General features: G+C 40.6%; 1 protein-coding gene across 1 annotated transcript; it reads left to right on the forward strand.

Annotated features, from left to right (window-relative positions):
* The first annotated feature begins 27,803 nt into the window (after positions 1–27,803).
* TNFAIP6 (TNF alpha induced protein 6) lies at positions 27,804–49,650 on the forward strand. The gene is made up of 7 exons (XM_025404771.1): positions 27,804–27,969; positions 33,479–33,616; positions 35,609–35,770; positions 39,252–39,480; positions 42,878–42,918; positions 48,642–49,253; positions 49,571–49,650. The coding sequence occupies exons 1-6, from the start codon at positions 27,876–27,878 to the stop codon at positions 48,809–48,811; spliced, it is 834 nt and encodes a 277-aa protein (XP_025260556.1). The 5' UTR covers positions 27,804–27,875; the 3' UTR covers positions 48,812–49,253; positions 49,571–49,650.
* Positions 49,651–72,089: the final 22,439 nt, after the last annotated feature.

Genomic DNA, 72,089 nt, shown 5'->3' on the forward strand with positions numbered 1-72,089 from the left:
TCTGATAGTGATATCTCATCATTATTTTAATTTTGCATTTCTCTAATGGCTAATGATGTTGAATATCTTTTCATTTGCTATCTGTACACCTCTTTAGTGAGGTATACAGTCTATGGGTTTTGCCCATTTTCTGATTGGATTGTTTGTTATTTTGCTGTTGCATTTTGAGTATTCTTTATGTATTCCAGATACCAGTCCTTTGTTAAATATATGGATTTCAGAGCTTTTTCCTAGTTTGTAGCTTGTCTTTTCATCCTGTTAACAGGATCTTTCAGAGAGCAAAGGTTTTAAAACTTTTGATGAGGTCCAATTAATTAATTTTTTCCCTTTATGAATAGTGTTTTTTGTATAATCTAAGCACTCTTTGCCTAGTCATAGATCCTTAATTTTTTCTTCTTTTTTCCCTAACTTCTAGAATTTTACATTTTACCTTTGAGTTCATAATCCATTTTGAGTTAATGTTTGAATAAGGTGTGAGGTTTAGGTCTTGACTCATTATTTTGCTTATGGATGCCTAATTTTTCCGGCACCATTTGTTGAATGTCTGTTCCTCCTGAAACATTTCACCTGTGTCAAAAATTAGTTGAGCATATTTGTGTGGATCTATTTCTGGATTTTAAAATATGTTCTATTGATCTGTGTCTATCTTTCTTCAAGGACACGTTGTCTTCATTACTATCACTGCATAGTATATCTTAACATCAGGTACAGTGATTCTTGTTTCTCTGTTCTTTCAAGATTGCACTACCTATTTTAGAACTTGTGCCTTTCCATATCAATGTTAGCATAAACTTGTCTAGGTCTGCGAACACCCTAATTTTTAAATTAATTAAAATGTAAATAATGACTGTGCACAGTGGCTTATGCCCGTAATCCTAGCACTTTTGGAGGCTGAGGTAGGAGGATTGTGCCACTGTACTCTGGCCTGGACAACAGAATGAGACCCCGCCTCTTAAAAAAAAAAAAAGTATAAAATTTAAAAGAGCTATCTAGAGAATATAACTTCAGTAATTTATTTGTCCTTTTCAATTATTTTTGAGATACACACTATAAGTCAGTTTAATGCACATGAGTGGCATTGATACACTTCTTGGCAAGCAACTTAAAAAGTTCAACAAGTCATTAAGTATATTGCTTCAGATAAAGCAATTAGGGCAAAATGGAGGTGAAATTGCCATTTGCTTTTAAACTTCTGCATATCATGAAAGTGTTTTACACCAGGCGCGGTGGCTCATGCCTGTAATCCTAGCACTTTGGGAGGCCGAGGCGGGCGGATCACAAGGTCAGGAGTTCGAGACCAGCCCAGTCAACATAGTGAAACCCCATCTCTACTAAAAGTACAAAAAGTTAGACGGGTGTGGTGGCAGGCACCTGTAATCCCAGCTACTTGGGAGGCTGAGGCAGAAGAATCGCTTGAACCCAGGAAGCGGAGGTTGCAGTGAACCGAGATCACGCCATTGCACTCCAGCCTGGGTGACAGTGTGAGACTCCGACTCAAAAAAAAAAAAGTAAATGTTTTACTATGAAAATACTACTCAGCCAAACAGTAAGAAAAATATAATCAATCTACTAGATAAGTCAACAAATAGTATGAGCAGATAATTTCACAACAAAGATACGAAGGAAGATGCACAAACTCTCTAGTAAGCATAGAAATGCAAATTAAAACCACAGGAGACTATTTGATGGGGGGCAGGATCTTTCAAAATGTTAAACATGCACAGCTTTAACCTAGGACTCTACTTCTAGGAATAATTTACTATACCAAAATACTTACATGCATATAGGCATTTAATATATAACACAGGATATCTATGTTAGCATTGTTTATAATAGAGAAAAAAATGCAAACAACTTAAGTTCAGAAATATGGTATTCACCTAGTTAATTGTGGTTAAGCCATATTATATAATACTGTATAGTCTTTTAAAAAATGAAAGGAGTCTTGGCTGGGCGCAGTGGCTCACGCCTGTAATCCCAGCGCTTTGGGAGGCCAAGGCGGGTGGATCACGAGGTCAGGAGATCGAGACCATCCTGGCTAACAATCGAGACCATCCTGGCTAACACGGTGAAACCCTGTGTCTACTGAAAATACAAAAAAAAAATTAGCTGGGCGTAGTGGTGGGCGCCTGTGGTCCCAGCTACTCGGGAGGCTGAGGCAGGAGAATGGCGTGAACCCAGGAGGCGGAGCTTGCAGTGAGCCGAAATCGCGCCATTGCACTCCAGCCTGGGAGACAGAACGAGACTCTGTCTCAAAAAAAAAAAAAAAAAAAAAAAGAAGGAAGTCTTACATGTATTGATTTGAAAAGATCTCTAAAATACATTGGATAAATAAAAAAAAACATGCCTCAAAGTAACATGGTTAAGACTAAAAATATGTAAAAAGGACATCTACAAATGTGTGTATAGATATGTAGACAGAAAAAGTAACAGCCAGGTCTGGAAGGACACACAAATCTGTTAACAGAGGTTATCTATGGTGAGGGAATGAGATTGGGGGTAGGTTGGGGAGAGTGAGGATTAGAAAAGAGGTTTTTTCAGGTTTTATTTTAAATATATCTGTGTTGTTTTAAAATTATTTTTACAATAAGATTGTTTCATTTATTTCTTTGGTACTGATAATATCTTAAAGTGTGTGTGTGTGTCAGATTAGATTGCTGTCAATCGAGTTAACTGTTACTATTATGCCATAAGTCAAATTGAACTCATTTGATTTAACTGAGTATATAAGAGTGATATATCCATCCTGGCTAACACAGTGAAACCCCGTCTCTACTAAAAAAATACAAAAAATGAGCCAGGCATGGTGGCGGCGCCTGTAGTCCCAGCTACTCGGGAGGCTGAGGCAGGAGAATGGCGTGAACCCGGGAGGCGGAGCTTGCAGTGAGCCGAGATCGCGCCACTGCACTCCAGCCTGGGCGACAGAGCGAGACACCGTCTCAAAAAAAAAAAAAAAAGATTGATATAATATTGGTAGCCCAAAAATCAATTTAATTTCCCATGTAATTTATTGAACTATTTTAGATTGGTGCTATTTAGGAGGGATTGCTCCTAAATATTACTAAACAACTCCCTTGGCATTTTACACGCAGGCGAATCTGGTCCTCATTAGTGAGTCATTCCCTTTGGCTCTGGTAAAACAAACATGGGATTTCAGAGGCACAGAAGTGGGCCATTGACATCCTCTTAGATTGTAAGAAAAAAAATTGTGAAAGTCCACCATTGTTTTCATAGGCAGGGAATACCGGCAATCCATTCCTAAAGGGGCAAGCATTTTAAATTTATTTACTGAAGGCCTGTTGGATTTGTTTCTCTTCCATTCCAACCTCCCAGCCACCTGTGGCACTTGCAAATTTCTTTCCTGTGGTTGTAGTGTTTTTAGTCAGGGCTCTTGTTTGCAACTGAAACATGGCTTGCTATCTTAAGTAAAACAGAAATTTATTAGAAGGTCATCAAGGCTGACTAAATTAATGAATGGCCAGATGAACAATCTTGAAAACTGAGAATAATCTCAGGGAGGACTGTGTGACCAGGTCAAACAACAGAAACCCAGGCAACTGTCCTCCAATAGGACAACAAGGTCTCTGCCTCTGTGATAGACAGGGCCTCCATCTGTTCCCATGACCTTCTATCCGTTGAATGAAAAAGCACAGGAGAGAATGTCCAATACGACGATCCAAGGTCACATGTCCCCTGAATCTGCTAAGGTCAAGGTGGCTACTACCTCCTCCTGAGAACGTATGTTGGGAGATTTTTCGAAAGACAGAAAATGCTAAAACAAAATTCCATGGTTTCATGGTGGCCATGGCCAAGGGCAAAAATTACCTGGCCCTAATAGGGACATATTATTAAGTTGTTAACACGGTGTTCTAACAGTACTCAGAGCACAGTTCTTGAGCCACCCTTGCTTTTTTCATAGGATTGCTCATTTCCATGTAAGAAGAATATATCTTACCAGTTGCAACAAATTATCAAGTGGTCTTGTTTCATTAGCAATCAATAAACAGCCAAATATTGGGGAAGCGAGTGCTTTAAAGTATATAGAAGGCAAAGAACAGGCTATTATAGATTACTCCTTTCAGCTGTGAGAAGTTATAATCAGCTTTAAGTAGATAAAGATGGTGAATTTAACAAAAGCATCAATATTCTCTCCATCCTAAAATCCTGCTAAAATGACACTAAAATGTTATATTTTTAAAAAATCTCTAATATAAAGGTTGTGGAAGCTAGAAAGCGTATGAGAGAGGGGCAACTACCTTAGCAGAAAAGCTAGTTAAATCCTATTCCAGTAGTGAGGCATTCTAAGAACAGTGACTGGTTTGTATTATAGAGAAAAAGAAAAAAGGCTCAGGAATTGATAGTGCCATATACTCAGAAAAGTCGAAAAAATGTGAAGGTTGGTGGAAAGTCTGTTGCGGAATCATCATAACTCCCAGATCCATGCCCCAACCCTGATCAGCTTGGCCACTGCCCTTCTCCTTTCCCTATGGAAGACTGGCGGGTCTTCTTCCTTGAAGGCAGTAAAACAGATTGTCTCTGGACAGGGTAAAATCAGTTACAATGGAGAATAAAGGTGATATACTAAAAGCAGAATGATTAAGCGAATATTTGCATAATGAATGATGAGACCCTGGCCTTCATCCCCCACACCACTCCTGCCACCTGACAGCCAGGACCAGTCCAAGGGTTCAGACCTAAAGATACTGACATTGAGGGTTTTTCACCAATACAGCCCAGCCAGATCACCCTAGAATGAAGGTCATAGTCAACGAGACTCACCCATGCACTGAGGACACCATTCATCATTTTACTCCCAATTCTTAAATATGAGCAAACACTCATGGATTATCAGAATTGCAGGAACATTTAATATAAAAAATGATGATGAAAACAAAAGAACAAAAGGAGCTTGGAGGAAACAGAGTGTAAGAAGGAATAAGTAAACTTCAAAAACCAGCATAACCAATATCCTTATATAGTCGAAAGGAGATATTACACTCATCAAAGAAAAATATCTACTTTTAAATGGCTTATCCAAGGAGCAGAAAACAGATCTTGGAAATAAAAAAAGAGTGATGGCAGAAATGAAAAACTCAATAGAAGCATTGGAAAATAAAGTTAGGCAAACCTCTCAGAAAGTAAATAAAAAAGACAAAAAGTATAAAAGAAAAGCAAAAAGATCTGGAGAACTAGAGGATAAAACTAGAAGTTCCCACATCTATTATATAGAAATATGAATCCTAGAAACAGAAAACTTGGAAAACAGAAAGGAGAAAATCAGTAGCAAAATCATTATGAAAAATTCCCAGTGCTCAAGGACATATGCATTCAGATTTTAAGAACTCATTGTCCAACACAGTGGTGGAAAAAGTCTTTCAAAAAGATGTAACTTTGTAGCATTTCAGAACACCAGAGACAAAAAGATTTTTGCAAGATTTTAGGGTTGGGGAGACAGAAATTCAGGAATCAAAATATCGACTTTTCAACAAACAACACTGGAAGTCAGAAGCAATAAGCAATGTCATTAAAATTCTGAGAGATGTTATTTCTAATTGAGAATTCTGCATTCCGCCAAACTATCAATCAAGCATATCAGCCAGGATCCTGGCAGAAAAGAGATGGAGCACTCCAGGAGAATAATAGAGGAGGTTTACTTAATAAAGACACTGGTTATAAAGATTTGGGCAGAACACCATTACCACTCCCAGGCAGGAAGGGAGAAATGATTTATCAGCACCCAGATGGTAGCTGTATGCAGGTGGCCACAAGGGCTCCATGCTCTAGCAGGGATGCAGACAACTGCCTCTATCTGGCAGGAAGGAGGTCAGGAAACACGTACCCCCAACCTGACCCTCCTCCTTCCTTCCTCCAATCTCATGCCAGTGCCTCCCATCAGCCATACACTCCTGAAGGTCAAATGGCAAGTGACCCCGATGATGCTGTCTACAAATCTCAGCCTCCTGGGAAACCAAGTAGGGGGGAGAAGGTAGAAATAGTTATAAAGACTAAATTTGTTACAATGTGTAAAGGCGTGACTGGGCGCGGTGGCTCACGCCTGTAATCCCAGCACTTTGGGAGGCCGAGGTGGGCGGATCACAAGGTCAGGAGATCAAGACCATCCTGGCTAACACGGTGAAACCCCATCTCTACTAAAAATACAAAAAAATTAGACGGTCGTGGTGGCAGGCGCCTGTGGTCCCAGCTACTTGGGAGGCTGAGGCAGGAGAATGGCATAAACCCGGAAGGCAGAGCTTGCAGTGAGCCAAGATCGTGCCACTGCATTCCAGCCTGGGCAACAGAGCAAGACTCCGTCCCCACCAAAAAAAAGAAAAAAAAAGTGTCAAGCCTTTAGAATAATGTCTGTCACCTTTTAAACACCCAATATATCTTGGTTATTGTTTATTTCATCATTGTTATTTTCATTAACAGGAAACTATTAAAATTCTCATGAAATCAAACATTAACAAACTTCCTAATAATTTTCTAAATCCTTTTCCTCTTTCTCTAATAAGAATTTTCAACTCCAATATGTAAAATGTACTATAAAATTTTGTTAGTGTAAAAAACAATTTTCAGCCAGGTGTGGTAGTTCATGCCTGTAATCCCAGCACTTTGGGAAGCTAAGGTGGTCAGATCACCTGAGGTCAGGAGTTTGAGAGTAGCCTGGCCAATGGCATGGTGAAAGCCCAACTCTACTAAAAATGCAAACAATTAGCCGGGCATAGTGGAGGGCACCTGTAATCCCAGCTACTCGAGAGGATGAGGCAGGAGACACACTTGAACCCGGGAGGCGGAGGTTGCAGTGAGCTGTGATCACGCCATTGCACTCCAGCCTGGGTAACAAGAGCAAAACTCTGTCTCAGGAAAAAAGCAAAAACCAAAAAAAAAAAAAAAGAAAAAAAAGAAAAAACTATTCTGCTGACTCCCAGGGAATTTTCAAATTTTCTCCAGATTTATTAGCAAACACGTCATTTGGAATAAACTTTTATTGGACTTACTAGTAGTGATGTGTAATTCAGAAGTAGTGTGACTGGGCAGAAATAACTATTAAGAACTGGCTCAGCACTACAATTTTCCAGGAACATATAATAGCTTTAATGCTATATTCTGATGAAATAACTTAATCATATCACCACAGTGCAATATTTTGCAAGATAAGTACACTAGCATAATCCCCAGAGTGCCAAATAGGAAGGAGTCATAGGTTGGGGTGGTTGAGGCACATAATAATAACAGAATTGAACTGACCTCAAAATATGATTAGTTTAAAACACAAACAGTCGTTACTATACAAATCATATTGTTCAATGTTTCATCTCAAAAGAAATCAAAGTGATGTAAGTTGTTAGCAAAGATTTTTAGAATCATGCTATCCAATGTTTGTTGGAGTGGAACAGAAAAGGTACTCAACTGGAGGGCAAGTTGTAGAGGACTACGTGCTCGCTTATAACTTCCTGATAAGTCCTGCTCTTGCACACCAAGCAGGGCGTTCCCGATAACTCCTGCTCTTGCAAATGAGGCAGGGCGTTGGGGGCTTGTTTATGTGTAAACATCTTGAAAATCCAGAAAGTCAGGGAAAGGTCAGAAAAACAACAATGTGTCTTGTGACTTGGCAACATTCCACAAACGACTGTATAAAATAAAGCAGAGCCCGCCATTCGAGGCGGCCGCCATGTTTGTCTTGTCTTGTGTTGTCTTGTGTGTTCATTCCTCTGTTTAGGAAACACGCGGACCCCAACACAAGTTGTCCTTATGTATTAAAAGTGCTTAAAACTGGTATGGCTTGGTGTGGTGACTCATGGCTGTAATCCCAACACTTTGGGAGGTCAACAACGTGGGAGGATCACTTAAGACCAGGAGTTTGAGATCAGCTTGGGCAACATAGGAAAGCTCCATGTCAACAAAAATAAAAATAAAAGTGCTTAAAACATTTATTCATGTCACAGTCGATGTTGGGGAGATGGATATGCAAAAAGATATACTATGCATAGCAGAGATATGTCCTTTGTGCTATGGGAACACAGAAGGAAATGATTCAAGTGATTAATTGCTCAAGAGAAGTAAAGAACACGTCACAAAGGAGATGGTATTTGGATAGAACTTTGGAAAAGCAGTAAAAGTTCACAGTAAAATTTCAGCTATAGTCCCAGTACTCCTATGGTGAGACTTTTGATGTGGCTGGAGGGTTGGGAGATAGCATCTAGAGACAAAGTGTCAGTATTTGAAAACCAATTGACAATGATGAAGAGAAAAACATTTGCTTTTTAGATGAACATTACTTTTAAAAATCATATTGTAGAGGCCGGGCGCGGTGGCTCAAGCCTGTAATCCCAGCACTTTGGGAGGCCGAGACGAGTGGATCACGAGGTCAGGAGATCGAGACCATCCTGGCTAACACAGTGAAACCCTATCTCTACTAAAAAATACAAAAAACTAGCTGGGCGAGGTGACGGGCGCCTGTGGTCCCAGCTACTCGGGAGGCTGAGGCAGGAGAATGGCGTGAACCTGGGAGGCAGAGCTTGCAGTGAGCTGAGATCCGGCCACTGCACTCCAGCCTGGGCGACAGAGCAAGACTCCGTCTCAAAAAAAAAAAAAAAAAAATCATATTGTAGAGAAAAGCTAAGCCATGTGTATCTGTAGCACTTCTTCCCCCAACCACCAAAAACCTCTAATCTGGAAAAATAAGATAAAATAAGTCTGACATAGAGAAATATTCAGGAAGCTAAGGAGGAATTTGTCCCACAGGAAAAGGCAGCCAGGTTAGCAAGGGGTGGGTGAGACAGTCGGGGCAAGTAGCCTGAGATGCCACACAACATAAAATTATATTAAGTATTTCAGTACAATAATTATATTTATTTTCATAATAATTAGTTGTGTTGACTCTTTCGAGAAAAGATTTTAATAGAGAAGTAATATTTACCATTTTTACAAATAAACTTCTATAACCATTCATCTACAAGCACACCAAGAAGAGTGACAGAAATGAGGCAAATTTGGGATGGATTTTTAAACACCTAGCAAGATGTGAATGCAGCAGATTGTTGGCAGTAATTGGTATTAAGGAAGGGGAAGAAAAGTAGCAATGTTTGCTTGCATTCTGAGTCTCCTCTCTTCCTCTTCCCTGGTGTAAAGTGACTTCTTTTTTTTGAGACAGAGTCTGGCTCTGTCGCCCAGGCTGGAGTGCAGTGGCGCAATCTTGGCTCACTGCAAGCTCTGCCTCCTGGGTTCATGCCATTCCCCTGCCTCAGCCTCCTGAGTAGCTGGTACTACAGGCACCCGCCACCACACCCAGCTAATTTTTTGTATTTTTAGTAGAGACAGGGTTTCACCGTGTTAGCCAGGATGGTCTTGATCTCCTGACCTCATGATCCACCCGCCTCGGCCTTCCAAAGTGCTGGGATTACAGGTGTGAGCCACCGCGCCAGGCCGTAAAATGACTTTCTCTCTCCTCCCTCAAAAATCTCTTCTTCCATCTCTTCTCATTTGAGAAGTTCCCTGACAGAGAAGGAACCAACCCGTGCTCAGAGCAGAGAGCATCTTCACATCCTGCTGTGCACCTTTTTCTGACCTGCTGGGAGGGACAAAACCAAGAAAGGAAAGGAAGAGAGGAAATTCCTCTTGGAAAATCCTAAATGCATCACTATGTCTTGTAATGTTTTTCTGTTTCCTCAGACAACCCATGTGCATGTGCACATGCTTGTGTGTGTGTATGTGTGTGACAGAGCGAGTGCTGAAAGTTATTCAGCTGCCAACTGGTTTGCAATTCCATGGCCATTGACACTGCTCTTTTGGTGAGATGGAGAGAAATGAGGATAATGATGACTGAAATGGAAAACCTTTTTTTAAAATGGATTTATGTTTTATTCTAACTTGCGAATGAAATATTCCAGACCAGTTGTGGTGTACTCATAACTAATTCTCCAAAATTAAAAATACTATCTGTATTATGATAATCCAATTAAATACTTGATGAGGACTTCTTTGAGAAATACACTATAAAGTCACAAAGGAATGAGGTTTCATTGAGTGCTTACTGTGCATCGGGTATCGCAAGCCCTTTTCATAGATTAGCTACCTTAAATCTCAGAGGAACACTGCAAAGCACATATGTACCCACATCTTACAGACAAGTAAACTGAAGTTCAGTGAGAAAGTAACATGCTTAAGGTCACAAAGGTAATTCACCTGAATTCAAATCTGTGTTCTTCCTAGTACCAGGCTGTATCGTTCTTACAAATTACCATTCTGGTGCTGATTGGTAACTCCTTAGGTTGCAGGTGCTATTTTTTAAGCCATACCTATACATTCAATGAAATAACTGCTATGTTTGTGGCATGGCTTTTCCAGAACAGGAGTGTTTTCAAAGAATACATTTGTTTATGTGCTCAACAAATCTTACCATGTGTCAATGTTATGTCCTGATCTCTTTTTTTTTTTTTTTTGAGATAGTGTCTCACTCCCATTGCCCAGGCTGGAGTACAGTAGTGAAGTCACGGCTCACTGCACCCTCAACTTCCCAGGCTCAGGTGATCCTCCCACCTCAGCCTCCCTAGTAGCTTGAACTACAGGTATATACCACCATGCCTAGCTAATTTTTTGTAATTTTTGTAAAGATGAGATTTTACCATGTTGCCAAGGCTGGTCTTGCACTCCCAGGCACAAGTGAACCACCTGCCTCAGCCTCCCAAAGTATTAGGATTACAGGAATGAGCCACCATGCCCAGCCCTGACCTCATTTTTATTTTATTTTATTTTATTTTTCCATAAGTTATTGGGGTATTCAGTTACATGAGTAAATTCTTTAGTGAGAATTAGTGAGAATTTGTGATTTGTGAGATTTTGGTGCACCCATCACCCGAGCAGCATACACTGCACCACATATGTTGTATTTTATCCTTTGCCCTCCTACCACTCTTCCCCCCAAGCCCCCAAAGCCTATTGTATCACTCGTATGCCTTTGCATCCTCATAGTTTAGTTCCCATATATCAGTGAGAACATACGATGTTTGGTTTTCCATTCCTGAGTTACTTCACTTCGAACAATAATCTCCCATCTCATCCAGGCCATTGGAAATGCTGTGGGTTTTTTTTGTTTTTTTGTTTTTTTGTGTGTGTAGTTGTTGTTTGTTTGTTTGTTTGTTTTGAGACGGAGTCTCTCTCTGTCGCCAGGTGGAGTGCAGTGGCGCGATCCCAGTTCACTGCAACCTCTGACTCCCCAGTTCAAGTGATTCTCCTGCCTCAGCCTCCTGAGTAGCTAGGATTACAGGCATACGCCACCACGTCCAGCTAATTTTTTTTTGTATTTTTAGTAGAGCCAGGGTTTCACCATGTTGGCCAGGATGGTCTCGATCGCCTGACCTTGTGATCCGCCCGACTTGGCCTCCCAAAGTGCTGGGATTACAGGCGTGAGCCACAGCACCCTGCCGGAAATGCTGTTAATTCATTCCTTTTTATGGCTGAGCAGTATTCCATCACATATATATACCACAGTTTTTTAATCCACTCTTTGACTGATGGGCATTTGGGTTAGTTCCACAATTTTGCAATTGGGAATTGTTCTGCTATAAATATGCATGTGCAAGTATCTTTTTCGAATAATGACTTCTTTTCCTCTGGGTAGATACCCAGTAGTGGGATTGTTGGATCAAATCATAGTTCTACTTTCAGTCCTTTAAGGGATCTCCACACTGTTTTCTATAGTGGTTGTACTAGTTTACATTCCCACCAGCAGTGTAAAAGTGTTCCCTGATCACTGCATCCACGCAAACATCTACTGCTTTTTGATTTTTTGATTATGGCCATTCTTGAAGGGGTAAGGTGGTATCATACTGTGGTTTTGATTTGCACTTCCCTTATCATTAGTGATGTTGAGTATTTTTTCATATATTTGTTGGCCATTTGTATATCTTCTTTTGAAAATTGTCTATTCATGTCCTTAGCCCACTTTTTGATGGGATTGTTTGTTTTTTCTTACTGATTTGTTTGAGTTCGTTGTAGATTCTGGTTATTAGTCCTTTGTCAGATATGTAGATTGAGAAGATTTTCTCCTACTCTATGGGTTGTCTGTTTAATCTGCTAACTGTTCCTTTTGCTGTGCAAATGCTCTTAGGTTAATTAGGTCCCAGCTATTTATTTATTTTTTTTGTTTGTTTGTTTGTTTGTTTGTTTGTTTTGAGACGGAGTCTCGCTCTATCACCCAGGCTGGAGTGCAGTGGCCGGATCTCAGCTCACTGCAAGCTCCGCCTCCCGGGTTCACGCCATTCTCCTGCCTCAGCCTCCCGAGTAGCTGGGACTACAGGCGCCTGCCACCTTGCCCGGCTAAGTTTTTTTTGTATTTTTTAGTAGAGACGGGGTTTCACTGTGTTAGCCAGGATGGTCTCGATCTCCTGACCTTGTGATCCACTCGCCTCGGCCTCCCAAAGTGCTGGGATTACAGGCTTGAGCCACCGCGCCCGGCCTATTTTTGTTTTTATTGCATTTGCTTTTGGGCTTTTGGTCATGAAATCCTTGTCTAAGCCAATGCCTGACCTCATTTTTGACTCAGAAAATATTGTTATCATAAGAATGAACTCTTCTTAAGATAGTCTAAGATAAGGTCAGGTATGGTGGCTCATGCCTGCAATCCCAACACTTTGGGAGGCTGAGGCAGAAGGATTGCTTGAGGCTAACAGTTCGAGACCAGCCTGGCTAACATTGCAAGACTCCAAGACCCCATGTCTACAAAAAAATTTCTTTTAAAAACATCTGACAGAAATTTATTCTACCTGTGGAAGATAAAGGAGTTTCACCAGGGAATAGGAAACAGAATTTTGAATAATAATATATTTTTTCCAGTGGAAGGAAGGGAAACATAGACATTATATGGAATGCTTAGAAATGGCAAATGTCACCAGGCGCGGTGGCTCATGCCTGTAATCCCAGCACTTTGGGAGGCCGAGGCGAGTGGATTGCCTGAGGTCAGGAGTTCAAGACCAGTCTGACCAACTTGGTGAAACCTCATCTCTACTAAAATTACAAAAATTAGCCAGGTGTGGTGGTGGGCGCCTGTATAATTCCACCTACTCGGGAGGCTGAGGCAGAAGAATCGCTTGAACCTGGGAGGTGGAGGTTGCAGTGAGCCGAGATCAGGCCATTGCACTCCAGACTGAGCAACAAGAGTGAAACTCCATCTCAAAAAAAATAAAAAGTAAATGTCAACATTTAATGAAAAAATAGGCAAAGACTGTATGAGAAGCAAGGTACAGGCCTTTAGCACTGAAACTCTGGGTACATGCGATGGCAAAGCAAAAGTAAAACATGAAAGTCCACTGTTGTGACATTGGAAATCCCTTTTGTGATCATAAGTTAAAGTCGTGAGTGCTAACATTTTAAAAAAAATTTTTAAGGGATGGGGTCTTGCCCTATTGCCCAGGCTGGAGTGTAATGGTGCAATCACCATTCACTGCAGCCTCCACCTCCTAGGCTCAAGCAATTCTCCCACCTCAGCCTCCCAAGTGCCTGGGACTACAGGTCCATGCTACTATACTCAGCTAATGTTTTTGTATTTTGTGTAGGGATGGAGTATCACTATGTTACCTAGGTTGATTTGAAACTCCTGGCCTCGAGTGATCTGCCTGCCTCAGCCTTCCAAAGCATTGGGATTACAGATGTGAGCCACCGTGCCCAGCCTGCTAACATTTCTGACCTTCATTTCCCCCGTCCCCAAACCAAAAAGGAATAAAAGACCCATAGTTCTGGGATCTTCTGACCTGAAGGATTCCACCTTCTTAAAGGTAGCAGAGCTCACCAAACCGTAGGTATGCTTTCATGACAAATATGATATGCACTGGAAAAGAACATACCTGGGGTGAGGCACAGTGGCTCACCCTGTAATCCCAGCACTTTGGGAGGCCGAGGCAGGCAGATCACAAGGTCAGGAGATTGAGACCATCCTGGCTAACACGGTGAAAACCCATCTCTACTAAAAATACAAAAAATTAGCCAGACGTGGCGACAGGTGCCTATAGTCCCAGCTACTCAGGAGGCTGAGGCAGGAGAATGGCATGAACCTGGGAGGCGGAGCTTGCAGTGAGCCAAAATCGCGCCATTGCACTCCAGTCTGGGCAACACAGGGAGACTCCGTCTCCAAAAAAAAAAAAAAAAAATACCTGGAGCATCAGTGTCCTTGTTCTTGCGCAAAGGTAGTCTCAGCCTAGTCTGAGTCATCATTCTTGCTAACCCTTAAAACTTGACCAGCAGGCCGGGAACAGTGGCTCACGCCTGTAATCCCAGCACTTTGAGAGGCCAAGGTGGGCAGATCACCAGAGGTCAGGAGTTGGAGATCAGCCTGGCCAACATGGCAAAACCCCATTTCAACTAAAAATACAAAAATCAGCTGAGTGTAGTATGCATTCCTGTAATCTCAGCAACTCAGAAGGCTAAATTGCTTGAACCCAGGAGGCAGAAGTTGCAGTGAGCTGAGATTGTGCCACTGCACTCCAGCCTGGGCAACAGAGTAAGACACTGTCTTATTTAAAAATTAAAAAAGAAAACAACAACTTAAAAACGTGACCAGCTTCAGTGATTCAGCCTAGCATAAAAAAGAAGTTCCACGCCAGGCACAGTGACTCACACCTGTAATCCCAGTACTTTGAGAGGCCAAGGCAGGAGGATCACTTGAGCCCAGGATGTCGAGGCTACAGTGAGCCATGATTGTACCACTGCACTCCAGCCTGGGTGATAGAGTGAGATCCTGTCTCAAAGAAAAAAAAAAAGTTCCAGAGCTAGAAATACAAATAATAAACATATGAGAATATATTCAACTTCATGATTTTAGGATCGGCCTAGATAGCCTAGATAAATGTGAAAAATGTAGGTCTGTAAGTCTTGTCTCAACATTTCTATCATACTCATCATCTTTCTCTATAGGAGAAATTTAAGGGCTACAATTTGTTTCTAAGTAGGAGGTTTTTAAATCTAAATGGTAGGGCCAGGCGCAGTGGCTCACGCCTGTAATCCCAGCACTTTGAGAGGGCGAGGCCAGCAGATCACTTGAGGTCAGGAGTTCGAGACCAGCCTGGCCAACATGGCGAAACCTCGTCTCTACTAAAAATACAAAATAAAAATTAGCCAGGCGTTATGGTGAGTGCCTGTAATCACAGCTACTCGGGAGGCTGAGGCAGGAGAATCGCTTGAACCCAGGAGGCGGAGGTTGCAGTGTGCAGAGATCGTGCCACTACACTCCAGCCTGGCTACAGAGCAAGACTCCATCTAAGGAAAAAAAACCAAAAATCTAAGTGGTATTCATTAGGTGATAGTGAAACAAACATGGACAAATTATTATTATTTTTAATTACATGTGGCTGGGAGTGGTGGTTTATGCCTACAATCCCAGCACGTGGGGAGGCTAAGGCAGGAAAATCACTTGAGCCCAGGAGTTTGAGACCAGCCTGGGCAACATGGTAAAACCCAGTTTCTACAAAAAATACAAAAATTAGCTGGGCATGGTAGCACACACCTGTAGTCCCAGCTACTTCGGAGGCTGAGGTGGGAGAATTGTTTAGCCTGAGAGGGCAAGGCTGCAGTGAGCCGTGATTGTGTCACTCTGCACTCCAGCCTAAGAAGAAATACAGAGTGAGACCCTATCTTTAAAAAAAAAAGAAACAAAAAAGTTATGTGGGTTCTTGTTTATATTTTTTTCTCAATAACACCTGATGGCAAAGTATACCAAATATATGTTATCTATCTATCTATCTTTCTAGAGAGAACCATTAAGTTAAAAAGTATCTTCCTTCCAAACAGATTGGAACCCTTAAAGCTCTTAAATAAATAAAATACACTCAACTGTCCAAGGAGTCGAACAAGTTCATGAATGAGAGGACCTCTGAAAAGAGTCTTGAAGCTTAAGTAATTAAGAAAAGACACATGTTTTAGAAAGTTTCTTGGCCCTTATAAGTTGTCCCTAGCTTTCAGGATAAAATTCAAACTCCTTAGTTTTGCAAAGAAGGCTTGGCTGGTGCTTCCTTCAGGTCGCATCTCCTACCACTTCTCTCCATCTCCTACTATGTCCCTTCTTCCCCAGCTACACTGAAGAACTTGCTGTTCTCCAAAGGAGTCATCTGTTTCCATTTCCGAACCTCCACAAATGTGTTTCCCTTCACTTGGAACATTTTGGCCCTGGCAAGACTATCTCATCAAGGGCACTAACACAGTTTAAAGATAATTTTTTTGTTTAAAGAATGCATTTATCGCTATTAGCTACTGTTTCATCTCAATATATGCAATATTACCTTCTTTTTCAAGGGTGCCACAGCAGTGACTCATGTGCCATTCTCCCCCGGTTGATTCTTAGGCTATCAATATCTCTGAGCTTTGGCTGTGCAGTGACAGTGTATTAAATAGCCAGAAAGGCTTTCATTTGGGCCTTCACCCCTTTTTCCCTCTCCAGGAGATAGCCTGTTGACTTTAGTAATGATTTGTGAACAGGAGTTAGCAGACCCAGGTCTTAGTCCAGATTCTGATAAATATGACTTTGACTAGCCAGTTTAATTTCTGTGGGCATCCATTTTTATGTCTGCAAGATGAGGGTATCAGAAAGAGGCTCATGAAACTTTCTCCTAGGTCTCAAATTAGGTAACAGATCAAATCAGTTTTGGCTTTTTTTACATTTCTAGATTAATTTAATTTTAGTTACTCAGTAACTACTTGTCATTTAAAATACTCAAATAATACTGATTAAATAAATGTCCCCCCATGAGTACTGGAATTCTTCCTTCTCATTCTTTACATTGCTGCACAGTATGCTAAACTGGCTAAGAAGAACTAAAACAAAGGTCCCCCATGCATGCAGACATTCAGAAGTCCCCTTGAGATGGGGGGTAGAGAATGATGACAGAGCATTTTCACTTGGATGCCTTAGGAAATCTGAAAACTGCAACCTGAAGTTAAGTGAGCATCAGCTGTGGGCAAAGGCCTCTCTGGAAAGGATATCAGGACTAACATGAAGGGTGCTGACGCCTATGAGGTTCAGGTCAAGGTTGCGCACTAAAGGGGGCTTAGAGAGAGCAGTGAATCGAATTGGGAGAGCTCAGGAATCTCACAGCAGAGTAAGCGTATTAGTTCATTCTCACGCTGCTAGGAAGACATACCCAAGACTGGGTAATTTATAAAGAAAAGAAGTTTAATTGACTCACAGTTCTCCATGGCTAGGGAGGCCTTAGGAAACTTACAATCAAGGTGGAAGGCAAAACAGGCACGTCTCACATGGCAGCAGGCGAGAGAAGTGAGTGCTGAGGGAAGGGGGATGGATGCCCCTTATAAAACCATCAGATCTCATGAGAACTCCTCACTATCATGAGAACAGCAGCATGGGGATAACTGCCCCCATGATTCAATTACCTCCCACAACACATGGGGATTATGGGAGCTACAATTTAAGATGAGATTTGGGTGGGACACAGTAAAACCATATCAGTGAGCTTGTCTGCTGAGTCACTGGAGCTATGAAAACAGGAGACAACAGAGAATCCCTTATCTCACTGCTTAATATAGGACTGTGGGTCTTGTGAAAGAAATTCATGTAATTATTGGTCAAAGCAAGAAGGAACCTGAAAGCTTCTCTCTCCTGCTAGTATGGAGGCTGCTGACAGAAGTCAGTGACCTATATGACTTGAAAAGTTGTCAAGTTGTCTCACTAGTGAGAAGAAAGCCCTGGACCAGTAGAAGGCAGCATGATGGAACAAAACAGCAAAAGGAAGAAGAAGAAGACCCGTCTTACTGAAAACATTAAGCTGGCCAAGGAAGACTGATAAACTAACTTCAAAGGCAATAATAACTACATGAACTATAGATTACTGAATGCCAGGCATGATGCTAGGGGCTTTTAGCCAACATCTCCTGTGGTCCTCAAAAGCACTCTAGAAAAGGTTTTATTACATATCCCCCTGGACATGTAAAGCCATGGAGACCCTACCCTCCCTCCCTGCCTTTCTTCCTTCTCACTTTTTTTCCTTCAAAAATATTTGTTGAGACTCTACAGCCAGTGGATTCAGAGATGAGTGAGGAAATAAGATCTTTGTTTAAATGGACATATATTTTAGTAGAAGACAACAATTAAACAAATGAATGAAAAGATAAATGAATACATAAAGTAAGAATATTAGATGGTGATAAATTCAATGCAGAGATCTAAAGTAGAGTGATATCAAGGGAACTTTTTGGGGTAACAGAAATACTCTACATCCTAATTGTGATGGTGACAGTTACACAACTGAATGTGTTTCTCGGAATTCATAGAATGGTACACCTTGTAAAGGATAACTCTTACTGGACACAAATTATACCTCAAAAAACCTGACATTTAAGAAAATAGGGTCCGGGAGGCGGAGCTTGCAGTGAGCTGGGATCCGGCCACTGCACCCCAGCCTGGGTGACAGAGCGAGACTCCGTCTCAAAAAAAAAAAAAAAAAAAAAGAATAGGGTCCTAATTAGCCAGGTATGGTGGCGCATGCCTGTGGTCTTAGCTATTTGGGAGGCTGAGGCAGGAGGATCACTGGTGCCCTGGATGCAGAGCTTGCAGTGAGCCAAGATAGTGCCACTGCACTCCAGCTTGGGTGACAGAATGAGACCCTGCCTCAAAAAAAAAAAAAAAAAAAGAAAAGAAAAGAAAAAGAAATAGGGTCCTAAAATAAAAGTGATTGAATGCTACTTTAGATTGGGTAACAAGGACCTCACTGAGGAGGTAGTAATTAAGCTGAGATTGAGTGCAAGAAAGAAGATGAAGGGAAGATTATTACCAAAAAAAAAAGGAAACAGTGATTGCAAAATCCCTATAGTGGGAACAAGCTTGACATGTTCAAGTTAGGACAGGATGGGTGAGGTTTAAGAAGTAGACAAGACCCAGAGCATGGGAAATGGCAGGCAGCTTGGAAGCCAGGATCAAGAGATTGATGTTATTTTTGGTGCTACAGGAAAACTTGAGGGGTTTTTAAGCAGGGAAGTTACAAGGTCTAATTTCTTTTAAAACAGCATCCAGGTTGCTTTACAGAGAATGACGTCTAGGTAGCAAGAGAGAAAGGAAGGAGATAAGAAGCTATTAGACCAGTCTAAGCAAGAGATCATGGTGTCGTGGACTGGGGTGGTAGCATAGAGATGGAAAGAGGCAGACCAATCAGTAGTATTGTTTAGTTAGGGTAACAAGTAAATCCCAATCCCAGTGGCTTAACCGAGTAGAATTTTGTTTGGTGTTCCTGATTGGTGCGATCCCCTCTACCCAGTCACACAGAAAATGAGGCTTTTTCTGCCTTTTGGTTCCACTCTCCTCAAGGTCTCAAAAGTCCTAATTCAGGCATCAGATCGCAAATAAGCAACCACCTCATGGGCCTGGACAGAAAGTGTTATACTTCACATAAACTCCCATCCTAATAGCTAGAATCTAGCCACTTGACTGCACAGAATGGCACAGGGCAGGGAAATAGAGCCTGTGACTGCCCAGTAAAAAGAGAACTGGATGGTAATCATCTGACAATCTCTGCCACCATTTGGTCTTTGAAGGTAGAGACCACAGGACATGGAAGCGGATTGGACGAGACTGGTGAGAGAAATCAAGAATGAAACCTAGGATTTCTCTCACTCGTGCTTCTTGGTAACAGAGGTGAAAGATCTAGGAGATGTGCTTGATTTCTCTTCTTCCCTTCGTCCTACCTGTTGTACTAAAAGAAGGGATGATGAGTGGAAGAAGATGAAAAGATCTTGCCCATAGCAATTGAGCAGGACATCAAGGCAGAAAGGAAGTTGCCTCTAAAGGCAGGCTGTCTCCGATGACACAAATTATTTCTTTGAAGAAGGATGCACTCGGCCTACCTAACTATATCTAATACTTGATGGACAAAGCCACTAACTCTGATGGCAGCTACTCTTGCCAGCGTTATCAGTACCAAAGATCCTAAGATCAAAAATTTTCCTGGTAGATTTTCCCTTCACTGTGCCAGAGGGTGTGGAATGACAATGGACATAGCATTACATTGAACTAAATCCCTTTCCGAAACTTCCAAGTGAATAATCAAATCAACTTGAGAATATTCCGAATAGGAAAGTGTGAACTCTTTGAGATGATATTTTATTAATCTTTATATCCCTACCTGCTATATACAGCATAATGCTCAACATAAACAATGCCCTCAGTAAACATTTGCAAAAAATTAAATATCTATTTTGAGGCTAAGATATAGACCTCAAGTACACTGGAGTTATCCAAAAGTTGGCTGGGCACAATGATCACACTTGTAATCTCAGCACTTTCAGAGGCCGAGGCAGGAGGATCACTTGACCCCAGGAATTTAAGACAAGCCTGGCCAACATGGCAAAACTCCATCGTTACAGAAAATACAAAAATGAACCTGGGGAGGTTGAGACTGCCATGAGCCATGATCACACTCTAGCTTAGATGACAGAGTGAGACCATGTCTCAAAAAATTAAAATTTAAATTAAAAAAATTTTTAAAAAGTAACCTTCTAAGCCATGTAACCTAGCACAAATCTATGAATCATTACTTGGCTTTCATCCTATAATGATTATTCTGTTTTTCTTTGGAAAGACAATAGGTCCTTTTAACCACGTACTTGGTTAAAAACACATTATTCCAGTTTCTTAGGAACTTGAAAAATTTTAATACTCCTGTTCCCACAATGTTATTCATTTTTTATTTTTTTATTTCTTTGAGACAGAATCTTACTCTGTCACCCAGGCTGGAGTGCAGTGGCATGATCTCAGGTCACTATAGCCTCTGCCTACATGATGGAAAGGAAAAGTTTCTTTTCAAAAACTATATTACCATCTTAGGCCAGGTGCGGTGGTTCATGCCTGTAATCCCAGCACTTGGGAGGCCAAAGAGGGTGGATCACTTGAGGTCAGGAGTTCAAGACCAGCCTGGCCAACATGGCAAAACCCCGTCTCTACTAAAAATACAAAAATTAGCTGAGCGTGGTAGTGGCACCTGTAATCCCAGCTACTCCAGAGGCTAAGGCAGGAGAATCCCTTGAACCCTCCCGGGTTCAATGAGCCGGGAGGTTGCAATGAGCCGAGATCGCACCATTGCACTCCAGCTTGGGTGACAAGAGTGAAACTCTGTCTCAAAAAAAAAAAAAAAAAAAAAAAATTATATTACCATCTCTTGCTTTCTTTTTTTTTAATTAGTTTTTTAATTTTAATTTTTTTTTTTATTCCAGTCTGGGTGACAGAGACTCAAAAAAAAAAAAAAAACTTAAATTAAAAAAAAAATAAATAAGTAAATATTCTTTAACAGTCTCATTGCTATGTCAATTAGCAAGGCCTTTAAATATATGTATATATATGTCTCAAAAATAAAATAAAAAATAAATATATGTATATGAATTATAACTTTTCTTATTCATTACACAAATGATGTATGTTCATTATACAAATGATATATATTTATTGGACAAAAATTCATTTAATACAAAAAAAAGAAGAAGAAATTAGAAAACTCCCAACCATGAAAGCACAACTCCACCGTACAGAGATATTTGGTATTTGTGTGTATACCTTTCTGGACTTTCCCTTTACATATATTTACACATATATTTTTCTTTATTTGTTGTTTTTAATTTTTTATTTGTTTTTGAGAGACAAAGACAGTCTTGCTGTCCTACTCTGTTGTCTAAGCTGGAGTGCCGTGACGCCATCATAGCTCACTGTAACTCAACATCCCAAGCTCAAGCAATCTTCCTGCCTCAGCCTCCCGAGTAATTAGGCACACACCACCATGCCCAGCTAATTAAAAAAAAGTTTTTTTGTAAAGACAGGGTCTCAATATATTGCCCAGACTGGCCTTGAACTTCTAGGCTCAAGATGTACCTTTTATCACATAGGATCACTCTAAAAGTAATGTTTCAGAGCTTTTTTGTAAAAATATTTAAAAGGGAAATTTTAAGTAAGCATCTTTTTAATTAGTTTTCAAATATATATACATACATATATATATACTTGATTCTTTGCTCTAGGGTTCATAGATCATAGTAATTTTTTCCTGAAAGCAGATGGAAGTAAGACTTACTCTGTGGGCCTCAGTTTAAAGATGAGCCAAAGTTTTAAGGATTTCAGGTTACGAAGAAGTGATGGTGTGCACCTGTAATTCCAGCTACTCAGGAGGCTGAGTCAGGAGAATCACTTGAGCACAGAAGCTGGAGGTCAGCCTGGACAACATAGCAAGACCTCACTTCTCAAATAATAAATAAATAAATAAGGGGAGCATAGCGGTGATTTACAACAGGTAGAATTTGAGCCAGCTGATCTCTTGGTTTCTAACACTGAGTTCTGTGATTCCCTGACTAGTAAGAGAAGACAAGAGGCAAGGAAAGAAGACATGTTTTCAAGACTTAGAGGCATAGGAAGCAGTCTGATTGGAATAAATGCATATGGGGGGGGGTACTGGTCAATAAATTTGGAGGGGCAAATCATAGATTGAGGAGCTGTGTGTTATTAGGAGTTTGGGAGGTCAGCAGAGAAAGAATATTAAATCCATCAATCACTGTCTTCTTTTCCTCCTTTTTTATTTCCTCCTCTTCATATTTCTCCTTCTTGTCTTAATTTTTACATCTGCATGTCCTTAGACTGCTAACCGTTGTTTTTTTTTTTGAGACGGAGTCTCGCTCTGTCGCCCAGGCTGGAGTGCAGTGGCAGGATCTCGGCTCACTGCAAGCTCCACCTCCTGGGTTCACACCATTCTCATGCCTCAGCCTCCTGAGTAGCTGGGACTACAGGCGCCCCGCCACCTCGCCTGGCTAGTTTTTTGTATTTTTTAATAGAGACAGGGTTTCACCGTGTTAGCCAGGATGGTCTCGATCTCCTGACCTCGTGATCTGCCCGTCTCAGCCTCTCAAAGTGCTGGGATTACAAGCGTGAGCCACCACGCCCGGTGACTGCTAACCTTTTAAACTTACCCCTTTGTTTTAATATATTAGCTCACTTCTTCCTATAAATCAGGATAGTTATGCTAACAGTAGTAAATGACCCCAAAATCTCGAACTTAAAACAACAAAGGTTTATAGTTCATTCATGTTATATAAAATCCAGGGATCAATTAGGAATCAGGGTGAAAGAGCAGCTGCCATCACAAATGTTTCCCTCCATGCCAGAAGGAAAGAGTTCCAAAGCATTAACAATCCAATTCTCATCTCTAAGATGATATATATAATTTTTGCTCACATCTCATTAGCTAAAAATAATCACATGGTTCCACCAAACCACAGATAGACACAAGTACAATGCTATCATGTTTGCTAGAAGTTGGAGAGCTGGAAATATTTGGTTAAGATTACTAACAACTGTCACACCGCATAACAATTGGAAGTCCAACATCAGCATTGGATACCTTTCTGACATCTGTTTACCCATAAACTTGAAAGTGCATTACTCCATTCAGTGTTGTACACAGGCTCATATTCACTGTTTCAAAGCTTTTTAATATAAAATAATTAAATAGGCCAGGCATGATGGCTCACACCTATAATCCCAGCACTGTGGGAGGCTGAGGTGGGCAGATCACCTGAGGTCAGGAGTTTGAGACCTGCCTGGCCAACATGGAGAAACCCCGTCTCTACTAAAAATACAAAATTAGCTGGGCGTGGTGGTGCATGCCTGTAATCCCAGCAACTCAGGAGGCTGAGTCAGGAGAACTGCTTGAACCCAGGAGGTGGAGGTTGTAGTGAGCCGAGATTGTGCCATTGCACTCCAGCCTGGGCAACAAGAGCAAAACTCTGTCTCTACATAAATAAATAAATAAATAAATATTTCACTTTTCCAAAGATTTCCCATTGTTCTAGTTAGGCTCTATCCTGCTCACTGACCCTGTAAAAGTTTGCACTGATTATTGAATGAACGAGTACACTGCCACATATTTCATTTCTTTAAGCTTGTTCTATGTCGCACATAAGAATTTCTCTCCAATCGTTTTAAATCATACTCAAGGGGAATGGGTTTTTCTTCATGTATTGCCTTCATTCCTATCCTAGTCCTTGTGGAGATCCTGGGGTGGGTGGGGCATTCCCATATTGCAATTTTATGTACTTATTGGCAGTGTTAAAAATGTCCTGTATTGACATGTTTTGTAATTCACTGAGCTCCACCCTTTCCTAATCTCTTGGTTTTTTTCCTTCTTTCCAAGATTGCAACATATGCTCAATAAAGGATAAAATTTATATTTTAATTTTCATACAGTGTGTCAAAGAATTGCATTTTTGTACATCTTGCCATTCAAATCCAGTCTTAAGTATAATCAGACATGTTCTCTTAGAACCTGTTTTCATTCTCTTTCTTTTTCTCCTGTCTGTATTCACCTGACACTTCTCCATCCCTTTTCCCTGTCAGGTGAAACTCAGCATGTCAAAAGAATATAAAATATTTCCTCTCAACCACTGATAAATGTTTAAAATTCTACTTTAGTGTATCTCTCACTCTCTTTCTTTTCTTTCGAGACAGCGTATCGCTCTCTTGCCCAGGCTATAATGTCGTGATGTGATCATAGTTCACTGCAGCCTCAAACTCTTAGGCTCAAGTGATCCTCCTGCCTCGGCCTCCTGAATAGCTGGGACTCCAGGCACACACCACCACACTGGCTAACGTCTCATTTTTTCAGTTAACTTTGTGTAATAGCGACATCATTAACCACTGTGGCAGCTTAAGAGATCTTAAGCTTGTTCAGTGCAGCCCTATCCCAATTCAGATACGGAGTTCTCCCACCATGCCTTTAAGTATCTAATAGCTGCTTAGGCTTACGGGCATTGGAGCATTGTAGAAAAGCAACCAAAAGAGGAGCTCCTCTACAAAAAGCAGTCTTGCTGGGTTTTCAGCAAGTGGTGACATGTGCGAAAGGAGCCACTGCACATCTTGACCCAGAGATCATGGGAGGGGAGGGCATTCCTCTGCGAAGGCAGAACACTTGACTAGTAAAGTCTTCCAAAGGAAGGAACTTTTTCTTTTTTTTTTTTTTAAGATGGAGTCTGGCTCTGGCACCCAGGCTGGAGTGCAGTGGCATGATCTCGGCTCACTGCAACTTCCGCCTCCTGGGTTCAAGTGATTCTCCTGCCTCAGCCTCCTGAGTAGCTGGGATTATAGGAGTGAGCCACCACGCATGGCTAATTTTTGTATTTTTAGTAGAGACGGGGTTTCACCATGTTGGTCTGGCTAGTCTCGAACTCCTGACCTCGTGATCCGCCTGCCTAGACTTCCCAAAGTGTTGGAATTACAGGTGTGAGCCACCTTATCCAGAAGATACTTTATCGGTATATCTTCTCTCAGCTCCTCATGAGGCTCATGCTGGGTGGTGTGTGCTGGAGGCTGGGCAGAGGTGCTTCTTAGACAACTTCTAAGATAAGTTTACAGGCAACATTTCATTTGCCACTCTCTCTTTTCTACTCTCTTGTCCTCAGGATTACTCTCTGCATCTTTTCCATATGAAAACCCTATTTCCGGCCGGGCGCGGTGGCTCAAGCCTGTAATCCCAGCACTTTGGGAGGCCGAGATGGGTGGATCACGAGGTCAGGAGATCGAGACCATCCTGGCTAACACGGTGAAACCCCGTCTCTACTAAGAAATACAAAAAACTAGCCGGGCGAGGTGGCGGGCGCCTGTAGTCCCAGCTACTCGGGAGGCTGAGGCCGGAGAATGGCGTGAACCCGGGAGGCGGAGCTTGCAGTGAGCTGAGATCCGGCCACTGCACTCCAGCCTGGGCGACAGAGTGAGACTCCGTCTCAAAAAAAAAAAAAAGAAAAAAGAAAAAAGAAAACCCTATTTCCTCTTTCCTTTATTGAATGCCCCTCAAAATCAGGACCCATATCATTAGGCATTATTCTCTATTTCCTCGATGATATGGAGGATGAGATTTTCAGACACTATGCAGAGGTAAGGGGAAATATTGAATATAAATAATATAATAATATGCATGAGAGTTGGCAGAGGGGAGAAAGAAATCCTCCACCCCAGATTGGGTTAATTCATCAAAGCAACTCATTAAATTTTTGTGTTAAAAGAAGTCGAACATTCACACTTCGCTCTACTTGGAGCTTCATTAAAATGCAAATGAACACAGAAGGGTATCTGTTCTTAGTTATCTGGCCTAAGTAAAGATTAATTGCAAACCCTTTCCTGAGAGTAATTTTTGATAAATGAGAACTAGGGGGAAATGAGGCGCTTGAGAGAGATGCAGAAAGGGCACAGCTGGAGGATGTGACAAGCAAAGAATTGGAAAGACTATGGGAAGGTTTTGCTGTAGCATTGCACAACTGAAGTTATATTTACTTCCTAAACCACAAACTTAAAATACTCATATAATTATACTTTCCAAAGAAATGTCATGGTTTATTCCTTCCAACTACCTATGAATCTTGCTCCCACTAACCATGTCTGTCTTCTCCATAGTCACATCCACCTGGTCTAGACTATACCTTTCCCTTTTGCAACAAACTTAAATTCACTAATCCTATCTGTGAACTTGGATACAATTCCCTCATCTTTCACGTGCCACTGGTCCAAAATAAAGATTTTTGAATGCTAGTAACTTTATGCCTACCTCAGTGGGCATCCAAAAAATTCTGTACTCTCAGCCTACATCCCCATAACTGCTCTTTTGAGAAGAGATGAGACCAGAACATACCTGAGATGTTCAAAGCAAAGACGTCTAAGGGATTCAAAGCTAACTCCAGACCAGAGCACGTCTAGCAAGTTGGCTTTTTCAAAGAACTCCAACGTCATTGGAGGGACTAAGAAAGGATGGGAGAAGTGAATGCTATAATAGGAGTGAATGGGAAACAATTTGGGACCGAAAGTAGAGAATCTAAGTTCCAAAAAATAACCAATTTTGTAAAAAAATCAAAAGTTGCCAATAAATGGCTATCAATGAACAACAGGAAATGCCATTAGCATCAGTGGTAGTGGGAGTATTATCAGATATGTTACCCAAGGATTCTACATAAAGGAAGAGGAAAGTTTGGTACATTTGAAGACATGATGACTTACTGTAATAATTATTATCTATTATTTTGATCATCTTCTTCAAAGTTAGAGTGGTCTCGGGAAGCTAGGGACAAATTGTTATTAACTTTATTAGTCTACCCACCTTTCTCCCAACCCTTCAAGAATTTGTGGCCTGGGAAAACAGGCTTGTTATAACAGGACATCCCAAAGCTGCTGGAACGTCCTGATACTCTGAAATTGAACTATTTTTCTGGGAGCTGATGCATTTATTTAACTGATGACCATAACAAACCAAAGATTGCAACAGACCCCACCCTGGAAGAAAGCAGACAGAGAATAAGGAAGTCATATATCATTGGAGAAAAATTAGGATTCTCCAAACTGTGTACACTTTTTGTTTTAAATTTTTTATATGGGCTTGACAATGTTTAGGAAAAGCCAGTCCAACATTACCAATAAAAGATTAGTATTTAACCCCATATCCCATAATTGACACTGCAAATAAGATATTTAGGATTTATCTTGAAATTCCTACTGAAGTTTGACTTTCTTTTAATCAGTGCTAAATCTGCATCAAGTTACGCAAACTTTCTAACAGAAAACTGTTTGTGACTAACAATAAATGAACTCCGTTCTTAGTAAGTTAATTTTAAAACATAGATGATCATTCTATCTCCTTAGTTTTGGTTGCCAATGCAAATGAGTCAGAGGATTTGCTTGAGACACTGAGATAATTGTGTAACTCCACAACGGAAAATGCCATTGGAGAGTACTTGCTGACCTCACAGTTGAAAAAAACTATTTAAAAGATGTGGAAACCAGATGTTTCAGTCACATTTCAGCCGCTGCTCTGAGAATTTATTGTGAGCAGCCCCTAACAGGCTGTTACTTCGCTACAACTGACGATATGATCATCTTAATTTACTTATTTCTCTTGCTATGGGAAGAGGCTCAAGGATGGGGATTCAAGGATGGAATTTTTCATAACTCCATATGGCTTGGTAAGAAACTTCACTCAGGAGCTTCTTGTTGAGAATGTCAATTCTTTAAATCATGGAGAAGGAAATTAAAGCAGTAACTTTTTCTATTCTGTACAAGGCTGATGTTCTCAAAGAAAATGCTTAGGAAAGATAGCCTTTGGAATACATATGCTTTTTTTTTCTTAAGTGTTCTTGTCCTCTGAAAAGTAAAAATAGCATTTTATAAAGTGAACTGTTCAGTAGAAAATAGCAGTTAATATTTATATTCAGTATGAAAATACACTTTTAAACTTTTCAAAGCAGATGTAGTAGCACAGAGGAGTATTTCTTTAACCAACTAGAAACACCAGTATAGTCTTTTGTTTTTGTCAATGCATTTGCAATCAGATTTCAGAATCATAACAGGTAAATTGGAGTATACAAAAATTTTATAATAATTGCTTCATGTACTCTGAGCTATAGTCTATATCTTAGTTTTTTCAAACATTTTGACTATTTTGACCAAGCCAGCTGGCAATACAGAAAAAAGTGAAAAATGTTTCTCCTTCTGAATGCATTCTTACCACTTTGATTCTTTCTGTTTGTACTATCCATATAAATAGTTTTCTGACCCTTTTGTTAGACAAGGAAAGTTTCTTTTGTTATTTTGTTTTGTTAAATGTAAGGAATGACATAGGCCACACAGTGAAGATAAACAATAGATCAAAAAAGGAAAATGCAGAAAACCCAAAACACCCCTTAGTTACAGTATGCTAAACAATGCTTTAATTCTCATGATACAAATTGATATTGCTCTATGTTCATTATTGTGTTTAACAGTAAAAATAAGTGGAATTTCTTGGGGAAAAATGCATAGATTCTTGCATAGAAAAAAGAAATAAAGAGAAGGTGAAATTAACCTAGATTTTGATTTCATGCATGCTAAACAGCACAGTTGTAGAATATTTTCCCTTTCAGCATGTTTCTCTCTGGTAATAACTACAACCATGCGGATTTCATTAAAAAGCCTAATTTGTAATGCACAGCCTTGCCACCTTTTTTTTTCAGCTTCAGCCAGTGAACTAATTTCATTATGATCCATTTGGCCAAGACAGGATCTGAAATTTAGTAGAGGAATGAGCCCATCTCTTTATTTTTGTTGTATACAGTCAAATGTAGGAAATATGCTCATATTCGCCAGGATTTTTTTTTAAATGTCGTGAAGCTAGTAATGAAATCCAGGCAGATAAACTTTGAAATGTTATCAAACCCTCTAATAATCAAGTAATTTAGAGTTGTCTTTTAAAGTGTCATTGTATGTTACAAAAATATAAACCTGGACAATAGATGTTCTGCTCCAGAGGTAGAGAGAAGCAAATTCAAATGTCTATTAATGTATGCTACAAATCTGAGGGTCAGGATAATTGCAAATTGCTTCAATCTGGGGCAAATTATTGACCAGCCATCCTAGCACAGATGTTTGGTTTATAGTTTATAGTTGGTTGGATCAATATAATATTAGAAACCATTTAGGAAGGAAAGATAGTTGGATTAGAAGGGATACATCTGTTAGCAACTATCGAGAACAGGACACTTTAAATCTAGGGTGTCCCATCTTTTGCCTTCCCTGGGCCACATTGGAAGAAGAAGAATTGTCTTGGGCAACTCATAATGTTTGAAGAAAGTTTATAAATTTGTGTTAGGCCACATTCAAAGCCGTCCTGGCAGGCCGCAAGTTGGACAAATTTACTTTAAATTCTCTAGGTTATGGTTCCAATCTGGTAAAATGATAAGGTTGAAGTAAAGGATCCCTAAGGCTTATTTTAACTCTGGTATTACCTAATTTTAAAAATAGTACTTTAAACAAAACAAAAACAAACAACAGTTAAGGACAAGAAATTACAATCATTTTACATGGATCATGAGAATAAAAAATGCACAGATAAGCAATTATTTTTATTGTTGAATCTGAAAACGAAGGGACAGGAAGGCGGGATGCGGTGGTTCACACTTGTAATCATAGCACTGTGGGAGGCTGAGGTGGGCAGATTGCTTGAGCCCAGGAATTAAAAAGACCAGCCTGGGCAACACAGAAAAACTCTGTCTCTATATAAAAAAAAAATACAATTAACTGGGTGTGGTGGTGCATGCCTGTAGTCCCAGCTACTCAGGAGGCTGAAGTGGGACGATCACATGAGCCCAAGAGGCAGATGTTGCAGTGAGCCGTGACCTCACCACTGCACTCCAGCCTGGGTGACAGAGTGAGACTTTATCTCAAAGCAAAAAAAAAAAAACAAAGGAAAAGTAACATATCTTGAGCTCCTCCTATGGCCCAGAAGCTATCATTATTCCTATTTGACAAATGAGGAAACTGAGGCTCATCTGGTTATACAACTCCATGGTAGAAACAGCAGTGGAACCAAGGTCCATTTCTACTGCCACCACTCACTAAAAAGAGAAAACATTTATTAAACAAATTTTCAGTTTTAATAAATGACTATTGACTAGATAAATTAATAAAATATTATTTCTTCTGAAAGGTAAAATTGGGATTCATTGTACAAAGGTCCATCTCAATAGCTCAAAATTCTGAATTGAGAAATATTTTTAATAAAACACCATATTTAAAATTGTCAGGTACATACTCCAAGAGTTCTCTATTTGTTCATATGGCAACATACCGGGAAGTTTGGTGCTGTTAGAGGAACAATGTGGAATATTAATATTTAATAAATCAAAAATTATAACATAAAAATTTTTTGCTATTTCTGTTATTATGTTATTACTAGACAAGTTTCAGTAGGTACCAAAAGTTTAAGAAAAATTACTTAGGGTGAGAGAAGGGAGAGGAACAGAGGTACTGGGTTTAATTCCTGTGTGATGAAATAATCTGTGCAACAAACCACTGTGACATGAGTTTACCTATGTAACAAACCTTCACATGTACCCCTTGAATCTAAAATAAAAGATTTTTTAAAAATGAAAATTTACTGGGAGGAAAACTTAAAATTATTATTTTTTAAAACTGTTAATTCTTTTGTTTTATTTTGTTTTGTTTTTTGAAACAGAGTCTTGCTCTCTCGCCCAGGCTGGGGTGTTGTGGCATGATCTCTGCTTGCTGCAACTCTGCTTCCCTGGTTCAAGCAATTCTCCTGCCTCAGCCTTCTGAGTAGCTGGGACTACAGGCGTGCACCACCGCAGCCGGCTAATTTTTTGTATTTTTAATAGAGACGGGGTTTCACCATGTTGGCCAGGCTGGTCTGGAACTTCTGACCTCAGGTGATCCACCCGCCTCAGCCTCCCAAAGTGCTACTACAGGCATGAGCCACCACGCCTGGCCAAATCTCCATTAATTTTTTCTGTAAGCATCACATTTTAATTTTGAAATAAAATATAAAGAAAATCAGTTTGAGAAAACTTTGTATACATTAATTTCTACAAAATTTGTTTTCAAATACAGGCCTTTTAATCTGTATACTTACGAAATATAATTTTTAACATTTTTAATGATTAACAACAATCTCTATTATAATGCATAAGTAAGTTAAACACGCCTCCTGCATCTACCAAAAGCTTTGGTGTTCCTCTATTTCAAGATAAAGAAATTCAGAATATTCACTAGTGTCCAAGTTCCTTGAGGATAGAACCTGACCCACAGCACCTAGCAAAATACCCTGTGGTATAATGCTCAAAGTAACTAAATTGAAAACTAGCGAAAGTTTAATGAGGCTTTGCCACATGAAGGACACCGGGCAGCAGGTACCTTTCAATGGAGAAACAACCTGACTGATGGTCCCGGTATTCTCTGACCTCCAGCATCAGATTGACTAAGGTCCTCTGTGTGTAACAGAGTTACTATGTAATGTATAAGAGCAAGATCCTTAGAGTTCAGAAAAACAAGCACCCTCTGTTATTGAACTATGGCAATGTCAACTTCAGTTTGGGGTGGAAAACAAAGAATTATATTTCTAATTCCCCTGGATTCATTTCTTGGTGCCAAGAAATATGTATGTCCTCAATGAAAATGGTCCTAAGGGTGGCTGATTGCACAGGTCAGGATACAGAGACTTAACCATAATGTCAGACTACATAGAACTATTCGAGCTAACTACAGAGCTAATGTTATGACTATTGTCCTGGGAATCTTTTCACGTTGTTTCTATGGTAGAAGGCACTCCAAACTCAAAACAATCCATTTAACAGTGATCTATTGGAAGACAACTCATGTATGACTTAACACTGCCTAAAATATGTTGGGAAAAATATGTGAACTAAAAAAGACAAATCAGATTAAAAAATTGAGGCTTTAACTGGTAGTTAGGTGTGTCCAGTTTTTTCTCTGCTGTGTTTGAATCTGTTTTTCTTTTCCCTAATTCAGTATTTGCTTTGGATCCCTTCAGATCTTTCCTCAGTTTTTATTTGTTTTACTAAATTATTATTATTATTTTTTTGAGACAGAGTCTCGCTCTGTTGCCCAGGCTGGAGTGCAGTGGTACAATCTCTGCTCACTGCAAGCTCTGCCTGCCGGGTTCACGCCATTCTCCTGCCTCAGCCTCCTGAGTAGCTGGGACTACACGCGCCCGCCACCTCGCCCGGCTAATTTTTTGTATTTTTAGTAGAGACGGGGTTTCACCATGTTAGCCAGGATGGTCTCGATCTCCTGACCTCGTGATCCGCCTGCCTCGGCCTCCCAAAGTGCTGGGATTACAGGCACGAGCTACCACGCCCGGCCTAAATTCTTAATTATATTGCATTAGTCAATTAGTTATTCCTCTCAATTGGATATTTTAGCTTATTTTTCTCCATCACTGTGAGCCTACATAATGGATCCATCTTCACTGGTTTCTTTTGCCTTCACCTTTTTTTTCCCCCATTGCTTACCTTGGCAAGTTTTTATATAGCTTAAATCCAAAAGAAAACCAAAACTTTATCACGTGTGGATAGTGTCGCAATACAATGTTGTATTAAAAACTTTATTTTAGGCTGGGTGCGGTGTCTCACACCTGTAATCCTAACACTTTGGGAGGCTGAGGTAGGTGGATCACTTGAGGTCAGGAGTTCGAGACTAGCCTGGCCAACATGGTGAAGCCTCGTCTCTACTAAAAATACAAAAATTAGCCGGTTGTGGTGGTACATGCCTGTAATCCCAGCTACTCAGGAGGCTGAGGCAGGAGAATTGCTTGAACCCAAGAGGCAGAGATTGCAGGGAACCCAAATCGTACCAGCCTGGGCAACAGAGTGAGACTCCATCTCACAAAATAAAAATAAAAAATAAAAAATAAATAAAAACTGTACTTCAGGCTATCAGATCAAAAACATAATTTAGCCTCAAGTTTCTGTTTACGGCCGCAAATTCCCCTAAAATTCCCCCTCATTCATATTTTTCCCCAAAGCTTCCTAACAGTGAAAACTTAGCTACCCAAGGCAGCCAACACAGAAAGCTCTTTGGCAGGAACGGTAACTGTTGTAATCTTCCGGCTGAGGCCACAGAATTTCCCCTGTTCTGTAAGAAGGAATAACAGTGCTTTTACGACATCATCTGATTTTACAGAACGAGCAGCAGGTGTGTACCACAGAGAATCACGGTCTGGCAAATACAAGCTCACCTATGCAGAAGCTAAGGCAGTGTGTGAATTTGAAGGTGGCCATCTCGCAACTTACAAGCAGCTAGAGGCAGCCAGAAAAATTGGTAACTAATTTCACAATGATTTTTCTTCTTTTTCATCCTTAGAGGAAAAAAAATCCATCTTTCCTAAACCCTAGTAAGACTTCTTTCTCCAACCCCCTTCAGATATATCACTAAGCCCCTAGGACATCTCCGCTCTCTGACTTCTCCTATCCACCTGCCTAGAGTTGGCAGAAAGTTTCTAGTGTTCCAGCAACTTATGTGGGGTCTTAACCCAGTGTGATCTAATAAAATAAAAGTCAAAAGAAAATGAAAACCTCATTACTTCAATATCATTTAAATTTCTCATCAATTTCAATGCCGTTGTTTTCGTTTTTAGTATTGTTCTATCTCTTTGACTTCTGAGTGTGAAGGTTGTTAAATGATGCTATAGTACTATATTGAGTCTTACAAGCAAATTTACTTGGGAGAAGAAATATTGAATTTAGTGGCTTTTTTCCCCAGTTGTTTTACATTAAGTGGGAGAATGTATTTGTACTTCAGGATCAAAAGCTATAAGGAAAAGGAGAACAGGCAGGTCGTGAGATAGAAGCAGAAAGAAACTGGGAAGATGGTATCAGAAGACCTGGTGAAAATTCCAGTAATCAACTAGTGTTATATGCTTCTTTATACGAAAGTGGATTGCTACCATCTCTCTTGGCCTTTGGGGACAATGGACCACTCCCATTCAGAACTCCTTTGCTGACTGGATAACGTCCAGCAAAGTTGATACATTACTCAAGAAAAACAAAAAACAGTGTTTTCTCAAATGCCCCATAGCCTCCCAAGATGACTGCTGGTCTATAATCACGGAGTGGCATGGGGCAAAGTAACCAAAATGGTAGAGACAAAGCCCATAGTCTTTACTGTCCATCCTGGACCTCTAGTAAAATTGATCTTGGGTGGCACTGACAGACACTAAAACAGCCTCTGAGGCTGAGCAAGGGAAACAGGGCTGAGCCTTTGTTTGAAATATATGAGAGAATTTATCTTTATTCAAATCTTTTAAAACATTACTAATATCTGGTAGGGTGCAGTGGTTCACACCTGTCATCCCAGCACTTCGGAAGGCTGAGGCAGGAGGACTGCTTGAATTCAAGACCAGCCTAGGCAACATAGCGAAACCTCATCTCTAAAAAAAAAAAATTTAAAAATTAGCCAGGTGTGGTGATGTACACCTGTGGCCATGGCCACTCTAAAGGCTGAGGTGGGAGGATTTCTTGAGCCCAGGAGGTAGAGGCTGCAGTGAGCTGTGTTCATGCCACTGCACTCTAGCCTGGATGACAGAGCAAGACCGTGTCTTAAATAAATAAATAGGCCAGGTGTGGTGGTTCACACCTGTAATTCTAGTACTTTGGGAGGCCGAGGTGGGCAGATCACCTGAGGTCAGGGGTTCGAGACCAGCCTGGCCAACATGGAGAAACCCCATCTCTACTAAAAATAAAAAAATTAGCTGGGCATGGTGGCACATGCCTGTAACCCCAGCTATTCAGGAGGCTGAGGCAGGAGAATTGCTTGAACCCACGAGGCGGAGGTTGGAGTGAGCCGAGATTGTGCCACTGCACTCCAGTCTGGGTGACAGAGTGACATTCCGTCTCAAAAAATAAATAAATAAGATATTAAAAATATCTTAATTGACCCTGAAATAGAAATTAAATTACCACTTGAAAATATTTTTTTCAAAATTGGTAATTTCAGAAATTATCTCATGGCATTCGATAAGTCATTTGTGAAAAGCAGCCAGCTCTGAACTTGGATTAGTTTCATACCCACAATAATTTGTAGTCTATTTGCATTTTTTTCAAGTAAGAGGTAGTTTTCTAGTAGAAATCAGAGGTTATATTTCATGTGTATTCACACTTTGTCTAATTAAGGAAACAATTTTCTCCCTTTTACATGAACTGGATTTGAGCAGTTAAGAAACTTATTGTTAGAAGTGGCTATCTTTGCTAAGATGACTTTTGCTTGGCCAAGACAATTCAGCAGTTTAGTCCGTAACTCTTTTTCTTCTTGCAGGATTTCACGTCTGTGCTGCTGGATGGATGGCTAAGGGCAGAGTTGGATACCCCATTGTGAAGCCAGGGCCCAACTGTGGATTTGGAAAAACTGGCATTATTGATTATGGAGTCCGTCTCAATAGGAGTGAAAGATGGGATGCCTATTGCTACAACCCACATGGTACATTAAAAATGATAATTTTATGTTTTGCAAAAACAGTTTCATGCTGCTAAGAGGTTGTTAAAAAAGAAATGGCTTTTTCCAGAAATCATTGAATTTGGTAATAATAATTACTACTAATAACTATAATTCATAAAGTGCTTGTACTATACCAGACCTTGAGTTATGTTCCTTCATCTACACTCTAACTTAATATTCACAATAATTCTTCAAGGAGCTGTTGTTATATTTTAGAAATCAGGAAATTGAAACTTAGAGATTAAGTAACCCCAAATCAGGAGTCAATAATGATTAGGCAGATGGGACTGAGAATTCAGATCTTCTCTGTGCCAGGTAATATCCCAGCCATAAAGAAAAAGAAAATAAAAAGCAGATTAAAAACTTGTCGTAGTGAATTAGCTAAAACAATGAAGTGATGCTACCAAATGTTAACTATTCAAAATTGTCCTTTCAATACAAGGGGGAAAAGGAGACAAAGTAAACAAATTCTTTCCCTAATTTCTTTTTGTGTATATATGCTAGTACTTCTAAACTAAGCAACTCTAATTCTATGGTTTAACAGTTATATACTGTATATACTAGTTATCATTATACAGTATATTTTTATTCATATTTTTTCCATGGTTGCTTACAACTAGGAAATAATGAGAAAATTTAATTCATAATTACTATAAAGAATTATTCTTAGGGCATGTTCTTGGAGAAAAAATAGGCTGTTCTTTTTGGATATATTTCCCCCAGGACAATGTTACAAAATATTACAGTATGTTACAAAGTCTTCCTGGCATTTAGGATCATAAACATCCTCAGACATGTCCCATTTGGATTTACCCTATAAGAAATTCCATAACACAGTAGGAGAGTTACATAGTGAGGTTCTAGTGTATTATTATAAAATCTATTATTTAATGATATTAACATTTGGAGAACAGTTTCTCATGTCTGTAACTAACCTATATCTCAAAATTACGTGTAGTCCAGGTAGAAAGATTTTTGCCTACAGCTACAACTAGTCTTAACTGAGACAAAATAGGAATAAATAGTTAACAGTGCATTTATGTAACTTTAACTTTCAAGTCACTTTGACATGCTTTAAGCTTATTTAGTCCTATACTATACAGTACTAATTTAGTGCTATATTTAGTTATGTCAATAATACGTATCTTCCTTTCCTCCCTCCCTCCCTCTCTTACATTTTCTTAAATATATTTATGCAGACCACTCTTCTTTTACTCTCAAGAGTAACTATTCTTTTCAAATATATTCTCTGATTCTTCCTTCACTTGATAAACTTTAGGATCTCTGAGCTTCTATTGGATAATTTCCATAGATTAAACTCTAGAGTCATTGAAGAAGTGCCAATGAAATGGTCCTTTCAGTATTTTATTGCCCTTTCATAAGAATATAATCCTAAATTATAAATTATTATAAGTTGCTTTCTTTTCTGAGAGAGGCTTAATACACTCTGGGAACATGTGTACAGAATCCTGGGAGATTTGTTTTTACCCAATTCTCAGTGCATTTAGCTCACTTTTGGATTTGGTGGTATGCTGACTATTTAGGATGTGGTTAACTTGAAGGAGACTTGACTGCCTGAACTAGCACTAGGGGAACAGCTCACTGAAACATCACTGGAATGAAAAAAAAATAATGGCTTCAGAAAAATCAAGCAATCATTATTGATTAATCAATGTCACCAAGTTAGAGCTGATATTCCAAATAATAGATGAGGCAGTAACTAGATGTAATGTAAAATGTAGATCTAAATAAATATAGCAAATAGGCAGCCAAATTAGTTCAAGATTTGAATGTTTTCTAATTTATTAATAAATACAACAAAGATTGGATGAGCAGAACAGGATCATAGAAAGGCTGGGGAGCACCTCTTTCTAGACATTAGACACTTACCTTATATGGAATTAAAATTAACCAGGGCTTCTTCGTAGCTTTCCCTCTAGGTCATATTGCAAACCACTGATTCTGATGTAGCGTTTTTGTTTTGTTTTATATGTGTTTGCTTTTCTTATGACAAGTTATAACATTGAAATCTGTTAAATGATGAATGACTTGGAAAAAACAAACCTGAATAACTCCATCAAATCCTAAAATATTAGGATTAGGGCATTAGTTTAAAATCAGTAAAGGCAGTATACAGAATAATTATAAATTATTCCTTTTAAGTGGATTAGAGTGACTTTAAAGTCTCTTGCAATCATGAAATTGCATAATGATTTTCCAAACAGAATTTACGGGATCCATTATTCTAAGTGCTTGTGGCCCCGAAGACATATGGTGACACCACGGGGCAAAGTCCCTACCATCTTGATAGGGCTGTTTGTAATATAAATGTATATATATTTATCAAAATACATAGACATAAGCCGGGCACCATGGCTCACGCCTGTAATCCCAGCACTTTGGGAAGCTGAGGTGGGTCGATCACCAGAGGTCAGGAGTTCGAGACCAACCTGGCCAACATGGCAAGACCCTATCTCCACTAAAAATACAAAAATTAGCCAGACATGGTGGCTCACACCTGTAATCCCAGTTACTCAGAAGGCTGAGGCATAAGAATTGCTTGAACAATTGCAGAGGCTACAATTGAGCGGAGATTGTGCCACTGCACTCCAGCCTGGGCAACAGAGTGAAACTCCATTTCAAACAACAACAACAACAAAAAAAACAGGTGTGTGCACAAAAGACTTGTCATGTTATGCCTTAAAAGATAAAATAAAGCAAAAATTAATTACATTTCAATTGTTGTAATTTTAAAATTTATTTTTATTTTTATTTTTTTAGAGACAGAGTCTCACTATGTTGCCCAGGTTGGCCTCAAACTCCTAGGCTCATGGGATTCTTCTGCCTCAGCCTCCCAATTACCTGGGACTAAGGGTGAGCATCACTGCACCTAGCCATTTTTTTCTTACTATATTTACTTTTTTAAAAATTCATGGCTGGGCACAGTGGCTCATGTCTATAATCTCAGCACTTTCAGAGGCAGAGGCAGGAGGATCACTTGAGGTCAGGAGTTCAATACCAGCATGGGCAACACAGCAAGACCCATTTCTACAAAAAAAAAAAAAAAAATTACCTGGGCTTGATGGCACATGCCTGTCATCCCAGCTACTTAGGAGGCTGAAGTGGGAGGATCGCTTGAGCCAAGGAGCTCACAGCTGCAATGAGCTATGATTGGGTCACTGCACTCCAGCCTGGGTGACAGAGCGAGATCTTGTCTCAAAATATAAAAATAAAAATAAATTCACAAGGAGTCCATGTTCGTTTTAGAGAATTTAGTAACTATTGATGAAAAAATACATTTATTCTTTAGCTAAAAGCATACATAATATACCATAGATGCTGTATACTAAGACATTTAATATTTCATAAAAAGTAATAGATTGCTAAGAAATGTCACTTTTAATAGGGATAATGTTTTTCCTAATGCTTTGGGGTTTTTACGTTTTTTTCCTTCTCATTTCAGCAAAGGAGTGTGGCGGCGTCTTTACAGATTCAAAGCGAATTTTTAAATCTCCAGGCTTCCCAAATGAGTACGAAGATAACCAAATCTGCTACTGGCACATTAGACTCAAGTATGGTCAGCATATTCACCTGAGTTTTTTAGATTTTGACCTTGAAGATGACCCAGGTTGCTTGGCTGATTATGTTGAAATATATGACAGTTACGATGATGTCCATGGCTTTGTGGGAAGGTACGTGTAGGTCCCCATACAGGAAGTTAAATGAATGTCTAGTATTTTGTTTGATGCTTCTTTAATTTTTCCTCCACCGCTCCTATAATATTGATTTTGGAATAGTTCTACTCTCCTAAAGCACCATATCATTTTTCAACAAAGATTTTTCTTAGCTGGCTGCTACAACATACTTATTAAAGTAGTGAGAGCTGCCTTTTGATTATGGCTAAGTTGTAAGAAGTAGTTAGTCTATTTTACAAATACCTTAAGATCTGACTAACAATAGAAGGAAGAAAGACATGTGAGTTGCAAAAATTGTTCAGGTTTTTAAGTTCTAATTTCTTACAACCTTAAAAATGATTATAGGGCCAGGCACGGTGGCTCACGCCTGTAATCCACACCACTTTGGGAGGCCAAGGTGGGCGGATCACCTGAGGTCAGGAGTTCTAGACCAGCCTGGCCAACATGGCAAAACCCTGTTTTTACTAAAAATACAAAAATTAGCTGGGCATGGTGGCGGGCGCCTGTAATCCCAGCTACTCAGGAGGCTGAGGCAGGAGAATCACTTGGACCCGGGAGGTGGAGGTTGCAGTGAGCCAAGATTGCACCACTGCACTCCAGTTTAGGTTACAGAGCGAGACTCTGTCTCAAAAAAAAAAAAAAAAAAGATTATAAATTCAGTAATTGTTGCCTTTCTTCTTCCTACAAAGCATTGTGCTAAGTATTATGGATGTAAGGTAAATAAGCAAAGTTTAACCCTTTCTCTCTTTAATATTCTCCTTTGGCTTTTTAGTATGCTAGAACACAACCTTTTTCTTCACATTCCAAATCTTTAATATACTTTGAATTTTGTGTGTCTTACGATATATTGCAAAATTAAAGAGTGTACAATTAGGTATTTTATATACTCAGGTCCCCACCTAATAACCCATATTTTAGACTACCAATTATCAATAGACTATCAGTTTTCAATTCTCTATTATACATGATAGTAATTTAATGGGAAAAAAATGGTAGTGGGGACAATTTTAAAATGACAGACTCAATCGCTTTTTATGTCGATTTTGAACGTGTAACTTAAATACAAAGAAAACCAAAGGCATTTCTTGCAAAAATGAATACTTTTTGAAGGGAAAGTATTTTTCGTTTTGTTTTCTTCTTTCTACTTTTTTTTTTTTTGAGACGGAGTCTCACTCTGTCACCAGGCTGGAGAGCAGTGGTACAATCTTGGCTCACTGCAACCTCTGCCTCCCAAGTTCCAGTAATTCTCCTGCCCCAGCCTCCCGAGTAGCTGGGATTACAGGCACCTACCACCACGCCTGGCTAATTTTTGTATTTTTAGTAGAGGTGCGGTTTCACCATGTTGGCCAGGTTGGTCTCAAACTCCTGACTTTAGGTGATCCACCCGCCTCGGCCTCCCAAAGTGCTGGGATTACAGGCATGAGCCACCGCACCCGGCCTCGTTTTCTTCTTTAGCTGACAGACTACTGCTGTAGAGAAAAGATAGTTTATAAAAATAGTTTGATGAAGACACAAAGTAGAGTTGGGGGAATTAAGAACAAAGTCCAGGTGGGCATACCTGTGGTCCCAGCTACTTTGAAAGCTAAGGCAGGAGGAACACTTGAGCCCAGTAGTTCTGGGTTACAGTGCACTATGTTGATGGGGTGTCCACACTAAGAGCAGCATCAATATGATGACCTCTCAGGAGTAGGGGACCACCAGGTTGCCTAAGAAGGGATGAACCTGCCCAGGTCAGAAACAAGCAGATTAAAACTCCCGTGTTGAGAAGTGGGAAGGGGCCTGTGAATAAACACTGTATTTCAGCCTGGGCAATACAGCAAGATCCTATCTTATATAAAATTATAAACTACTGTTTTTAGGAGGTTTGAACAGACTAATTTATTTTTTGAATTTATATTATATAATTTACCTTTTAGGTAAATTTAGACTTTTCCTCTTGAATAAATTACATATTTAGAAACCTATAAAACTCTTACCTTTTCATATGTGTAAGAGGGTTCCTTTCAAGTCATGATTCAGATAAAAATCAAATCCTTTTATACCTATAAGGTTCAAAATAATTTTTCCAGATTTAAATCAGTCTATCCTAGAATTCAAAATATTAATATCACCAACCATATGCCCATTCTTCTATAACTGTGAAGAAAACTTTATAAAATTAATTAGAAATAAATTTTTTTTTTTTTTTTTTTGAGACGTAGTCTCGCTCTGTCGCCCAGGCTGGAGTGCAGTGGCCGGATCTCAGCTCACTGCAAGCTCCGCCTCCCGGGTTCACGCCATTCTCCCGCCTCAGCCTCCAGAGTAGCTGGGACCACAGGCGCCCGCCACCTCGCCCGGCTAATTTTTTGTATTTTTTAGTAGAGACGGGGTTTCACCGTGTTAGCCAGCATGGTCTCGATCTCCTGACCTTGTGATCCGCCCATCTCGGCCTCCCAAAGTGCTGGGATTACAGGCTTGAGCCACCGCGCCCGGCCAGAAATAAATTTTTAAGGCCGGACACAGTGGCTTATGCCTGTAATCCTAGCACTTTGGGAGGCCGAGGAGGGCAGATCACCTGAGGTCGGGAGTTTGAGACCACGCTGGCCAACATGGAGAAACCCCATCTCTACTAAAAATACAAAAAATTAGCCGGGCGTGGTGGTGGGTGCCTGTAATCTCAGCTACTCGGGAGGCTGAGGCAGGAGAATCACTTTAACCCAGGAGGCAGAGGTTGCAGTGAGCCAAGATAGTACCATTGTACTCCAGCCTGGGCTACAGACCGAGACTCCGTCTCAAAAAAAAAGAAACAAAATTTTAATTTTTCCAAGTAGATTCAAATTACTTACTGCGCAAAATTTTCTAGTTACACAAAGTAAAAATGCTACTTATCTTTCCTTTAAAATCTCATTGGCTGGGTGCGGTGGCTCATGCCTATAATCCCAACACTTTGAGAGGCTGAGGTGGGAGGATCACCTGAAGTCAGGAGTTGAAGATGTGCCTGGCCAACATGGTGAAACCCCATCTTTACTAAAAGCACAAAAATTAGCCAGGTTTGGTGGTGCATACCTGTAATCTCAGTTACTCAGGAGGCTGAGGCAGGAGAATCGCTTGAACCCAGGAGGAAGAAGTTGCAGTGAGCCGAGACTGTGCCACTGCACTCCAGCCTGAGCAACAGAGCAAGACTCCATCTAAATAAAATAAAATAAAATCTCATAAATATTGTAAGAAGATTATTTCAAATAACAAACTTTAACTCCTATTCTCCCTTACAAATCCAGGTAAAATAACAATAGAAATTTCAAAAATTATGGAACAATGAGCTATTACTTAGAGGCTTAATTATTGGTAAGAGCCCCTTTACTAGCTGTATAATATTCATTTGTGTGACATCTCTTTTCTAAAAATTCCTTTTCAGATACTGTGGAGATCAGCTTCCAGATGACATCATCAGTACAGGTAAGGTTTTAAATTGAGGACCAAAACTATGATTTGTTTTTTTAGTGTCCCTGAAAGTGAAGGGACACTGTAAAATAGTAAACAGCAGTTATTATTCACTTTTTAAAGTTGAAAGAACCAAGACCAGATGCAGCTTGCTATCTTACAAAAAGAAAAAAAAAATTACTTAAAAGATTTATGCCAACTGCCTGCACTAAAAAATGTATAGACTCTTGTTCTTTGCAGAAAATGTAATGCGTCTGAGAGTCTTGAATCTGCAAATCCACAAATATTGCTGTAGTTTATCATTTCCATAAATGTGCTAATAAAATAGCTGAAATTTTTCATTGATAAAGGGTTGAAGTAATTTATAAAGTCATTAAAAATCTTTGTCACTAAAACAATCTTATATCATATTCATCACATTTTTATCTTAGTACAGTATTCTCCAGAGAATGTTTCAAATAACAAAGTTCTGTGAGATTTAAATAGATGTTACATGAGAAGAGGGCTCTAAGGTCAAATAAATTTGGAAAACATTGGGTTAAACAATATCATACAGATTTCTTTACTGGAAGACAGCAGGGATCTTTTAATATGCTAATCATGCATAGTAAATCTGAAAAGACCAGATATAATAGGCAGTGCTTTCCAAATATTGCCCCCCCATTATTTTCGGTGACTTTATTCCAAGAAATATACCTCAAGAAATGCCCTGTAGTCGCATAAATTTATCTTAATATGCAATATCACTCTTTAATTTATCCCATACTGCTATTTTCTGCCTAAAAAGTTCTTTCTTACATGTATTCAATATTTTATTTCCATCACCAGCACCAGCAGCTGGCATTTTTATGTATTCTATTTTCTCCCAAGTCATAAAATTATCACAATACTTCTGCAACTATAAACAATAAAACTACACTGAGTTGCAATTTCTGAGTACTCAGATACTACTAGTTAACTTACTCCCACACCCCAGCCTTTCAGTGACTCAATTCTAATTTATTCGTCATAACTGTAAGAGATGGAACTTCCTGCTCTGTTATTGAATGATTAATGCTTAAACCTTGCTAGTTCATTATTCTGTTACAAACTCCCTTAAGAAAGATAACCTATTAAATTAAACCATTTACTTATCTCTCATTCCTTTTTTGAAAATGTATTTTATATTAACAGACAGTTGAAAGAAAACATCTTATTGCTGTAGGAGGTAGTTGGGGGATGAGAATCCTATTAAACAAAGAAGTTAAAAAGAAGTCTAGGCTGGGCACGGTGGCTCACGACTGTAATCCCAGCACTTTGGGAGGCGGAGGCAGGCGGATCACCTGAGGTCAGGAGCTCAAGACCAGCCTGACCAACATGGAGAAACCACGTCTCTAATAGAAATACAAAATTAGCCAGGCGTGGAGGCGCATGCCTGTAATCCCAGCTACTCGGGAGGCTGAGGCAGGAGAATTGCTTGAACCCGGGAGGCAGAGGTTGCAGTGAGCCGAGATCGCGCCATTGCACTCCAGCCTGGGCAGCAAGAGCAAAACTCTGTCTCAAAAAAAAAAAAGTCTAAAATTTTACATTTTCCTTTTTTCTCTAAAATAGACAACTTACTCCAAACGTAATCAAATCAGTGGTGGGGTTTTATTGGCATAACTTCAAGAAACTGGGGGGAAAAAGAACCCCACACAATTTCTCATTCAAAGAGAAACAAATCAAGAAACAGAAAAGAATACAGTTAAACAAAAGAGCCAAAGATTTAGCAAAAAATCAGGAAGAGGACACTGATACAAAGTAATAGAAAAAGAAGGTATAGGCCGGGCATGGTGGCGGCTGACGCCTGTAATCCCAGCACTTGGGAGGCCGAGGCAGGTGGATCACGAGGTCAGGAGATCGAGACCATCCTGGCTAACACGGTGAAACCCCATCTCTACTAAAAACACAAAAAATTAGCTGGGCCTGGTGGCGGGCGCCTGTGGTCCCAGCTACTCGGGAAGCTGAGCCGAGAATGGCGTGAACCCGGGAGGTGGAGGTTGCAGTGAGCCAAGATCACACCACTGCACTCCAGCCTGGGTGGCAGAGCGAGACTCCATCTCAAAAAAAAAAAGAAAAAGAAAAAGAAGATATAAGATAAAGTTAACATAAAATCCTGTCAAGCATAGGCCTGGCACAGTGGCTCATGCCTGTAATCCCAGCACTTTGGGAGGCTGAGGTGGGTGGATCACCAGGTCGGGAGATCGAGACCATCCTGGCTAACACGGTGAAACCCTGTCTCTACTAAAAATGCAAAAAATTAGCCGGGCGTGGTAGCAGGAGCCTGTAGTTCCAGCTATGTGGGAGGCTGAGGCAGGAGAATCACTTGAACTCGGGAGGCAGAGGTTGCAGTGAGCCAAGATGGTGCCACTGTACTCCAGCCTGGGCAACACAGTGAGACCCCATCTCAAAAAAAAAAAAATCCTATCAAGCACAATACTATTTCTTTTTAAATATATGCTTACTCAACCTGGGGTATAGATTACAAAACAAAAATAGAAAATAAAGACATCGGCCAAGCATGGTAGTTCATGCCTGTAATCCTAGCACTGTGGGAGGCCAAGGTGAGAGGATTGCTTGAGCCTCAGGAGTTTAAGGCCAGTCTGGGCAACATGATGCAACTCTGTCTCCACAAAAAAATACAAAAGTCGGCGGGCACAGTGGCTCACACCTGTAATCCTAGCACTTCGGGAGGCTGAGGCAGGTGGATCAATTAAGGTCAGGAGTTCAAGACAGCCTGGCCAATATGGTAAAACCCCATCTCTACTAAAAACACAAAAAATTAGCCAGGTGTGGTGGCAAGTGCCTGTAATCCCTGTTACTCAGGAGGCGAGGCAGGAAAATCACTTGAACCTGAGAGGCAGAGATTGTAGTTAGCTGAGATGGCTCCACTGCACTCTAGCCTGGGCAACAGAGTAAGATTCCCTTTCAAAAAAAATTTAAAAATACAAAGTTAGCCAGGCATCTTGATGTGTACCTGTAGTCCCAGCTACTCAGGAGGCTGAGGTAGGAGGATCACCTGAATCCAGGGAGGTCAAGGCTGTAGTGAGCTGTGATCATGCCACTGCTCTCCAGCCTGGAAGACAGAGTGACATCCTGTCTCAAAAAAAAAAAAAAAAAAGAACCTGAAATTGTCCATAATCCTACCACATTAACAAGATATATAAAAGTAAGCATGTGCCTACTCTCCTCACCTCTCCATCCCAGAAAGGCATTTGATAACTCTGTACTGACCATCCTTCCAGATGTTTCTCTAGTATACAAACATTATATACATGGATGCTATGAACATATTTCCAAGTCAGAGTACGATATTTAGATCATTCAAATTCTTTTTCCTGACTGCCTAATAGGTCACTGTATGGATATACCATAATTTGTCATGTACTAATATTTAACATTTTGAGGTGTTTTATTCTGATTTTTTTCTTTTGTTATTCAACATTTCAATGAACATTTTAAAACCTCTGTCTTTACTCAGTAATGCTACTTAAAAAAAAAAAAAAGATTTCTACAGTGCCAATTTGCATTTCTTTTTCTTTCTTTTTTTTTTTTTTTTTTTTTTTTTGAGACAGGGTCTCATTCTGTCACCCAGGCTGGAATGCAAGGGCACTATCATGGCTCACTACAGCCTCAAACTCCTACGCTCAAGTGATTTTCCCGCACAAGGCTAATTTTTGTATTTTTAGTAGAGATGGGGTCTTGCTATGTTGCCTACGCTGGTTCTGAAGTCCTGAATTCAAGCTGTCCTCCTGCCTCAGCCTCCGAAAGTGCTGGGATTACAGGTGTAAACCAACTTGCCTGGCTGACTCCCAATGTACATTTTCTTTTTTTTTTTTTTTTAATAAGGCCTGTCAACTCATACTTAACCAATTTGCATTTTAACCAGCTGAATATTCTCTGAATTCTCTCACAATAGAAGAGCAAAAAAGTATCATTAATAATCTAAGTTGAATTTTTGGTAGTGTTTTTGAACACATTTTTAAATGTCTATTTTCCCTTTGAACATTCCTTTGAACACCTATTCTTAGGTGTTCAAAGAATAAATTTCTTGCCTATTCTTCTTTGGCACTTTTGTCTTTCTCTTTTTTATTTCTAGCAGCCCTTTGTATATTAGAGATATTAACCCTATTTTCTCTCAGTCTGTCTCATGCAAAAATTTTTTATATATATTTAGGCAAATCTTCCAAATATGGGAAAACAGCAGTCTGAGAATCAGAGCATGAACTTGGAAACCAGACTGCCTGTGCTCAAACCTGACTCTACCATTTAGTTCTGTGGCTTTGGGCAAGCTACTTAGTCACTCTGTGCCTCAGTTTCTTATCTTTAAAATGAATATTTAAAAAGTATCCCCCTCACCTCACAGTGTTGTTTTGGGGGTTAAATGAGTTAATAGATAAAAGCACGCATTAGGAATGTATACACTCTGCTTTTGTTTATATATATTTGCAGCTCATGCCTGTGACTCCAACATTTTGGGAAACTGGAGTAGGAGGATCACTTGAGCACAGGAGCTTGAGACCAGTCTGGGCAACGTAGTGAGATCCTGTCTCCAAAAATAAACAAAAAGAAGTCCTTTGCCTCCTGAAAAAGATATAAATATTCCTATATTTTATGTTATATAATAAAGTTTTTCCTCCTTATTTAGCACATTTTGGTCTTTATATGATGGTAAAATGTGTTTAGGTACTCTGTGCAAAGTAGGAGTCTAGCTTCGTTTCTTATAAATGTGAAACTTGTTGCTGTGACATCATTTAGTAAATAACTCATCCATCCATCACTGGTTTGACCTTCCTGCCATTCTCCTGTAATTCAGTGGATGTTCCTTCTATGAAGAGTATCTTTTATTTTTTTTGTTTTGAGATGGAGTTTTGCTCTTGTTGCCTAGGTTGGAGTGCAATGGCACAATCTCGGCTCACTGCAACCTCTGCCTCCCGGTTCAAGTGATTCTCCTGCCTCAGCCTCCCAAGTAGCTGGGATTACAGGCACATGCCACCACGCCTGGCTGATTTTTTGTATTTTTAGTAGAGACGAGGTTTCTCCATTTTGGTCAGGCTGGTCTTGAACTCTCGACCTCAGGTGATCTGCCCACCTTGACCACCCAAAGTACTGGGATTATAGGTGCGACCTACCAGGCCCAGCCCAAGAGTACCTTTTAAATACAATAGAGAGGCCAACTCGGTGGCTCAGACCTGTAATCCCAGCACTTTGGGAGGCTGAGGTGGGCAGATCACCTGAGGTTGGGAGTTCGAGACCAGCCTGGCCAACATGGTGAAACCCCGTCTCTAGTAAAAATACAAAAAATCAGCCAGGTGTGGTGGCACGTGCCTGTAATCCCAGCTACTCGGGAGGCTGAGGCAGGAGAATCGCTTGAGCTAGGAGGCGGAGGTTGAGGTGAGCCGAGATTGCGCCACGGCACTCTAGCCTGGGCGACAGAGTGAGAGAGACTCCGTCTCATTCAAAAATAAATAAATAAATGCAATAGACAAAATTTCCTGTAGGACAGATTGGAGGACCAAAGAAAAAAATACAAATGTCTCTTACCCTGCCCCCTGCGGCAGTGCAGCCACAGACTCTTCAGCTTGAGAATCGACCTCTGAATTCTGGGAATCTTGTTTATGAATTCTTATATTCTCCTATGAGAATGAAGAGTCTTTGAATTGTCAGCCAAATCAAAGGAGAGTAACATCTTTGTTCTTTTGTCTCCTTCCCCCCAACAGGAAATGTCATGACCTTGAAGTTTCTAAGTGATGCTTCAGTGACAGCTGGAGGTTTCCAAATCAAATATGTTGCAGTGGATCCTGTATCCAAATCGAGTCAAGGAAAAAATACAAGTACTACTTCTACTGGAAATAAAAACTTTTTAGCTGGAAGATTTAGTCACTTATAAAAAAAAACAAAAAGGATGATCAAAACACACAGTGTTTATGTTGGAATATTTTGGAACTCCTTTGATCTCACTGTTACATTATTATTAACATTTATTTATTATTTTTCTAAATGTGAAAGCAATACATAATTTAGGGAAAATTGGAAAATACAGGAAACTTTAAATGAAAAAATGAAACCTCTCATAATCCCACTACATAGAAATAACAAGCGTTAACATTTTCATATTTTTTTCTTTCAGTCATTTTTCTATTTGTGGTATATGTATATATGTACCTATATGTATTTGTATTTGATATTTTGGAATCCTGCTTTATGTACAGTTTTATATCATACTTTTTAAATCTTGAACTTTATAAACATTTTCTGAAATCATTGATTAGTCTACAAAAACATTATTTTAAACAGCTGTAAAATACTCTATTGAGATGAATGTTTTATACATTATTTTTTTTTTTTTTTTTTTTTTGAGACGGAGTCTCGCGCTGTGTCACCCAGGCTGGAGTGCAGTGGCGCGATCTCGGCTCACTGCAAGCTCCACCTCCCAGGTTCAGGCCATTCTCCTGCCTCAGCCTCCGAGTAGCTGGGACTACAGGCGCCCGCCACCACGCCCGGCTAGTTTTTTGTATTTTTAGTAGAGACGGGGTTTCACCGTGTTAGCCAGGATGGTCTCGATCTCCTGACCTCGTGATCCGCCCGCCTCGGCCTCCCAAAGTGCTGGGATTACAGGCTTGAGCCACCGCGCCCGGCCGTTTTATACATTATTTAAGCGTATCTCCATTGTTGGAATTTCAGGTTGTTTTCATAAATGTTGTTGCAAAAAATATCCTTGAACACACATATTTGTGCACCTCTCTAATTCTTTAAGACAAGGACCTGGAAATAGAATTACTAAATCAAAGGTTAATTAAAATAAAATTTTCTGTTTTGATAGGCAAAAATGAGGCCTCACTGTAGTTTGAATTTGCATTTCTTTATTCATGAGGTTGATGGTTATATATACATATTTTTTTGTGTGTGAATTATTTTTCCATGCTTTTCACTATTTTTAAAAACTGGTATAATATTCGCTATTGATTTGTAAGAAATTATTATATATGTGCATGTTTGGCATATATGCTGCAATTTAATTTTTAGTTTATAGTTTGTCTTTTACTTTTATGGTTTTTTAAAATATATCAAATGTTAAAATTTATTTGCTGTTATACTTGATTTTCTGAGGTCTCTTTTCGCATATGTTTAGGACTGTCAAAAGACAAAATGACAACAAATTTAGTTTTAAAGATCTTAATTGGCTTTCATTTGCAATTCTAGAATCAGGCACCTCATTTTTAAAATAGAAAGTATTCTGATGAGCTGAACAGAGGAGGCTGGTTTTATTGGTATAAAAGAGATGAGGACAGCAGAAACAGAAAACAAAAAGCAGACTGATTGTTTCAAAGTTACTTTTCTTATAAAGGTTAAAGCAGAGGCAACTTCCTTATCATGCCAGCAAAAACTGGTCTGTTTGAGGGTTTGGCTATTATCTTTCTGTGTCTCCTGGTTTCTTGGAAGGTCAGATAAACAACTAATTTCGGGTTGATGGTGTGAAACTTTAGCATGAGTGACTCCATTTCGGTTTGGTCTTTTAGGCCTGGTGCAGAAAATAAGTCCAAACCAGTGACCTCCTATAACTTTTATTTAAGAGAATAAAAATTCCTATGATAAGATATGACGTGTATTCGTCTACATTTTATTTTTGTGTTGTCACTTCACCTTTTTAGGTGTTACTCTGTATATGAGGGGTGGTGGGGCTCAGATGATATACCAAACTATGACACTTTGGAATGCTGAGTACTTTTGTGTCTGGAATTCGTGGGTTCTTGGTCTCGCAGACTTCAAAAACGAAGCCGCGGATGCTCGAGGTGAGTGTAAAACAGTTCTTAAAGATGGTGTGTCCACAGTTTGTTCCTTCAGATGTTCAGATGTGTCTGCAGTTTCTTCCTTCTGGTGGGTTCCTGGTCTTGCTGACTTCACGAGTGAAGCTGCAGACCTTTGCAGTGAGTGTTACAGCTCTTAAAGGCGGCACATCTGGAGTTGTCCCTTCCTTCCAGTGGGTTAGTGGTCTCGCTGGCTTCAGGAGTGAAGCTGCAAACCTTCGTAGTGACTGTCACAGCTCATAAAGGTGGCATGGACCCAAAAAGTGAGCAGCAGAAAAATTTATTGCAAAGAACGAAAGAACAAAGCTTCCACACAAGAAGGGACCCAAGCAGGTTGTCACTGGCTGGCCCAGGCAGCCTGCTTTTACTCCCTTATCTGACCCCACCCACATCCTGCTGATTGGTCCATTTTACAGAGAGCTGTTTGGTCTATTTTACAGAGAGCTGATTGGTCCGTTTTACAGAGCACTGATTGGTGCATTTACAATCCCTGAGCTAGACACAGAGTGCTGATTGGTGCATTTACAATCCTTTAGCTAGACAAAAAAGTTCTTCAAGTCTCCACTAGATTAGCTAGACACAGAGCACTGACTGGTGCATGCCTTTACAAACCTTGAGCTAGATACAGAGTACTGATTTGTGTATTTACAAACCCTGAGCTAGACACAGAGTGCTGATTGGTGCGTCTACAATCCCTCAGCTAGACTTAAATGTTCTCCAAGTCCCCACTAGACCCAGGAGCCCAGCTGGCTTCACCCAGTGGACCCCACACCTGGGCTGCAGGTGGAGCTGCCCGCCAGTCCTGAGCTGTGCACCCACACTCCTCAGCTCTTGGGCGGTGGCAGCGAGCGGTGCTCATTGCTAGTCGGGGAGGCTCGGGCTGCCCAGGAGCCCACAGCGTGGGGGAAGCTTGGGCATGGCTGACTGCGGTCCCGAGCCCTGCCCCGCTGGGAGGCAGCTGAGGTCCGCAGAGAATTCGAGCGCCATGCCGGTGGGCTGGCACTGCTGGGGGACCCAGCACACCCTTGGCAGCTGCTGGCCCGGGTGCTAAGCCTCTCACTTCCCAGGATGGCATCACTGGCAGGCTGCTCCAGTCGGGGGCCTGCTGAACCCACACCCACCTGGAACTCCCTCTGGTCCACTAGCACAGCCTGCAGACCCGGATCCCGCCCGCGCTTCTCCCTCCACACCTCCCCACAAGCAGAGGGAGCCAGCTCCCGCCTCAGCCAGCCCAGAGAGGGGCTCCCACAGTGTAGTGGCAGGCTGAAGGGCTCCTCAAGTGCCAGCAGAGTGGACCCAAGGCCGAGGAGGCTAGGAGAGCGAGGGCTGCTAGCACATTGTCACCTCTCACTTTGAACTAAAGGAGATTGGAAGGCCTCAGAAGCAAGATCTCTGTGACCTTCTCCTTCCCTGTTCCCTCTTGCCCCTCTTCCTCTTCCAAAGCAAGTCATAGAAACCAGAATTAACTGGGCGCAGTGGCTCACTCCTGTAATCCCATCACTTTGGGAGGCCAAGGCAGAGGATCTCTTGAGCTCAGGAGTTCAAAACCAGCCTGGGCAACATAGGAAGACCTCATCTCTATGAAAAAAATTTAAAAATTATCTGGGCATAGTGCCACATGCCTGTAGTCCCAGCTACTTGGGAAGCAGAGGCGGGAGGATCACTTGAGCCCAGGAGTTTGAGGCTGCAGTGGAGCTATGATTGTATCACTGCACTCCAGTCTGGGAGACAGAGATCCTGTCTTTAAAAAAAAAAAAAAAAGCAACCAGAACCAGAATTCCTCTTCCTCAAGTCTAGTTACAGACTCCTCTACAAAAAAGCACGCCATAAAACCTAGAAAGGTCACTCTGTTCTCCTTCTCCCTGGAATACCTTCATCAGAAGAGTCCTGCCCTACACCCAGAAGGAAAGAGTGCTACACAGAGAGGCCAAGAAGAATCTAGACAGACAGGCCTTGCTGGGCCTCTCAACTTGGTCCAACGCCATCAGATCACACGATTTGTCCAATCACATTTCTACATGGCTGTCTATTCTTTATGAAACCTAAATATAAAAATACAATTTTACTTGGGTCTTTGGGTCTTCATTTCTGAAGGCTCCCATGTCACATAAAATTTTGATTAAATAAATTTGTAATGCTTTTCTTCTGTTAGCCTGCCTTTGTTATAGGAGTGTTGGCCTTACGATGGTAAGGAAAGGTATCACACCTTTCCATCTCTAAACAGGCAATGATTACCATTTAATTAAATGAAACAAAAATGCATGTGCCTGCCGGGCTCAGTGGCTCACGCCTATAATCCCAGCACTTTGGGAGGCCAAAGTGGGTGAATCACCTGAGGTCAGGAGTTCAAGACCAGCCTGGCCAAAGTGGTGAAACCCCGTCTCTACTAAAATATACAAAAATTAGCCGGGTGTGGTGGCAGGCGACTTAATCCCAGCTACTTGGGAGGCAGAGGCAGGAGAATCATTTGAACCCAGGAGGCGGAGGTTGCAGTCAGCTGAGATCGAGCCATTGCAGTCAAACCTGGGGGATAAGAGCAATACTTCTCTCAAAAAAAAAAAAAAAAAGAAACAAACAAAAAAAAATGTATGTGCCAAGCCCTGTTCTAGGCACTTAGGGAACACCAGAGAACCAAAGGAACAAAAATCCCTAGGTTTGAGGAGCTTATGTTCTGATGGAGGGCGAGAGATAATAATTAATATACATAATAAATAAACTACATATTAAATGTAGGTTAGAGTGCTGCATTATAAACTACTGACCCTGTGAGATCATCAGTGACCTGGATGGGCAGTTTCAGTGGGGAGGAGTCAAAGGCCCAGCTGAAGTGTGTGAAGAGTGAACTAGAGGAGAAAGGAGAGGTATTGGAGACAGTGGGTCTGGCTAACAAGGAAGTGGCAGCTGTAAGGACAAGTGGGCTGAAAGGAGCCTTTCTTGATGAGAATGAATGAACTCAGCTGGGAGAGCTGCTGGGGCCATTTCTTTGAGTCCATGTAGTTGTGAGGCCCCTGGCAAAAAAGTATATGACACTCTCCAAAGAGGGAGCCTGGAGAGATTATAATAGAGGAATGGGCTGACTTAAGAGAAGCACTCAAGGAATGGTGAATCACAGGGTGCTCACCAAACAGGAGGGCCATGAAGAAGCAAAATCAGGGGCAGTTATATGAAATCAAGACAGGGAGCTTTAGCCACAGGAAAGGGTTGCCCAACCAAAGCTGGAAAAGAGCTTCTGCCAACCCAAGGCTGTGGGGAGAGAGGGAGGATAAATACCCCAAAGTCTCCCTCCTCCACCCTTCTCTGTCCTACTTGTACCTCCTATTGTCTCATTCCAGTGGAAGTCAGAATGCAACGAGATCTGGTTGATGCTGCACAGAGATCAGCTCCAGGGCCCAGAGCAAGGAGAAGGTAGAGAACAGATCTGGAAGGACCAAAGGAGGACACTTAGCACAGTAGGTGAGAGGAGACAGTATCTAGTGCACAAATAAAGGGACTGGATTTAGACAGGGACATGGATAATTCACCCACAGGAGGGACTCTTAACCTTTATATATACCATAAATTCTTTGATGGATGAAATTTCTGGATGCTTCTCAGAATAATGTTTTCAAATGCATAAAATATAAAGGAATACAAAGAAAACTAATTATATTAAAACAGTTATCAAATCATTGGAAAAAAAAAATCAAAGCCAGGTGTGGTGGCATATGCCTATAGTCCCAGCTACTCAGGAGGCTGGGGCAGGAGGTTGGCTTGAGCCCAAGAGTTTGAGGTTGCGGTGAGCTATCATGCCTATGAATAGCCCTGCTGCACTCCAGCCTAAGCAATATAGTGAGACCCCATCTCTAAAAACAAACAAACAAACAAAAACTGTGATACATTAAAGCATGTGTTTATTTATTAATGCTGTATATAAGATCTAGCAGTGGGTCTAGTAATTACTATAATTTCAAAGTAGACTGAGTGTAGTGGCTCATGCCTGTAATCTCATAACTTTGGGAGGCCGAAGTAGGAAGACAGCTTGAGCCCAGGAGTTTGAGACTAGCCTGAGCAACATGGAGAAACCCTGTCTCTAAAAAAATTAGCTGGGTATGGTGGCATGTGCCCATTGTCCCAGCTGCTTGGGAGGCTGAGGTGGGAGGAACATTTGAGCCTGGGAGGTCAAGGCTTCAGTGAGCTGTGATAGTACCACTGTACTCTAGCCTGAGTGACAGAGTGAGACCCTGTCTCAATAATAATAATTTCAAAGTGGTGACACACGTATACAGTATTTTGTGAGTTCTACTAAAACTGTTTCATATATCTGTGGTGTCTTTCGGGGCTAAAAGCACAGGTACTGCTAATGCTACATTTATTAACTACATTCATACTTGAAGGACATGCTAGATTTCAGATAAAAGTCTTGGAAATAAACTTTCATTCCCACATGCAAGATCACGACCCTGTGGATTCTGCCCCCAGACCCATTAGAAGGAAGGCAGAGTGTGAGGACATAGAAGTCGACAGGTGGGGAAGATAGGTGGTGGGAATCTGCAGGAACTTCTTCTTGCTTTGCATTTCTCAGTGAAAGAGTCAAGTCATGAGCCAACAGTGAGGATGGAAAGGCAGATGTGAGAGGTTGAGAAGAGAGAAGGCATGAAAGAGTCTTCTAGGAAAGGGGGAAAGTGAATGAACTAGGAAATAGCATGTGATTACCAGGCAGCACAAAGGACCCATCTGAAGTTCATGGTCTTGGACTTTAATGGGAAACTAGTCAGCAAGGCTGTTTTCTTCTAGTCATGTTCAGCTTCACAAGAAAAAGAGCGGCTAGAGGGAGAATTGGGTTAACCACTGCCGGGTTTTTGTCATGTAAGTATAACAAGAAAGGGGCAAGGGAGGAGAAAGTGTGCATGCCTAAAGGAGGGATTGTAAAGATAATCCATGGAATGTAGATTTTTTAAATTTTTATTTCTTGTTTTATGTATGTATGTATGTATGTATGTATGTATGTATTTACTTATTTATTTTTGAGACAGAGTCTCACTCCATCACCCAGACTGGAATGTAGTGGCTCAGTCTTGACTAACTGAATCTCTGCTCCCCAGGTTCAAGTGATTCTCCTGCCTCAGCCTCCTGAGTAGCTGGAATTACACACGCCCAGCTAATTTTTTGTATTTTTAGTAGAGACAGGTTTCACCATGTTAGCCAGGCTGGTCTCAATCTCCTGATCTCAAATGATCCGCCTGCCTTGGACTCCCAAAGTGGTGGGATTTCAGGCATGGGCCATCATGCCTGGCCAGAATGTAGTTTAATTAGAAGGGAAGAGAGGACATCAGGAAACAAGGGACACTGAAAAAGTGGTAGACTTGATGAAGTGAAGCTACCACAAAGGCTCAAAGGATTGTGGAATCAGAGTATAAGACAGAATGAATGGCGAGATAGTAGGTAGTTGTCAGACAATGGGATTTTAAACATACCTTTTGTGGTAGGCAGAAATCCTCCATCCTTCTAAAATGTATAAGTCCTAATCCTTGGAACTTGTGACTATATTATCTTACATGGCAAAAGCAATTTTGCAGATGTAATTAAGTGCCTTAAAATAGGGAGCTTATCCTGGATTATACAGGTAGGTCCAATGTAATTGCAAGGGTCCTTAAAAGTGGATGAAGGAAGCATAAAAAGAGAGAGAAAAAGAGGTGACAACAAAGCAGGGTCAGAGAGATGCTATGTTGCTAGCTTTGAATATGGAGGAAGGAAGCCATGAACCAAAGAATGTGGGTCACAGCTGGGAACTAGAAAAGGTATAGGAACAGATTCTCCCGATCCTCCAGAAAGCAACACAGCCCAGCCAACACCTTGGTTTTAGACCAGTGAGCCCCGCATTGGACTTCTGAGCTACAGAACTGTAAGATAATAAACGTGGGTGGGCGTGGTGGCTCATGCCTGTAATCCCAGCAATTTGGGAGGCAGAGGTGGGCGGATCATTTGAGTTCAGGAGTTCAAGACCAGTCTGGCCAACATGGTGAAAACCTGTCGCTACTAAAAATACAAAAATTAGCTGGGCATGGTGGCGCATGCCTGTAATCCCAGCTACTCGGGAGGTTGAGGCAGGAGAATCATTTGAACCCAGGAGGCAGAGGATGCAGTGAGCTGAGATCGTGCCACTGCACTCCAGTCTGGGCGATACAGCAAGACACCATCTCAAAAATAAATAAATAAATAAACGTTGTTTTAAGCCACTAAGTGTGTTGTAATGTTTTACAGCAGTGATAGAAAGGTAATGCATCTCTTAATCAGTTTCATGCAGACTTAAACTTTGAGGAAGTAAAGTATAATTCTAGATAACAAAGCATAAACAAGAAGCCATGAACAGAAGACAGTTATTTTTCTAAACTCAGAGAAATTAACTTAATATTAAAGGTGAATATTAAATAAGGCCTGTATAACATTTCTCTGTTTATATGTTTTCTTACTATATTTAATACTTTTTCACTTTCTTGATTATGGATTTTTTTTTTTTTACTCTGTTTTCCTCACCTCCACAAGTTTTTTGTTCTTTATCAGAATTATCATTTTTTTGGTTCTCTTTGGGAGTAATATTTACAGGAAATTGAAGAATGTGTGCAAATTTAAAAAGTACAATGCACTCTTATTATCATTATTTTTTTGAGATGGAGTCTCGCTCTGTCACCACACCCAGTCACTCTTATTACTGATATGGATGATAAATGTAAGTCCTTTAGGGTTTCCTGAGAATAAAAATATTCAAATGTGTGGAAATATTTTAAATGATATTAAATACCATCTATTACTGCTGACCTAGGTTCCCCTATATCTTAATAGTGTAGTAGGAGTAGGGTTAGAGATAGGTTACAATGACTTCTACAGATTTGACTGAATCACTTATAAACCTTACTAGCAAGATTTAAAATACATTATAATTATATATCCTAAGACCTATAAAAATAGGTTATACAACTGATTTAAAGAAAGCCTTATAATATATGTAGATGATTCTTTCAGTAAATTGCTCTTACCTTCAAATTTTTTTTTTTTTTTGAGACAGAGTCCCACTCTGTTGCCCCGTTTGGAGGGCAGTGGTGCGATCTTGGCTCACTACAGCCTCTGCCTCTCGGGTTCAAGTGATTCTCCTGCCTAAGCCTCCTGAGTAGCTGAGATTACAGGCACCCACCACCATGCCTGGCTAATTTAAGTAATGCTTACTTTTAATTTAATATGTTCTTTACATTAAAATCATTCTCTGAAAATAAAGCAAATGTACTGATGTTGATATATGTATATATTCAGTATTTTGCTTAATATAACATTTGAGTTCAGGTTTTTGGACTGAATATTTTTGAAAAAGAAGTTTTTTAGGAATATGTTTTTCAACTCTTCCTCCTCAAGAAAACTTTTTTCTTGCTCTGTTATTGTGAAAGCAAGTTGTTTTCATGTCTCGTGTTGCTTTTTAGATTTCTAAAGCATATATTCACAGCTATTTTGTTTCCTTCTAAACAAATGCCCAACAAAGAAAACCACTAGTAGAAATCAGATCCCACAAAGCTTGAGTGTAGAAAAGTAAACTCCCTAAAGACACAGACTCTTGGGATTCCACTGGAAGAGCCAAATCCTTAACAGTGTTTATAAAATACAAATCATCATTTTTGAGCATTTACTTTATGGTCAATTATAAATAAGATCACTACGTACCTAAGTTTTTCATTTTTATTTTTTAAATTTTGTCTAAGTTTTAATAACCTCACAGTGAGTCTCATGATGCCAAAGGCAAAGTTTCATGGTATTAGCTTTAATTAAGTCAATATGTTCATTTAAAATAAACGTACGTGTGTAGTACAGTACACAGCTCATTTTCACATTGCCTTCTGAAATTCTATCCCTGCGAAAGTGAAGAGGGATCACTTACAAAATAATCTTAATAGAATTATTTTTATTTTTCCCTTCTAAAATACCAAGTATTTTAGTAATCAGTACTTTTCAAGGACAAACAAGAGCATTTATAATAACAGTGTATTATTTTGCTGTAAAGGTGACAGCCTCTCGTCTCACTCAGAAGAAAGCCAGGGTGACCTAGGAGGACCATCCTGTAACCTACAAGGCCCATCATGATCTGGCCCCCTCTTACCTCTGTCATCTCATCTCCCATTACCCCTCGCCCCACCTCCCACCATTATCTCCACCTCAGACACACTGGTGTTTGTACTGTGCCGTATTAGCACACTCTCAACTCTGGGTCTTGATCCTTGCTGTTCCCTCTGACTGGAATATTCTTCCCCAGATAGCCACATGACTCACTCCCTTGTTGCATTCAGCTCTTTACTCAAAAGCCATATCCTTAGTAAAGTCTTCCTGGCCCTTTATTTCAACCACCTTTTCCCTAAAATTTTATATCTTCTTTCCTACTTTTTAAAAAAATCCCTAGAACTGATCAACTACTTAGCATACTACGTATTTTATTTATTTATTTATTTATTTATTTATTTATGGAGACAGGGTTTTTTTGTTTGTTTTTGTTGTTGTTGTTTTTTGTTTTTTCCCCAGACTGGAGTGTAGTGGCACGATCTCAGCTCACTGCAACCTCTAACTCCCAAGTTCAAGCAATTTTCCGGCCTCAGCCTCCCGAGTAGCTGGGAATACAGGCACCTGCCACCACGTCTGGCTAATTTTTTGTATTTTTAGTTAGGACAGGGTTTCACCACATTGGCCAGGCCAGTCTTGAACTCCTAACCTCAGATGATCCATCTGCCTCAGCCTCCCAAAGTGCTGGGATTACAGGCATGAGCCACCGCCTCCGGCCTCTTCTTTTAATTTTTAATTTTTTTTAAGAGATAGGGTCTCACTATGTTGCATAGGTTGGCCTCAAACTCCTGGGTTGAAGGGATCCCCCTGCCTGAGCCTCCTAAGTAGCTAGGACTATAGGTGGTGCCACCTTCCCACCTTGTCTGGTTCATGATAAACATTCTTACTATCTGCCAAGAGTTAAGTGATAGAGTATACATGTTTCATATCTGTATCAGTATGGTCCAATCAGGAGACAGAATCCACATGGAAATTTGAACAGGGAAACATTTAATATAAAGAATCATTTTTGGCTGGGCGTGGTGGCTCAAGCCTATAATCCCACCACTTTGGGAGGCTGAAGCGGGCAGATCACAAGGTCAGGAGTTCGAGACCAGCCAGGCCAATATGGTGAAACTCCATCTCTACTAAAAGTACAAAAAAAAATTAGCCGGGCATGGTGGTGCACGCCTGTAGTCCCAGCTACTCAGGAGGCTGTGGCAGATGAATTGCTTGACCCCAGGAGGCAGACGTTGTAGTGAGCCGAGATCATGCCACTGCACTCCAGCCTAGGCGACAAAGTGAGACTCCACCTCAAAAAAAAAAAAAAGAGAATTATTTTTTAGAAAAAGAATTATTATACTAGTACTGTTACAGAGGAAAGGAGTAATGAGGGATTGGCTAGTGAAAAATAAACATATAAGGAGATATAAGCAGATATACAGAGCAGCTATGAGAAAGAGCACTCAAGGAGGAGCCTCCAGCCCCTCAGACTGAGATCCAGACCTTGCTGGAGAGGGTGACTGTAGCTCACTGGATGGAGAGAAGTGGCTGTGGTGGAACTTGCTGGAAAGCACACTTCTGGGGAATGCTGTTCAGAGAGAGGTGTCTTATAGAAGACCCTCCATTACAAAAGTATCTGAGGCAGGTGCCAGGGGAAGCTGCTGGCTGCTGGGTGCTGCTGACCCTGTGGCACTGCAGGAGCCACATACACTGCAGGAACTTGCTAAGCAGGAACCCTGAAACTAGAAAGGAAAGTCCCTTCCCCATCTCTCCAGCAGCCTCTATTTTTTTTTTTTTTTTTTGAGACAGAGTCTCACTCTGTCACCCAGGCTGGAGTGCAGTGGTGCAATCTTGGCTTACTACAACCTCCACCTCCCGGGTTCAAGCATTTCTCCTGCCTCAGCCACTTGAGTAGCTGGGACTACAAGCATTTGGCACCTAATTTTTGTATTTTTAGTAGAGGCAGGGTTTCACCATGTTGGCCAGGCTGGTCTTGAACTCCTGACCTCAAGTGATCCACCTGCCTTGGTCTCCCAAAGGGTTGGAATTACAGGCGTGAACCACTGCATCCCCAGCCAGCACCCGCTATTGACAAAGCTTAACAGAGTGTGCAAGCTGGTAAAGAGTACATTTTAAAGGGCCCACCTCCATTTTCATAGGGCAGGCAATGAAGGGAGGATTTGAAGTGGAGAGGCATGAAACAGAATACATACAGGCATAATATCTATGTCCAAAAATTATCATAGTAAATACTGTACTATGTTACATATCATTGAATATTTGGAAAAATTTGTTTCCTATCCTATTCTTAGAGGACTATATGGCATATTTCAATACTTTATTCTACAAATGTACCATCTGAAATAATGCAGAGTATTTGGACTTCCTAAAATGAAAATGCCGTCTGTTGCCAGAATCTACTGGACAAATTTGTTATAAGTGGTAGCTATATTAATAATGAACTGTTTGGGAATGGTAAATTCAAGAATATAAGGAAACAATTGATCAAAGGGAAGCTATTTAAGGCTAGAAGCATTTAATGTTAACTGCAGCAATTACAAATATGTCTTATGCACTAATCTATGGAGGAAATTATCCATATTTGAATTAGAGTAATACAGATTTGCTTAAAATATTAAATGGTGCACTTTGAACAGAAGCCTAAGGTCTATCAGTTCTAAGAAAACATTGTCTGTTAGAAAATTGCCTTTTCTCCTAACTTAAATTTTGTTTGGTATGTTTCTTTTTAATCCAAAATGACCACAATGTTCCTGGACAAGGCTGCTAAATATTCTCTCTCAAGAGCTCCAATCAATGTCTCAAAACATTTCCCAATAGAATCCCACAAAGCTTCCCCTTTGTACGGGTTTATTCAAGATGTAGAAGACAGCACCTACCCCAAAGGCAATTGGAAAACATAAGACAGCATAGTCCTTTTAAATGTTACAGAGAATCAGATGTTGGCAAGGTACACAGGCAGCAGTTATTGGCAAACCTCAGAAGGCTGGGTCTAGGAGGCCAGTTGCATTTGAAAGCAGCTCTTTCCACATCACTAATATATTGAAATACAGTAGTCCTTCCATGATTTCTGCTGCCCATAGGACAATACAATATTTTGAGAGAGAAAAAGAGAGAGACACAGAGAGAGATAGACCACATTTATATAACTTTTATTAGGGTATATTGGTCTATTACATTATTAGTTATTGCTATCAATCTCTCACTGTGCCTAAATATAAATTTTATCATAGGTATGTATGTATAGGACAAAAACATAGTATATATAGAACTCTGTACCAACTGCAATTTCAGGCATCCACTGGAGGTCTTAAAACATATCCCCTCAGAGAAAGGGAGGGACTACTATACTTGATAATTATGTCAAATCAGCAGCTCATTTACATATCAACAGCTCATTCACATATTGTAGGCAGAAGGGGGAAAAACTGCTCTAGTATATGAGATGTTTCTTACAAAACCAGAAAGGCAAGGTAGAAGGTAAAAGTGATTGAAGTTGTATTTTTTTCCAATGTTTATATTTTTCAGTAGAGATGGGATTTCACCATGTTGGCCAGGCTGGTCTCTAATTCCTGACTTCAGGTGATCCTCCTGCCTCAGCCTCTCAAACTGCTGGGATTACAGGCGTGAACCACCACACCTGGCCAGATGTTTGGGTTAGAGGTCCTCAAAACCACCCCCATGTATGATGATTCACTAGGAGGATTCACAGGACTCAGCATATAGTTATACTCATGGCTAAGGCATATAGATGATATCATCTATACATATAGATGATATCTATATATGTCTTTACTGATCTATTGCATAATCAGGAAAGGGAAAAGGCACCTGGGCACAGTCTAGGGGAAACCAGGCACAAACTTCCAAGGTGCTTCTCTCAGTGGATTCACATAGGACTTGCTTAATCTCCGCAGCAATGAGTTGTGTCAATACATGTGAAATGTTGCCAACCAGGACAGCTAACTAGAGACACTGTGCCCAAAGTTTCTACTGGGGGGTAAGCATGTAGGCATCCCCTGCCTGGCATGTACACAAATTCCAAACTCTCAGAAAGAAAAGCAAGTAGTCAGAAAAAAACACATTGTTTGTACAGTTTTAGGTATAATGAGCCACTCTTATCATTTAAATGTTGAAAACCCTCCCCAGACCTAAGTTCCTAAATGCCAGCTAAGGGCCAATCTTGTAACTGGGCTATTCCAAGGATAGCAGTTTGGGGGTCCTATGTTGTTTTCTGCACAATTTCTATCACAGAGAATAAAGAATAGTCTTCTGTTAATGATCTCAAAATATCAGTTACAGTTGAGACATTAAATTGTTAGATTTTTACTACTTGGGTGGTTCTATTAAACCAAGGTAAATAATGTTTATTTTCCCTTAAGTCTTTCACAGTTTACTATGTATGTTCAAATCTGTCTTATCTTTTTTTTTTTTTTTTTTTTGTAAAGCAATCTGGCACTGTCCATTTTTAATAGAAATTTTCTTTTTCTGGCTGGGAGCAGTGATTCACAGCTATAATTCCCGCCACTTTGGGAGGCCGAGGGGGGCGGGTCACCTGAGGTCAGGAGTTCCTGAGCAGCCTGGTCAACATGGCAAAACCCTGTCTCTACTAAAGATACAAAAATTAGCTGAGCGTGGTGGCACATGCTTGTAATCCCAGTTACTTGGGAGGCTGAAGCAGGAGAATTGCTTGAACCCGAGAGGTGGAGGTTGCAGTGAACTGAGATGGGCCACTGCATTCAAGCCTGGGCAACAGAGCAAGACTCTGTCTCAGAGGGGAAAAAATTTTTTTTTTTTTTAGCAGAAAAGTTGTTTTATTTCTCTTGGGAATTAGAAAAAGGACTGGGAATTGTTGGGTGCTCATGTCTACCTTGGAGTCACATGACTGCATGGATTTTTGGATAATCGTCCTGTTTTTTAGCTACCCAGTGTGATATATTGTTTTTTGTTTTTTGTTTCTTTTTGAGACGGAGTCTTGCTCTGTCGCCAGGCTGGGAGTACAGGGGCGTGATCTCAGCTCACCATAACCTCCACCTCCCGGGTTCAAGTGATTCTCCTGCCTCAGTCTCCTGAGTAACTGGGATGACAGGTGCACACCACCACGCCCAGCTAATTTTTCTTTTGTATTTTTAGTAGAGATGGGGTTTTGCCACGTAGGTCAGGCTGGTCTCGAGCTCCTGACCTCATGATTTGCCCACCTCGGCCTCCCAAAGTGCTGGGATTACAGGTGTGCGCCACCATGCCCGGCCATATTAGTTTCTTTAATGGCCCTTCTGCTCACTATATTTACAAAAGTCCTTATCTACAGGCTTCAACATCTCAAATAACAGAGACACTGTGGGTTATTTAATCCACTGCACCATAAGAAGTATTGATTTCCAGTTTGTTTTTATTTAAAGATGTCTGAAAATGTTGACCATATATTTGATATTTTTCTAAGCTTGAAATCATATATTTTTAATTCATTAAAAAAATTAAATCCCCTAAATTAGGTTTAAGCCCATTTACAAAAAGAGAAGGTAAGGCCTCTTTTACTTCAGATACTAGATCTGACTCAGAATACTGAAAGTTTCCCAAAGTTTATTTTTTATTTTTATCTAATTTATAATCTTTAATTTTTGTCTATTATATCCTTAAAGGCTACTATAACTGCTTTATTTAGTGTATATTTTTATATTTAAAGCATTTTACAGTTGCATTATTTAAATCTCCTTCATGATTCGCTGCTTTTAGATATTTTTCTCTTTGGTAGCTCTTACAATTAATTGATTTAGTTAGTACAGGTCTATAGTTTAGAACAATACTCATCTTTTAAAAACCTGGATTCTGTAGCACATTTTTGCCTATTTCTCTGAAGACTGTCATTTCTTAATTATGGTCCTTAATTTGGCTCTAGACTGGGATTTTAATTCAACTTCAAATATCCATCAACTGATAAATGGATTAACAAAATGGGGTATATCTATTCAATGGAATATTATTCAGCCATCAAAAAGAATGAAGTACTGTTCAGGCTACAATGTAGATAAACCTAGAAAACAAAATACTAAGTGCCAGAAGCCAGTCACAAAAGGTCATATGTTATATGATTCAATTTATATAAAATGTTCAGAATAGGCAAATCTATTTCTGATCAAATCTATTTCTGATTCAAGATCACTTGAAGTCAGGAGTTCGAGACAGCCTGGTCAACATGGTGAAACCGTGTCTACCAACAAATACAAAAATTTGCCAGGAGTGGTGGTGTGTGCCTGTAGACCCAGCTACTCAGGAGGCTGAGGTAGGAGAATCACTTTTACTTGACAGGCAGAGGTTGCAATGAGTTGAGATCGTGCCACTGCACTCCAAACTGGGTGACAGAGCAAGACTCTGTCTTGAAAAAAAAAAAGAATAAGAAAAAAAAAAAAGCAAGCAGCAGGAGAATAAGTGGATTAATGGCAAACATTTTCAAATGGTATACCTCAAGAGTAAAAGGAATTAAATACCTAGGTCTTATTAAATACCTAGGTCTGATTACTAAATGGTGCTTCTCCAAACCAAAAGTTGTCTAATTACTTGGTACAAACACCTAGTCCTAATGGATCTACTTAGTTATAAATCCTAGAATAAAAGAATAAATGCAGTAACAGGGATTCAATGAAAACAGAGCTCAAATGGTTATTGATACTGATTTCATCTGGCAGCTGATCTGGTAGACCAACGAAATTCAGATAGAAGGAGCCCAGTAAGTGCACCCGTTGGTCTGAAGTTTGCCTGGAATGCTGCCAACCAAGAGTCTTCAAAAATGATCTTGGAGGAACCTCCAGAATTACTGAAGGATGAGACTGCTACCGAGCAATTAATGGGCTCACTGCCCTGTGCTCTTAGAAGGCAATACCACAGCAGCAGCTTTTGAGAGAAGAAACACTTTATTGCCAGTCAGCTGGCAAGGTAAGAGAAGAAAGTGCTCAAGTCTGTCTCTTTAAGCTGAGGACTGGCTCAGGTTTTATAAGCCTAGGGTAATGAGGGGTGATCTGATTGGCTCTTGCAATGAGGTGACGCTGGGAGGCATGATCCAACTGGATACTGCTATGGGGTGACCCCAGGGCTCAATCTGACTGGATCCTGGATCCTGCCATGTGGTGTCCACTTGATTCAGTCCCCACGCCTCAGGCTAGCAAGTTCTGACAGTGGTTGTAGGCTTGGTTCATCTGCGCATGTTCAGGTTTCATGACCTTCAACCTGGAGGTCCGTGGCAACTGAAAAACAACTCACAACTTTGTTACCTAAGTTAGCCTGACTGGTCTGATGGAGTTAGAAGACCACCACTCAGTATCTAAATAAAAAGACAAAGCTGGATTTGCATGCTGCAGCAATGGAAAGCTATACTGGTCAGATAGAGTCTGAGTAGGGCAGACTGTTGGACTCTATAGGGTTTGGGGGAAGCATGGAGTTCAGGATGGGCAGATTCTCAGAGGCATAAATGGGATGGCAGGATCCTTAAAAGCTTGGTTACTCGGATGCTACTATTGTTGGTTGGCTGGTACTCAGGCATCTTTTTTTGGAGTAAGTTCACCTCTGGTTGGTTGACTTTCAGACATGAGAGGCTGATGCTGATTGGTTAGCTTGCAAAAGTGGTTCACGGAGGTGAGTTGTGTTTATCAAATGACCGAGTTTAAAATTCATTCTGAGCTGGCCTGGTGGCTCACGCCTGTAATCCCAGAACTTTGGAGGCCCAGGCGGGTGGATCAATTGAGGTCAGGAGTTTGAGATCAGCCTGGTCAACATGGTGAAACCCCGTCTCTACTAAAAAAATACAAAAGTTAGGTAGGTGGTGCATGCCTGTAGTCCTAGCTACTTGGGAGGCTGATGTGGGAGTATCTCTTGAGCCCAGGAGGTGGAGGCTGCAGTGAGCCGAGATTGCGCCACTGCACTCCAGCCTGGGTAACAGAGGGAGACTCTGTCTCCAAAAAAAAGAGCAAAACAAAATTCATTCTGGTTGCTACTTGGTTCTGTGGCTCACAGAACAATCTTTTCCTGTGAGTGAGTTCTTATTCTGATTTTCTTACATAACCACAGCATAATTATCAAATGTAGAAAATTTAGTCTTTTTAAAAATTTCACAACTCCTTTAAACAAAACGTGTTGTTTCCAATCCACAATCACGCATTGAATTTGGTTATCATGACTGTTGAGTCTTCTTTATTCTGAAACAGTTCTGTTTTCCTTTGTCTTTTGTCTTTTATGACATTGTCATTTGAAGAGTACAGGCCACTTTTGTGTTGGGCTTTTTTTTTGTTTTCTGTTTACAGAACATCCTTCAATATGGATTTTTCTGATTCTTCATGGATAGATTTAGGTTATGAAGGTAGAAGTGATGTTGTTTCCTCAGTGAATCACATCAGGGAATCTCAGTGGTATCAGCTTTTACCAGTTTTGGTGATATTCATTAGGTGTCTCCACTGTGAAGTTACTGTTTCTTCTTCTTAAAAAAAAATACATCATGGAGGGGTATTTTGAAACTGCTCTTCATTAAAGTTTTACTCAATGGTTTTAACACCTACTGATTATTGCCTGGATCAGTTATTACCGTCATCACTGCAAAATGGTGATTTCCTAGCTGTGACATTCCTTCTCCTTCCTTTCTTTATCTGCACATTTTTAATATCTGTATGGGCTCTTTTTTCAATCAATGGGTTATAATTCATTGTTCCAGATTAGGCCAGTGGGAGTCCTTCTGGCTGGCCCCTGAGTCATTTTAACACATTTCCATAATTTTCTAAGCACTTTTTACTTTCTCAGCCTCAGCCCTGGAATTGACCAGTTCTCTGTGAATCTCTGGTTCCTCTTAGTGAACATTTTTTTCATTAAATATATTTTGGATATTGGTGTATATTAGTACTGTACATAAATAGCTGCAAAGTATTACACAGCGTAGATGTTCCATAATCTACTTAACATGCCCTCATTGGTTGTTTCTAATCTTTTAATATCATACAATTCTACAATGAACAATATCTGCATACTTTATTTTGCACATGAATGTGTGTATCTGTAGGATTGTCATCTAGAAGTGAAATTTTTGCATCAAAGACTTAAGGAATTTTTAATGGATAAATACTACAAAATGTCCTTCAACAGTAGAGGCTATGCTAATTTACATTTCTTTCTTCCTTCCTTCCTTCCTTCCTTCCTTCCTTCCTTCCTTCCTTCCTTTCTTTCCTTCCGTCCTCCCCTCCCCTCCCCTCCTCTCCCCTCCCTTCCCTCCCCTCCTTCTTTCTTTCTTTCTGTTTGAGATGGAGTGTCGCTCTGTTGCCCAGGCTAGAGTGCAATGGTGCGATCTCCGCTCACTGCAAACTCCGACTCCCAGGTTCAAGCGTTTCTCCTGCCTCAGCCTCCCGAGTAGCTGGGATTTCAGGCATATGCCAACACGTCTGGCTAATTTCATATTTTTAGTAGAGATGTGGTTTCACCATGTTGGTCAGGCTCATCTTGAACTCCTGGCCTCAAGTGATCCACCCGCCTCAGCCTCCCAAAGTGTTGGGATTACAGGCGTGAGCCACCGCACCCAGACACTAGTTTATATTTCTACCAATATCATATGACAGCAGATAACCAGGCTTACAAATTTAGGTCAAAATTCTGTTTTTTCCACAGTACAGTTAGAGGATTTTAAATTTTTGGTTATGTTAGTCTACTAGAATAGGCAGTTTAAGAAATATTTTCTTCATCCAGTGATCGAGAGAGAGTGATTAATCCTGCCTATGAGTAGCCCTGATGATGAAGTCAAATTGGAAACACTTTCTTTTCTTGTTTTATTTTACTTTCTTAAAGAGATTAGGTCTTCTCATGTTGTTCAGGCTGACCTCAAACTCCTGGGGTCAAGGGACCCTCCAACCTCAGTCTCCTGAGTAGCTGGGACTACAGGTGCCTGCCACCGCACCCAGCTTCAAACTGGATCATTTTTCTAAAGCGTGAGATTATGTTCTTTCTCCAGAAGTCCTGAGCATAACAGTGGGTTAGGCTTCCCTATTGGCTCCTCAAGGTTGTCAGTTTTAATATTTTTGTAGTTCTTGAACTTCTGAAAATTTTTGTTTTCTCTCCATGAATATATTTTAGATGGAGACAAAGAATTTGTGCCATACATAGTTGGGTTCTTTTAGAAATTGATATTTGTATTCCAATTACAAATAAATTTAACTGTCTTATCAAAGTTATAGAAAATTTGTGCCTTGAACATAGTAGGTATCTCAAACTTTGGTGCTGACAAGAATAATCTAGACTGCATATCAAAAATGTAGATTAGTAGGCTTACCCTTAGAGGTATGGTCCAGATATTTACATATAAAGAAGCTAACCTGGGATTTTCTGATGCAATGATCCCAGAACCACACTTTCAGAAATATAACATTAAATTATTACTGATAGGTTGTAGTCCCTTTTCTTAAGAGACAGGGAAGGCCAGGCATGGTGGCTCACACCTGTAATCCCAGCACTTTGGGAGGCCAAGGTGGGCCTATCATCTGAGGTCAGGAGTTCAAGACCAACATGGTGAAACCCTGTCTCTACTAAAAATACAAAAATTATCCAGGCATGGTGGTACGTGCCTGTAATCCCAGCTACTTGGGAGGCTGAGTCAGGAGAATCGCTTGAACCCAGGAGGCAGAGGTTGCAGTGAACTGAGATCATGCCACTGCACTCTATCCTGGACTTCAGAGCAAGACTTCGTCTCAAAAAAAAAGACAGGGTATTGTTATGTTGTCCAGGCTGGTCTCAAACTCCTGGGCTTGAGCAATCCTTCCGACTCAGCCTCCCAAAGTGCTGGGATTACAGGCATGAGTGTCCCATATTTTTAATGTGGTCTAGGAAACCCATTTCAATGGAAAAGTGCTTCTTTATTATTTTTTTAATTTTTATTTATTTATTTTTTAGATGGAGTCCCGCTCTGTCGCCCAGGGTGGAGTGCAGTGGTGCCATCTCGGTTCACTGCAACCTCTACCTCCTGGGTTCAAGCGATTCTCCTGCCTCAGCCTCCGGAGTAGCTGCGATTACAGGTGCCCGCCACCATACCCGGCTAATTTTTGTATTTTTAGTAGAGACAAGGTTTCACCATGTTGGCCAGGCTGGTCTCGAACTCCTGAGCTTGTGATCTGCCTGCCTCAACCTCCCAAAGTGCTGGGATTACAGGCGTGAGTCACTGCACCCGGCCTGAAAAATGCTTCTTTATTTAGAAGGATTCGTGGTTTTGAAATGTGTTGTTCTATTTAAATCCAAGAAACAATGTTTGAATGGCTAACACTTTCCTGAAGATTATAGCACATGCCCACTCATTGTTCTTAGCAAATTCCATGTACGTATTAACTTACACACTCTTCACAAGCCTATGAGGTTAGTACAACTACTCCCATTTTACAGAATGGAAACTGGGGCATACGAGGTTAAGCAACTTGCCAGAGTCACACATTAGTCCCATAGCTAACAAGTGGTAGAGCCAGGATTCAAACCTCAATCAAGCTCCAGGTTTAGTCATTACACTATAAACACAAGAGGACTCAATTTTCACACCTAAAAAGTAGTTTGGCCATAAATGATAGGAACTCCCTGCCCAACTCAATGGAAAGAGTGAAACTGTTTGTCTACATAAGGCCTTTGGTCTGTTAAAGGATTAAAGCTCTCCTTGGTTAATACAATTTATTAATTTTTTTTTTCTTTTCAGACAGAGTCTCACTCTGTTGCCCAGGCTGGAGTGCAGTGGCATGATCTCAGCTCACTGCATCCTTCACTTCCCAGGTTCAAACAATTCTCTGCCTCAGCCTCCCAAGTAGCTGGAATTACAGGCACTGGCCACCACACTCGGCTAATTTTTGTATTTTTAGTAGAGACAAGATGGGGTTTCACCATGTTGGCCAGTCTGGTCTTGAACTCTTGCACTCAAGCGATCTGCCCACCTCAGCTTCTCAAAGTGGTGGGATTACAGGCATGAGCCACCGTGCCTAAGTAATATTATTTATTTTTATTTATTTATTTTGTATTGTATGAGATGGTGTCTCGTTCTGTTGCCCAGGCTGGAGTGCAGTGGCACCATCTCAGCTCTGCAACCTCTGCCTCCTGGGTTCAAGCGATTCTCCTGCCTCAGCCTCCTGAGTGGCTGGGACTAGAGGTGTGCTCCACCATGCCCAGATAATTTTTGTATATTTATTTATTGAGATGGAGTCTCGCTCTGTCACTCGCCCAGGCTGGAGTGCGATGGTGCGATCTTAGCTCACTGCAACCTCTGCCTCCTGGGTTCAAGCCATTCTCCCACCTCAGCCTCCTGAGTAGCTGGGATTACAGGCACCCGCCATCATGCCCAGCTAATTTTTGTGTTTTTGTAGAAATGGGGTTTCACCATGTTGGCCAGGCTGGTCTTGAGCTCTTGATCTCAGGTGATCCGCCCTCCTTGGCCTCCCAAAGTGCTGGGATTACAGGCGTGCGTCATTGTGCCCGGCATATTTTTGTGTTTTTAGTAGAGACGGGGTTTCACCATGCTGGACAAGCAGATCTGGAACTCTTGACCTCAAATCATTCGCCTGCCTCAGCCTCCCAAAGTGCTGAGATTACAGGCGTGAACCACCATGCCTGGCCAGTTAATAAAATTTGATGACACTGTGAAATTTAAGTAAGGATAGAAAATTTCATGCTAGTCATAAGGCATGTTATTAGCTATGTATATTCATTATATATGAACTAGTGATTGGATGAAATAATCATAAAAATGTTTTTTCATATATTACTTTTGTTGTTGTTGTTGTTGTTTGTTTTAGACAGAGTCTCACTCTGTTGCCCAGGCTGGACTGCAGTTGCACTGCCTTGGCTCACTGCAACCTCTGCCTCCCATGTTCAAGTGATTCTCCTGCCTCAGCCTCCCAAGTAGCTGGGGTTATAGGTGCGTGCCACCATGCCCAGCTAATCTTTGTATTTTTAGTAGAGATTAGAGATGGAGGCCAGGTGTGGTGGCTCATGCCTGTAATCCAAGCACTTTGGGAGGCCGAGGTGGGGGGATCACGAGGTAAGGAGATCGAGACCATCCTGGCTAACACGGTGAAACCCCGTCTCTATTAAAAATACAAAAAATTAGCTGGGCATGGTGGTGGACGCCTGTAGTTCCAGCTACTCAGGAGGCTGAGGCAGGAGAATGGCGTGAACCCAGGAGGCAGAGCTTGCAGTGAGCCGAGATCACGCCACTACACTCCAACCTGGGCAACAGAGAGAGACTCTGTCTCAAAAAAAAAAAAAAAAAAAGATTAGAGATGGAGTTTCACCATGTTG

Source organism: Theropithecus gelada, chromosome 12 (genome assembly GCF_003255815.1).
Source record: "Theropithecus gelada isolate Dixy chromosome 12, Tgel_1.0, whole genome shotgun sequence".
NCBI lineage: Eukaryota > Metazoa > Chordata > Mammalia > Primates > Cercopithecidae > Theropithecus > Theropithecus gelada.

What these genes read in the sequence shown, in the direction of transcription:
- TNFAIP6 (XM_025404771.1), top strand. Translation starts at nt 27,876, where the DNA reads ATGATCATCTTAATTTACTTATTTCTCTTGCTATGGGAAGAGGCTCAA. An exon ending in TCATAACTCCATATGGCTTG is followed by an intron (nt 27,970 to 33,478) that starts GTAAGAAACTTC and finishes CTGATTTTACAG; the next exon opens with AACGAGCAGCAGGTGTGTAC. An exon ending in CTATTGCTACAACCCACATG is followed by an intron (nt 35,771 to 39,251) that starts GTACATTAAAAA and finishes TTCTCATTTCAG; the next exon opens with CAAAGGAGTGTGGCGGCGTC.